General features: G+C 48.7%; 5 protein-coding genes, 1 long non-coding RNA gene and 1 pseudogene across 6 annotated transcripts; 6 read left to right on the forward strand and 1 right to left on the reverse strand.

The window, feature by feature from the left end:
* The first annotated feature begins 2,444 nt into the window (after positions 1 to 2,444).
* On the forward strand, positions 2,445 to 3,284 carry LOC147956797 (uncharacterized). Its single transcript, XM_087531456.1, has one exon. The coding sequence runs from the start codon at positions 2,445 to 2,447 to the stop codon at positions 3,282 to 3,284; it is 840 nt and encodes a 279-aa protein (XP_087387582.1).
* Positions 3,285 to 15,584: 12,300 nt separating this feature from the next.
* LOC125525346 (disease resistance protein RGA4) lies at positions 15,585 to 36,887 on the forward strand. Its single transcript, XM_087533056.1, has 5 exons — positions 15,585 to 16,714; positions 29,359 to 30,925; position 31,508; positions 36,057 to 36,467; positions 36,562 to 36,887. The coding sequence occupies exons 1-4, from the start codon at positions 15,861 to 15,863 to the stop codon at positions 36,446 to 36,448; spliced, it is 2,814 nt and encodes a 937-aa protein (XP_087389182.1). The 5' UTR covers positions 15,585 to 15,860; the 3' UTR covers positions 36,449 to 36,467; positions 36,562 to 36,887.
* Positions 17,748 to 18,843, forward strand: LOC147956798 (protein FAR1-RELATED SEQUENCE 4-like). The gene is made up of 3 exons (XM_087536748.1): positions 17,748 to 17,924; positions 18,009 to 18,074; positions 18,160 to 18,843. Exons 1-3 carry the CDS (start codon positions 17,748 to 17,750, stop codon positions 18,841 to 18,843), a joined length of 927 nt encoding a protein of 308 aa, XP_087392874.1.
* On the forward strand, positions 19,794 to 20,381 carry LOC147956799 (uncharacterized). Its single transcript, XM_087536761.1, has one exon. It carries the CDS (start codon positions 19,821 to 19,823, stop codon positions 20,379 to 20,381), a length of 561 nt encoding a protein of 186 aa, XP_087392887.1. The 5' UTR covers positions 19,794 to 19,820.
* Positions 21,860 to 23,122, reverse strand: LOC147956800 (ubiquitin-like-specific protease 1A). Its single transcript, XM_087533047.1, has 5 exons — positions 22,797 to 23,122; positions 22,510 to 22,710; positions 22,308 to 22,439; positions 22,117 to 22,229; positions 21,860 to 22,046 (listed from the first exon to the last, which is right to left on the reverse strand). Exons 1-5 carry the CDS (start codon positions 22,977 to 22,979, stop codon positions 21,860 to 21,862), a joined length of 816 nt encoding a protein of 271 aa, XP_087389173.1. The 5' UTR covers positions 22,980 to 23,122.
* Positions 36,888 to 54,716: 17,829 nt separating the features above from the next.
* Positions 54,717 to 55,338, forward strand: LOC147956801 (uncharacterized). The gene is made up of 2 exons (XR_015609999.1): positions 54,717 to 54,850; positions 55,086 to 55,338. It is a non-coding gene; the product is annotated as an uncharacterized LOC147956801 (long non-coding RNA).
* A 1,593-nt stretch (positions 55,339 to 56,931) lies between these two features.
* On the forward strand, positions 56,932 to 59,406 carry LOC147956802 (uncharacterized; annotated as a pseudogene).
* Positions 59,407 to 70,913: the final 11,507 nt, after the last annotated feature.

A 70,913-nucleotide genomic window follows, 5' to 3' on the forward strand; every position in this document is an offset into this window, starting at 1 on the left:
TGGCATCGAAGTCTCCGTTAGTTTGAGATATTGCAAGATTTGAATTCCCACGCACTTCTAGGCGTTGTATGCCCATGGAGACAGCCATCCGGAAGCCATGTAGTAAGGCCTCATATTCGGCTGTATTGTTGGAGTCTGTGTACAATATTTGGAGTATGTACTGAACTGTGTCCCTGGTAGGGGACGTTAGAACGACGCCCGCTCCTAGGCCCGCTAACATTTTAGAACTGTCGAAATACATGACCCAGTTGGAGTATGTGCCGTACTCTTTAGGGAGTTCAGCCTCTGTCCATTCGGCGAAAAAGTCGGCCAGAACTTGGGATTTAATGGCCCAACGCGGTTTGTATGTTATGTCGAATGGGAGGAGCTCGATGACCCACTTGGCAATCCGGCCTGTTGCGTCGCGGTTGTTTATTATGTCGTTGAGTGGTATTTCGGAAGCCACTGTGATTGAGCACTCTTGGAAGTAGTGTCGTAACTTTCGAGATGCCATAAAGACCGCGTAATGCAACCGGGACTAATGCCTGCACGGCACCCTAGCCGCTCGAATCGGAACTAATGCTCACATTAGTCCCGGTTCGTAATGCAATCGGGATTAATGCTTTTTTCTGGCCGAACCAAAGTCCTGTTTTCTATCAGTGTGCATGCATCTGAGTGACTGCGGTAACGTAACATTTACTTTGGCAAGCGGACGCATCACCGAGGTAGTACTTCCTCGTCTAGATGTATAAGTCACCTTATGAAAATCAAATAATCTCAAAACAGCTTGACACCATATATTAACTCTCATCTCATTTCTTATTTCGTGACATGTCAACTAATGAGAGATGTGAGCCATATATGCCTATCAAACATGATATGCAATGGTTAGTTCATTGCATGGAATGCTATTAACTAGCAAAAAAAATTAAGTTCTCTCATTTTTTCCTTCGTTTTAATCGCGGTGCATAATCTAAAATGACTTATGCACTAGACTAGGGAAGTAATATAACATCCGATAGCCAGCCAAACAGTTTCTATGCACTCCAATAAGACGTTTCTTTGGCACTGTCGTAGTGTAAAACGGCTTATTTTAAATTACAGAGGGAGTAATAAGCATCCTAAATTTTTGAATCTTACAGATCAAATGTAGAGTTTTAGCTGAAAGAAAACCAGGTTAATCTTCCGATCACGAGACTTTACAAGCTTGAAACAACTTAAGCACAGGCGGGAGTCGCCCCTTTTGAAGTCAGTATTTATGCGGCGCTGAACTAACAAGCGGATACCTAACCTTCAAAGGAGAAGAAAAATCGGATGTATCTTTCATTCATATCGATCAGATGTACTTTGCTCAGGACTCCCATTTTAATAGCCCCAAAGACTGAACGCGAGGAAGGGATGGAGAGTCATGCTGGATTGGGATACTACAAGTTTTGCCCATCGAGCAGGCTGTTCAACACGTACGTACCGCGTGCATTCATACCATTAAGTGTAATTGCTCCGGTAGGTCAGACGACTGATAAAGGTACTATACCGGCAGTAAAATGATAAATGCCGTGTCAGTGTGTGAACGATGAAGACGAGCCATGCATTAATTCATGACGTCGAAATCTGGTTGTCCAACATGTACGTGTTCCTACGTATACAAACTGGGCTCCAGCAAGTGACTGCGGCAGTAACATAACATTTACTCTGGCCAGCCGATGCATAGACATGCCGTTGTCCGTGTGTGAACGATCGGGACGACATGCATTCATATTAATCTCTCTGCAGCAGTTCTCTCAGAGCAACTTCAATGGGATGACCATTCCGTCCGTTTGAGTCGGCACAGACACAAAAGGTGGCCCAACACGCTAACTCAAACGGACGCACGTCCGCTTTTTGTCCGCAGATGACCCATTTTCGGTCTCATATTTTAGCCGGATTTGCGTTCGTGCGGAAACGAAACGGACGCGCGCGTGGCTACTCCTTTTCCCGGGCCCGCCGATCGGTGGCAGCCAGCACCATTTCTTCCCAATTTCCCCCCAAAACCCCTCCTGCCCGCGCGCTCATGAGCCGCCATGGACGACGACCTCGACCTCGACGCCGCCGCCGGCCTCGCTTCCCTCGCCTCGTCCAACAAAGGCAAACCTCGTGCTCCACGCAAGACCGCCGCCATGCCCAAGCCAAAGAAGGCGCATACGCCCGAACAGAGGGCGAGAGAGTCGGCCAAGAGGAAGAGTCGGAGGACGCCGCCGACACGAGGGATGAAGCCGTCGAGGCAGCCGCCGCCGTCACCGCCGCGCAGCAAGAGGCCACCAACGCCCGCGTCGCGGCGGCAACAAGGGAGGCGCTCTATATGCTAGGGTTAAACCCTAGCCAGCATGGCCTCGTCAACGTCGCCGTCGCCGCGGCCAGCACCGGCTCATCGGGCGTTCCCTCGGATGGTGCTGCCTGACTCGCCCCGCGCGTCGGCTTGCAACCCGATGCACGGCTTCCACGTGTACCCGCAGGCCTCCCGCCTCTTCAGGGAGTGCTCGCCCGACAAGAGCGTGGCGGCGCCTTCCACGCCCGCGCCCGCGCCCATCGACCTCAACGCCACACCGGTGGCCGGTGGCTCGTCATCCGGAGGCGCGAGGAAACATGCGCGGCAGCTGCCGGCCGGCGTGCTCCCGGACGCCCGCAAACTGTTCGAGGGAATGCCCGCCGCCGGCGACGAGGACTACATGCAGAACCTCATCTTTGAGGGCGGTACACCGACCGCTGGCTACGATCCCGACGAGACAGAAAGCCAGGACGGCCACGGGACGTTCACGCCGGCCGCTGGCTATGATCCCGATCAGGCGGCCTTCATGCATGATCAGGTCGGCATTGACTTGGACGGCTTCCCACTTGACCACGAGTTTCCGGCCGACTATGACCAAGAGGAAGAGGACGAGTGCGACATCGACGTGGAGCCTTTGTTCGAGGACGAGCTCGCCAATCAAGCCGCCGGTCGCAAGGAGAAGCGCAAGAGCAAGCTCACGAAGGCATACACGGTGGCCGAGGACAAGCTTCTTTGCGAGTGTTGGCGAGACATTGGACAAGACCCCAAGACGGGCGCCGAACAAAAGGCATCAACTGTTTGGATTCTTGTCCACCGGGAATTTCATGAGCGCAAGAAGTTTCCGTCTTACCAAATTGTGAGCGCGCGCGGGTGGGTCTCCATTTCAAAACGATGGATGGTGATCCAACAAGAGTGCACGTGCAACAAGTTTTGTGCCACTCTTGAGAGTGTGAAGGCCCGCCCCGTGAGCGGCATCGGCATACAAGACATGATATGCTAGCAAGCCACCCTCTTTTACGTTTTCATTTGCATACCATGTTGCCAATATGCTTGCATGAAAACATTTGTAGGCATTTCAAGCTTTGGAGGCATTCAAGGTCCAGCACAATGGCAAGTGCTTCAATCTCTCCCATTGCTTTAGGGTGATCAAGGATGAGGAGAAGTTCAAGGCGCAATATTCCACCCTCAAGTCGCGTGGGGGAAGCAAACCGTGGAGGAGGTTGGGGACGGCGAGCCGGCACGACCGCAGGGGAGGACCAACTCCAAGAAGGAGGACAAGCGGGATGCAGCATCGAACGCCTTGATCTCAAGCGTGGAGGGCAGGATGAACAAGAAGGACACAAGGGAGGAGGAGCGCCGGCGTTTCAAAGAAGAGCAAATGAACGCCTTCATGGAGATCCAAAGAAAGAGGCTCGAGATGGACGTGGAGAAGCAAGCCAAGATGCTTGAGTTGGAGGCGGAGAAGCAAGTCAAGATGCTAGAGATCGAGGGCGCCAACGCCAAGACCAAGGCGAAAGAAGTGGCTCTCGCGAGCATGATGACCGGGGTGGAGATCATGAAGGTGGATCTCAATGCCGTGTCGCCAAGGAAGAGGCCATGGTACGAGAAGATGCAGGCCGACATGCTCAAGTTCAACGACGAGTGATCTTGTGGCCGTGAGCGCCTTCTTGTTTTGTATGACGGCTTGTGTGCTGGCATGACCGCGAGGCCGCGATGGCGTGGTCGAACTCAAGTCCCACCCTCTTTTGTGCGCCGGCATGTGTGCCGGCCGCTGGCGAGCGCGCCAGCGCGAATTTGGCGATATTTTTTGTAGCCGGCAATGTATGCCGGTGCTGGCAATGGTGCCGGCATGAGACATGGCCACTGGCATGATCTATGGCCGCGGGCCATTTTGCAAAATTGTGCGGACATGAAAATGGGTCGACACGTTAAGCGCGCGGCCGACCCAAATGCAAAACAGGGCGGACGTCGGGCGGGCGGCCAACCCAAACGGACAAAAACGGACAAATGCGCCGTCCGTTTGGGTCAGCCCGTTGGAGTTGCTCTAAGACTAGTCACAGTGGGAGTAACATAAGTGGTAACCTCACACTTATCTAGACAAATTATATGACATGGCAAGTAATTAATGATGAAAGAGGGGCAAATAGTAACATATCTAGTTACTAGTACTATGAGTAACATCACACATACTAATACAAGATTAGTCGCGCTGGAGCGCTTGCGGGTCAATACAGGCAGAATCTCTGGGTTTGGTGCGACGCCACATGCGGCCTGCTGCCGCAGCACCGACGCCGGCACCGGCCCTTCCCGTCCGAGACGCGGATCTGCGAGGGCAACCCAATCGGCGCCGCCCGCCCGTCGGCCTCCTCTACCTTCGGCCGCGGCTCCACGCAGGCATCGGTTAGGTTCGCTGCTTCGTCGGCGCCACGGATGCGGACTCCGTAGTCGGAGGCACGCGCCGGCCCTCGTGAGAGGCAGAGGGATGGCACCGACTAAAGGAACTCGAAGGTCCCACCAAGGATAGAAGCGCATCTTGAAGACGCTTTTGCAAGGTGGATATCATTACATCAACATTACATAATAGTGGGGATACAACCAAGACATACAATGTCACATGAATACAACAACACATCATATACAACATCAACATCCGACTACGGATGAAACATAAATAGAAACTCAAAACGACATCCACCCTGCTAGCCCAGGCTGCCGACCAGGAACCTAACCCAAGATCGACGAAGAAGAAGAAGAACTCCAACACAAGTAAAGATCGCTCTCACGTCATGATCATCGCATAACCTGTACCTGCAACTGATGGTATAGTAATCTGTGAGCCACGAGGACTCAGCAATCCCATTACCATGGGTATCAAGACTAGCAAAGCTCAATGGGTAAGGAAGGGGTAAAGTGGTGAGGTTGCAGCAGCGACTAAGCAAGTATGGTGGCTAACTTACGAAACAAGAGCGAGAAGAGAAGCTTAGCAAGCGGTCGTCAACTAGTAATGATCAAGAAGTGATCCTGAACTCCTACTTACGTCAAACATAACCCAGAAACCGTGTTCTCCTCTCGAACAACCCCGAAAAGAGACACTCACGGTTACGCACACGGTTGGTGTATTTTGGAAGAGTTTACTTCAAGTTTACTACAACCGGACATTAACAAATTCCCATCTGCCACATAACCGCGGGCACGGCTTTCGAAAGTTCAAACCCTGCAGGGGTATCCCAACTTAGCCCATGATAAGCTCTCCCGATCAACGAAGGATATTCCTTCTCTTGGGAAGACCCGATCAGTCTCGGAATCCCGTTTACAAGACATTTCGACAATGGTAAAACAAATCCAGCAAAGCCGCCCGAATGTGCCGACAAATCCCGATAGGAGCTGCACATATCTCTTTCTCAGGGCACATCCGGATGAGACATCCTACGAGTAAAACCAACCCTCAAGTTTCCCCGAGGTGGCCCCGCGGTCTGCTCGTTTCGGACCAGCACTCAGAGGAGCACTGGCCCGAGGGGGCTAAAATAAAGATGACCCTTGAGGCTGCAGAACCCAAGGGAAAGGTATATGGTGGTATGTAGGCAAATGGTAAAACCAAGGTTGGGCCTTGCTGGAGGAGTTTTATTCAGAGCGAACTGTCAAGGGGGTCCCATAAATCACCCAACCGCGTTAGGGACGCAAAATCCGGGAACATAATACCGATATGACGGAAACTAGGGCGGCAAGAGTGGAACAAAACACCAGGCATAAGGAGCCTTCCACCCTTTACCAAGTATATAGATGCATTAATAATATAAGAGATATTGTGATATCCCAACATAAACATAATCCAACATGGAGCAATCTTCATCTTCACCTGCAACTAGCAACGCTATAAGAGGGGCTGAGCAAAAATGGTAACATAGCCAAACAACGATTTGCTAGGACGGGTGACAAAGGTTATAGTTTCATGGCAATTTGGGAGGCTTGAGCAGCAAGTGGTAGGTAACGCAGCATAGCGATAGAACGAAGCAACTAACATAGCAATGATAGTAGTGAGATCCAAGGTGACGGTCATCTTGCCTGAAATCCCGCTAGGAAGAAGAACGAGTCCATGAAGAAGATGAAGCCACGAAGAAGAACCAAGCGTAGACGAACGAATCCTCACGATCGCAATGAAACGGGAACAATCGAGAAGAAGCACACAACACGGTAAACACACCCCACATGAACAAGGCATGATACTCAATCAAGTATGATGCATATCTGGTTTAAATGGCATGGCATGGCAAAGTGCAACAAACAACACTACAAATTAAGTGGAGCTCAATATGCAACGAGTTGCATATTGACGAAACACCACATCAATTATTTAGTTCTCTCTTGTTTATGTACCCAACAACATTAAAAGTTATTAAACATGGCAAGGGGTGAAGCATAAGTAAACTAACTATTTAGACAAGTTTAAATGAGGCCGGAACAACAAACAACAATTCCGGAAAATCCTCAAGTGCATATTTCGAATTTGGTACTGTTCTGCCCTAATTCATATTTTAAAGTTGTTAAACATCAAAATAAAGGGCACCAAGTTATTTTATGCATTATTCCACCCCATTTACATATAAAGTTTATTAAATTCGGAGTTACGGTTATTTAGTTATGAAATCATTTTAACATGGCATTTATGCAAAATTATAACAAACATCAAGTTACATAGTTCAAACATGGATGACAGCAGCATATTATGAAACTAGACAAAATTCTAAGCATTTTACATATTAAAATCATTTTAATCCGATGCACCATTTGTGAGTTCTTAAATGCATGATCTAGAGGGACTTTTCTGTAAATCTATAAACTCCTGGATAATTGGACAAATTCGCAGCGGAAGGAAAAAAACTACATGGGCTGAATCTGGATCGACTGGGCTGCTCACATTGGGCTTGAGGAGGCGCTGGGCATCTGGGCTGCGAGCGAAGCAGAGGAGGCCTCGCGCGGCGAGTGGCGCTCGTCTAGGCTGGCGCTGGACTGGTTAACGCGGGGCGGGGTGCTCATTCCCGAGTTGCTGCTCGATGCAGAGGACGCAGACAGAACCGGCGATGCAGGGGATGCAGGCACGCGCTCGTCTCCCTTGCTCGAACAGAAGCAGAGGAAGAAGGCGCGGCGGCTGCGGGTCTTGGGCGCGGGAGGTCGATCCAGACCGGATCTGGCCATTTCCATGGATTGGCGGCACGGGAGTTTCGAGATGCAGGGGCGCCATGGCCGCTTTCTATACAGAGAAACAAGGACAAGTTCAGAGAAGTTCAGAAGTAGAGGACAGGAAGAGAAAGAGAGGAGAGGCGTGGCGACCTGCTGCTGCTGGGTGGAGGCAAGGTTGCGTGACGACGAGGAAGACGGGGAGCGGCACGAGGAGGGACTTGGCGCGGGATGCGGTCAACGGCGCTGCTGGCTCGGGCGGGTGCTCGTCGGAGGGAGCTTGACGAGGAACGGGCAGCGGACGGCGGGAACGGGGCCGCGGCTTTGCGGTGATGGGCGCGGTCAACAGGGATGGAGGCTCTGGGACGGCACGGGGCGACCCGGTGGTGGACATCCATGGCCGACAGCGCCATGGTTGGAGGTGACGGCGCTGCTGTAACCTGAAGACATGAAGAGACAGAGAGAACTGAGAGAGGGAACGATAGGAAGTAAGAGAGAAGGGAGGAAGGGCGCGGTCCTGCTGGAGGTGGCGGCGAGGTTCGCCGGGACAACGGGGTCGCGAGGTTGGAGGAGGCAGCTGTAGGATGGCTCGGGCTCCTCTGGTCGCTGGTGGTTGGGGACTCGAGCAGTAGAGAGGTGGCTGGGGATCGAGGGGAGGCACTGGTTGGTTGGGCGGAGGAAAACGAGGAGGAGGGGGATCCCGAGGTGGATCGAGACCGGGTGGCGGCGGCGAGGAGGAAGGATGGGACAGCTCCCCTAGATTTTAGGGTTGCCCCGTTTATATAGCAGGTAGGTTAGTTTAGGGGCTACTCGGACCCTTCGATCATAATAGGATGGTCCTAAATGAATAGGTTAGGAGAGTCAAAGAAGAAACCGAAGATGTTTTATAAATGTTAGGGGATGATCCGGATCCAACGGTGACGACTACCCGGATCGGGTTCGGGGAAGTTTCGGACGAGCAAGCGAGGGGGTCTGTGCACTTTACAAGGAGACTCCGGTTTAGGCAAGAGGGAAAAACAAAGAATAAGGTTGGTCTTGGAACGATCAACAAAAGCGAGGGGTAACGCGGCAACTATGAGCTGATGCAAGTTTTAAAAACAACGACGACAACGAGTGCCGATGCAATGCAGATGATGCCATGATGAAATGCAACAAACAAAATAAAACACATGACGGCAATGAATAACATTGAAGGCTTCTGAAGCGTCGGTCTCGGGGCGTTACATGGATCTCAACGTCGTGTCGCCAAGGAAGAGGCCATGGTACGAGAAGATGCAGGCCGACATGCTCAAGTTCAACGACGAGTGATCTTGTGGCCGTGAGCGCCTTCTTGTTTTGTATGCCGGCTTGTGTGCTGGCATGACCGCGAGGCCGCGATGACGTGATCGAACTCAAGTCCCACCCTCTTTTGTGCGCTGGCATGTGTGCCGGCCGCTGGCGAGCGCGCCAGCGCGAACTTGATGATATTTTTTGTAGCCGGCAATGTATGCCGGCGCTGGCATGGTACCGGCATGAGACATGGCCGCTGGCATGATCTATGGCCGCGGGCCATTTTGCAAAATTGTGCGGACATGAAAATGGGTCGGCACGTTAGACACGCGGCCGGCCCAAATGCAAAACAGGGAGGACGTCGGGCGGGCGGCCGACCCAAACGGACAAAAAAGGACAAATGTGCCATCCGTTTGGGTCGGCCCGTTGGAGTTGCTCTAAGACTAGTCACAGTGGGAGTAACATAAGTGGTAACATCACACTTATCTAGACAAATTATATGACATGGCAAATAATTAATGATGAAAGAGGGGCAAATAGTAACATATCTAGTTACTAGTACTATGAGTAACATCACACATACTAATACAAGATGAGTCGCGCTAGAGCGCTTGCGGGTCAATACAGGCAGAATCTCTGGGTTTGGTGCGACGCCACATGCGGCCTGCTGCCGCAGCACCGACGCCGGCACCGGCCCTTCCCGTCCTAGACGCGGATCTGCGAGGGCAACCCAATCGGCGCCGCCCGCCCGTCGGCCTCCTCTACCTTCGGTCGTGGCTCCGCGCAGGCAGCGGTTAGGTTCGCTGCTTCGTCGGCGCCACGGATGCGGACTCCGTAGTCGAAGGCACGCGCCGGCCCTCGTGAGAGGCAGAGGGCACGGGAAATGACGGTTGTGTTCGATGCGGATGCGCATTTTGCCCGATGCCACCGCGTGATGCCGGTGCCTGAAGAGGAGGAGCATATCCTCCAGTGGGTGTACCGTCGGTCACTTACCACAGTGGAGAGGGACGCCCAACGGCTCTAAAGCATCAACGCCAAGCAGTTCCGTCTCGGCATTGAGCAGTCCAAGCAGGAGGCGGTGGAGGCAATGGCGAGGGTGGCCAAGCTCAAGCACAAGCAGTACCGCATCGTCCGGCGCTTGAAGGGCTACATCGCCATCTCCGATTCTTCCTCCTACGACGGGTTCGATTCCGATGGCTCCGACATCAACCCACCTCCTGCCGCGGGCGCCTACAACAGCGCCAACGACCAGAAGGGCAAAGGACCGACAAGCAAGTGGTGAAATCCGGCCTTCTCCATGATTATATAATCTATGTCTACCTAGTTAGCATTTGCCGGATGGTTGAACTGTATGAATTACCTATTTGGTGATCTTTTGATGATGTTGCGTGAATTATGCCCATTTGCTACCAGTTTATATGTCCTTTTGTTGTTGATTTTGGGTGATTAGTGATCTACGTAATATGTTGCATGATTTTGCATGGATATAGGTGTTAGAATTATTGTATAGGGATAGGAGAGGTGTTTAAATTGTATCTATCTCTTCTTCTCTCTATCTCTTGTAACGACCTCTCCTGGCCGATCTCTTTCTGTTCCTGTCGGTCTCCCCCTGGTCGATCTCCTCCTCTGTAACTTGTCCACCAAGGCTTTGCCTCAATATATACAACGCGGCCCGAGACAAAGGGTTCTACGCTTCCCAAACTACTTTACATGGTAACAGAGCCTCTTCCTCATCAGATCAAGAGAGATCGCATCTAGCTAATGTTCGTGACCGAGCCATGTTCACCACCTCCGCCTCCATGTCACCCAGCACCATGGGCGCGATCACCACCACCTCCTCCGCCTCCACCTTTGCTTCCTCATCCACAACTACCAATACCTTCCTCGGATCGCCACCATAGGAGAAGCTGACAGGGGGAACTTCCTCCTCTGGAAAGCCATCGTGCTTCCTCAGATGGAGCACCATCTTGACGCCACGAGCCCGCCACCGCCGGCCACCCTCACCATCACCAAGGACGGCAAAGAAGAGCAAGTTGTCAACTTCGCCCGCACCCTCTGGTATGCGCAACAACAACAACTCCAAGGGTTCTTGATGGGTTCTTTTTCCCGCGAGATTCTGTCCCAGGTGGCCACGCTCCAGACGCTGGCCGAGGTGTGGCGCGCCATCAACGACATGTTCATCGCCCAGAGCCAGGCGCAGGCGATCAACACCCGCATCGAGCTCACCAACCTCAAAAAAGGTAACTTGACCATGGCAGAGTACCTCAGCAAGATCAAAACCCTCACCGATGAAGTTGCCTGCACCGCCTCGGCCCTCTCCGACCCGGAGATCGTCTCCAAGATTCTTGTCGGCCTCGACATGGAATATAATCCAGTCGTCTCTGCGCTGGCGGCACGAGTGGAACCCATCACAGTTCCGGAGCTGCATAGCCAGCTGCTCAGCTTCGACGCCCGCCTCACCCTCCTCCACGGCGGCGATCTTCGGCAATCTTCTGCGTACTCCGCCTCCCGGGGACGTGGTCGTGGCCGTGGTCACCAGGGCACCAACCGTGGTGGCGGCCGCGGCCGCGGTGCCTCCTCGGGCGACGGTGCTCGCTCTGGAGGCGGCTACGGCAACAACTACGACGGCGGCTATGGCAACAACCACGGGGGTGGCGGCTTCAACAACAACACTGGCCGCCGCAACCCCCCTCTCGTTCTCGCCCTCGGTGTCAACTCTGCAAGAAGGCTGGCCATGAGGTCATCGATTGCTGGCATCGGTACGATGAAAACTTCGTTCCTGACTCCAAACTAGTTGTAGCAGCTATGCGCGAGCAAGGCGGGGACGGTGTCTGGTACGTTGACTCCGGTGTTACCGACCACGTCACTAATGAGCTTGAGCAACTTGCCCTACGTGAGACGTATCACGTCAACGATCAGATCCACACAGCCAGCGGTAAAGGTATGGAGATTTGTCACATTGGTCAAGTTTCACTTAGTTCCCCTAGTCTTCAACGTGATCTTGTTCTTAAGGATGTTCTCCATGTTCCCCAAGCTGACAAAAATCTTGCCTCGACGTCTCATTTAGCCACCGATAATGATGTTTTCTTTGAAACTCACCCTCGCTATTTTTTCATTAAGGATCGGGCAACGAGGGCACCTCTCTATCACGGTAGATGCGTCGGCGGCCTCTACCCCATCTCCTCCGGAGCTCTTAGCAACAAGCATCGTCGCGTCTACTCCATCGTCAAGCCTTCTTTCGAGCGGTGGCATCAAAGATTAGGACATTCCTCATCAATCATAGTTAGGCAAGTAGTCAATAAAGACAAACTTCCTTTGTCACATAGTTCAAATAAAGAGTCTGTTTGTGAAGCATGTCAATGCGCCAAGAGCCATCAGCTTCCCTATCCTAAGTCTACTAGTGTGTCTCATGCCCCATTACAATTGATCTTCAGTGATGTATGGGGTCATGCTCAAGATTCTTTTGGTCGAAAAAAATATTATGTTAGCTTCATTGATGATTACACCAAGTTCACATGGATTTATTTGCTTAAGTATAAATCCGAAGTCTTTTCAATCTTCCAAGAGTTTCAGAAGCTAGTTGAGCGCCACTTTGATAGGAAAATTATTTCAGTCCAAAGTGACTGGGGAGGAGAGTATGAAAAACTCAACTCCTTCTTCCGTAGCATTGGGATCACTCATTATGTGTCCTGCCCTCATGCTCATCAGCAAAACGGTTCTGCTGAACGCAAACACCATCATATTGTCGAAGTTGGTCTCTCCCTTTTAGCTCATGCATCTATGCCCCTCAAGTATTGGGATGAGGCTTTCATCACAGCTACATATCTTATCAACCGTCTTTCCAGTAAGGTCATTGGCAATTCAACTCCTTTAGAACGATTGTATCATCAAAAGCTAGACTACAACTCTCTAAAAAATTTTGGGTGTGCATGTTACCCCAACCTTCGTCCATACAATTGTCACAAACTGGAGTTTCGCTCCACACAATGTGTGTTTCTTGGGTATAGTAACCTTCATAAAGGGTATAAATGTCTTGAACCATCTACTGGGCGCATCTATATCTCCCGTGATGTTATCTTCGATGAAACATTATTCCCTTTTTCTCTCCTTCATCCCAATGTTGGCGCCTTGCTTCGTGCAGAAATTGCACTCCTGCCAGACTATTCTACACATCCTGATCACAGGGGTGAATTAAATGATCATGATCATGTGCAAAAATCCACAGAAAAATGCGTCTCAAATGGGTCTTGTACAAATTCTACTCGTCATTTTATGTGTACACAGGACAAAGGCGCAATCTTCGAGGAGGATCTGGCTGTCAGCGCGCGATCCCAGGTAGATCCGCGGCAGCCTGCAGAGCAGGGCGGCACGCGATCCGGTGCAGATTTGCCCCTAGCAGGCGACAGCGACAGCGGCCCAGGCGCGGGTTCAGGGGCGGCTCCGGGCGCGCCACGCCGAGCCGACCAGGTGGGTCACGCGGGTCCAGGCACGGGCCCTGGCGCAGGTCCAGGTGAGTCACGCCAAGCTAACCAGGCGGGCCACAGCGGACCAGGTGCGGGCGTGGGTCCAGGCGCGACTCCCGGCGCGCCTCGCCAATCCTCGCATGCGCAGTCTGATCCGGCTGTCGAGCGCGGCGTGGGGGGGGACGGCTCCTCGTCTGCCACGTCGGTCGATCCAGTGCGCCGCCAGACCGAGGAGCAGCGCGCATCTTCCTTGGATTAGGAGTCGATCCACCATGTTGGATCTTCTGTGGGCGCCGCCGAAGTTGCTGGATCTCCTGTGCTGCAGTCCACAGCTATCGATTTTGTGGCTCCTTCACCTCCTCGACGACACAGCAGGTCTCGGTCAGGTATTGTCAAGGAAAAACAATATAGTGATGGTACAATAAAGTATAATCCGACTAAGCGTGCCTTTCTTGCTACTACTGATGAACCTATTAATTTGCATGATGCACTTGCTACCAAGGATTGGAAGGAAGCCATGGATAATGAGTACAATGCACTCATAAAAAATCAGACTTGGCATTTAGTACCACCACAACGTGGTGCTAACATAATCGATTGTAAGTGGGTATACAAGATAAAAAGGAAACCTGATGGTAGTATAGACAGGTACAAGGCAAGGTTGATTGCAAAAGGTTTTAAGCAAAGGTTTGGAATTGATTATGATGATACCTTTAGTCCTGTGGTTAAAGAAACTCCCATTCGCCTTGTTTAGTCCATTGCCATTTCCAGATGATGGAGCTTACGATAGCTAGATGTTCAGAACGCGTTCCTTCATGGTGTTCTTGAGGAAGAAGTGTTCATGCGGCAATCACCAGGTTATGAAAGTCATAGCACACCACATTATGTATGTAAGTTGGATAAAGCATTATATGGACTTAAGCAGGCTCCAAGAGCATGGTATTCTAGGCTGAGCATGCAGTTACAACATCTTGGGTTCACGCCATCCAAAGCAGACACATCCTTGTTCTTTTGTAGCAAAAGCAATATCACTGTTTTTGTGCTTGTTTATGTTGATGATATAATTGTTGCTAGTTCAAGTCAAGAGGCCACCACCTGTTTGCTTAAGGATTTAAAACTTGAATTTGCTCTCAAGGATCTAGGTGATCTTCACTATTTTCTTGGCATAGAAGTAAAGCAAGTCAGAGATGGCATACTTCTCTCACAAGAAAAATATACAACTGGTGTTCTAAAGAGGGTGGGATTGGAGAATTGCAAACCTGTCAGCACACCAATTTCCACCTCAGAAAAACTTACAGTTGATAGTGGAGAAGCTCTTGGTCCAGAAGATGCAACAAATTATAGAAGTGTTGTTGGTGCTTTGCAATATTTAACACTTACACGTCCAGATATTTCTTATTCAGTGAACAAGGTATGTCAATATTTGCATGCTCCTAGAACTACTCATTGGACGGCGGTTAAAAGAATCCTAAGGTATCTTCAGTATTCTCAAGGATCTGGACTTCAAATTGTCAAGTCCCCTTCCTTACTTGTTACTGCATATTCTGATGCAGACTGGGCAGGGTGTGCTGATGACAGAAGATCCACTGGTGGTTTTGCTGTGTTTCTGGGATCTAATCTTGTGTCATGGAGTGAAAGGAAGCAAGCTACTGTCTCAAGATCAAGTACAGAGGCTGAATATAAGTCATTAGCAAATGCCACAGCTGAAGTAATGTGGATACAAACATTACTCTATGAGCTTGGAATTAAAGCTCCGAAGGCTGCACGGTTATGGTGTGACAATATTGGTGCAACTTATCTTTCAGCCAATCCTGTCTTCCATGCACGAACAAAACATATTGAAGTGGACTTTCATTTTGTCAGAGAGAGAGTAGCTCGAAAGCTACTTGAGATATGGTTCATTCCTACAGGGGATCAACTTGCAGATGGGTTTACTAAACCCTTGACAGAGAGAAGATTGGATGAGTTCAAATACAATTTCAACCTTAGCAAGGCTTGAGGTTTAGATTGAGGGGGAGTGTTAGAATTATTGTATAGGGATAGGAGAGGTGTTTAAATTGTATCTATCTCTTCTTCTCTCTATCTCTTGTAACGACCTCTCCTGGTCGATCTCTTTCTGTTCCTGTCGATCTTCCCCTGGTCGATCTCCTCCTCTGTAACTTGTCCACCAAGGCTTTGCCTCAATATAACAACGCGGCCCAAGACAAAGGGTTCTACGCTTTCCAAACTACTTTACAATAGGATGATGAATATGAAATACGTGGTTGTGAAGGCGTAGAATTAGGGACTGCTCAGTGAGCATCCGTGAACGCTTCCGGACGCGTCCGCCCGCGTACAGGTCCGGCTGTACATGCTCTAATAGATTAGTGAACTCGAAGCCGCTACCAATTCTTTATGTTTTCCTCACATCCCAAGGTTGCATCTGAGCTTTGGTTGTCTAGCTAGTGGCGGTACCAAGGGCAATGAAAAGCATTATGCGGTGCAGAGTGCTTTCAATTCAGCCTCCCAACGGGTCTAGGTAGCTTACCCCAACTTCATTCATGTCATGGATGTTGTCGTCCTCACCGGTTGGTGAAAACTCCATGATGTGATCTTGCAACCAAATAAACACATACACACAGACACACACACACACACACACACACAGAGAGAGAGAGAGAGAGAGAGAGATGGAGGCTATGGCGACGGCCGCGGCCACCTCCTTGGTGGAGTGGATGGTGCCTAAACTCTTTGATTCCTTGCTGGCAAAGCACGAGCTCCGGAAGAGTCTCAAGATCGACATCAACTACATCAAGAACGAGTTTGCTATGATTTCGGCCGTCATCCATAATGATGATTGCCGCAGCGGCTGCCGTGGCGGCCGTGAAGATGTGAATATGGTGTGGATTAATATGGTGCGTGAATTGGCGCACGCCCTAGAGGACTGCATCGACCGCTTCATGCACCGTGTGAGGGCCGACCAAGACACCGGGAGAGTGCGCCAGGCTTTCCACCGGGCAAAGACGATGAAGGCCCGGAACAAGTTTGCTGCAGAGATCCGACAGCTCAAGAAGAGATCAGAGGATGTATTCAAGCTGAGAGACTCATACAACAATGCTAGCAGCAGCACCTCCTCACCAAGGCAGTCGTTGTCGTCTCAGCAGACAGACACGCCGACGGCAATTGAGGACGACGAGGATGGCACCCATTCAGAGGCATCCATCGCCGTGCCCGTGGGTATGGACACCCCCCGGGACGAGCTTCTGGATCTGATCCAGCAGGAGCAGAAGCTGAAAGTGATTACCATTGTGGGGTTCCATGGTATGGGGAAGACTCTTCTTGCAAATCATGTGTACAAGGCAATTGAGAGCAAAAGCGAATACGAAGCACGGGCTTGGCTCCCTCCAAGGAAACTAGGGGGGAGCGGGGCAGCCGCAGATGTTCTCAAGGAGATACTCTGGCAGCTTGGCCACCTTCCCCTGCCCACCAGTGGCGGTCTCACCCAGCTTAAGGCAAGCATCAAAAAGTGCATTGGCACCAAGAGGTAACTCATATTCGTTCAGTTCCCTAACTCTTTTTCTCTACTATTGATGTAGTTCTTGGCTAAGGGGCTTGCTTCGGTAGACCCCCCCCCCCCCCCCCCCCAACAAAACGTAGAAGGGCAGATTGGTCATACGAAAGAAAGGTATGCCCACCTCGTATTATACGGATGTAACTGGCGTACGTAGACCGCGCGCATGCAAAAAAAACAAAAAAACTGCCCGCGCGATCTACAAGCCCACCCCATCTACTCGCCCGCCCCATACGATCGCCGCCCTCCGACCCCGTCCGACGCCGCCATCCGAGCCCGTCCGACGCCGCCGTGGCCGTCCCAACGGCGTGCGTCCAAGCACCCCGTCTACTCGCCCGCCCACCTCGTGTACTCACCCGCCACATCCGATCGCCGGCCCCGCGGATCGCCGCCCTCCCACCCCGTCCGACGCCGCCGTCCGACCCCGTCAGACACCGCCGTCGCCGTCCCAACGGCGTGCGTCGCCGCATCTCACCGTCATCATCCACCCCCCGGACGTGAAGGGCCCGACGTGCCACGCCGCCTCCGCACCACTCTCCCCACCCCCCGTCGCGGATCCTGCCAAACATCCGGCCGGTGGCTCGTCGTGCACGTCGCCGGCTGCTAGATTCAAGGTGGGGACAGCTGCCGTCGTCGAACGCCGGCGACGCCTACACCGCGGGGCAAGGTTTGTCATCTAAACCTAGCGGGCATGATGGATATAAGTTAGGGCTAGTTAAGTGATGAATCTAGAATGTAAATGGAGGCCAGACTTAATTTAAGGAACGCTTATTTATGTCATGACGACATCACACAATATGCACACACCGATGGGCAACCTCAACTATTTGTTTCACACAAGACAAAAAAGTGTTGTTTGAACCATTGCTTTAAGAAAAATTCATGGTAGCTGCTGGGTTCATGGATTACACGTCTTTCTATTTTTTTGCAAACCAACATGAGTTTTTGTCCTTGTTGTAATCAACACTTCAAATGGTTTGCAGTTCTGTGAGTTTGGCGTGTTGACATGGACGAAGAATCCGCATTCGGGAGGGACGAGAATGGTACTGATAAGGTGACTAAGACCGATAACGATAATTTGAACGAAGATGATGACAGCGGCGACAACGATTCCGTCTCATCATATGATATCTTACCTCCGGAGGATTTTGATAATAATGAACATGGCGCAAATAGCGAGAACGTAAGTGGCGTATATTTTGTTTTTATTTTTGAATTTGCAAAGTATGGCATGACTAACTATATATCTTTGTGTACAAATTTACAGGAAGATGTGGATGTTGACAATGTGCAACATAGTTGGCAGGAATCATTTGCAGATAACTTGAGCCAGGTTAGTTGTTAGATGTTGTACGTCGATCAATAGTATGATTTAAATGATAGTAATTGACATATATATTTTCAAATGAATGTTGTAGGAGGAGTCAGATGGTCTTGTACTTGATCACGATGAGGGAGAGATTGATATTGAGGAGGCTCAAAGGGAGCAGAAGATGCTTGAGACACATTGGAAGGTTATGGCTATGACCTTTCGGTCGCAAGGGGATGCATACATATTCTACAACAATCACGCCAGAGAGCACGGGTTTAGTATCAGGAAACAGAAGGTGAAACGAGGTGCTTCGGGAATGATACGGTACCGGCGGTTTCTTTGCTCCAGGGCAGGGAGAAGGCAGAGCAAGTTCATAACCATGGAGGGCCGCAAGCGCAGGCTTAGAACGGAGACTCGTTGCGACTGCGGTGCACATATGGTGGTGAAGCTGGACAGAGAACGTGGCGTTTGGTTCGTCGCATCATTCGTGGATGATCACAACCACGCGATGGCTCGGCCCGACAAGGTTTGTTTTTTGTGGTCACACAGACGGATTGGAGATGGCCAGAGGGCGGAGATATTGGCGATGGAAGCGGCCGGGATAAGAAAGCACATTTTAATGGACAACTTCATCAGCAGATACGGTTCGTACGATAAGTGCGGGCTTATCAGGAGGGACATTTACAATCTTTGTTGCAGAGAAAAAACGAAGCTCATTGCAAAGGGAGATGCAGAGACGGCAGTTGGCATTATGAGGAGCAGGAAGGAGAAGGACCCTGAGTTTTTTTGAGTATGTGCGTGACAAGGAAGGGCGATTGAAGAGTATGTTCTGGTGCGATGCACAGTCGCGGAGGGACTATCAGGACTACGGAGATGTGGTCGTGTTTGATAGCACGTATAAGATGAACAGATACGGTATGCCGTTCGTCCCCTTTATCGGAGTTAACAACCACCGTTGCACCACAGTGTTTGGTTGTGCCATCATTGCTGACGAGACGGAAGGGACATACGTGTGGCTGCTGCAGACATTTATGAAGGCAAACTGTCAGGTGAAGCCAAAGTCAATAATCACAGACGGTGACGCTGCAATGATCCGGGCTATTCGGACTGTCCTTTCAGATGTTTTCCATCGTCTTTGCTCCTGGCATATCGAGAAAAATATGCAAAGGCACCTGCATTACAAGTCATTGGATGAGTTCAGATCGCTCCTGTACTATGCCACCTCTCAAGCGAACTTTGAGCAGAGATGGAAAGCTTTCTATGATAAGTGGAAGACGGATAGAACCGAAGAGTGGCTTGACAGGATGTACAGGAAGAGGAGACTTTGGGCAGCTTCATATCTTTCCGATGGTTTTTTTCCTTGGTATGCGAAGTAACCAGAGGAGTGAAAGCCTCAACTCCTGCCTTCACCTTCACCTGGACTACGGTATGACAATTGTTGATTTGGTGGTGCATTATGAGAACTGTATAGTTCGCCTGCGTGAGAACGAGGCGTACGATGACTGCGAGGCATTCCAGAAGGAACCACCGTCGGTTACTGAATATAAGGCCCTTGAGGAGCATGCCGCCAAAGTATTCACACCTGCTAATTTCTACATTCTGCAAGATGATTTGCATAAGATGGGTCAGCTGGAGATATTTGAGACGCTCGTGGGAATTGGGCGTCAAACATTCATGGTGACATGGAAGGATAACCACAAGTTCACGTACAATGTTGTTTATGAACCAGGTAACTCAGAACAAACTATTACATGCAGTTGTCTTAGGATGGTTCGGAAAGGGCTGCCATGCAAACACATTCTGTTTGTTCTCCATCATCTGAACTTAACTGAAATACCAAAGTGTTGTGTCATGCATCGGTTGTCCAAACATGCGAGAGATGGGTTGCCTGTGCAGCGGAAGAGTGATATGTTTGGATGGGGTTGGTCAGAGCCATTGGAGAGAGAACGGTATAGTGCAATAACCATTAAAACCGCAGAAGCTGCTCATGTTGCAGCAAATGATCCCTTCTTGTACGACGAGTTGATGAAATGTCTGGACAACATTATTGCGCAGAAAAAGATTTCAGAGGAGGAACTTGTAGGAAGTAGAAGGTATGCTATGCTGAAGAAGGAGGCAAGTCAGGCGCAACAAGTTGAGCCTGGTATTGGTGATCCTCAGAAAGTTTCGACGAAGGGTGCACCTAAGAAGGGGCGATCGAAGGGGGGCCTCGACGTTACAAAGAATGATAGGCCAAAAGATTTTACAGAGAAGAAAAGTGGTCCTTTGTGCAGTCTGTGTGGTCTCCCAGGTCATAACAAGGCTACATGCAGTAAGAACGAGAAGTGAGTTGCAACCTTTTTATTTTTGTTATGTTGCTACTTTGATTTTACCAACTATATTTGCTCATCCATTTCTTTATGTTTTGTTCAGGAACTGGGCGTAGAGACGCAGCTTGGTTTGTAGGAAGAATAAAAGTGATCGCACGAGTCATGTCTGAATAACGCTATTTTTATTCGCACGTGTGTGCCAGAAAACTTGATTTGTACTGTTACGTGATGATTTGTACTGTTATGTCTGAATAACCTATGCTATTTTTATTTGCACATGTGTGCCAGAAAACTTGATTTGTACTGTTACGTGATGATTTGTACTGTTTCTATATGAAGTTTCGAAATTCTGTTTATTTATACTGTTTCAAAATTCTGTTTATTTGTACTGCCAGAAAAAAAATATGCCTACTGTTTCAAAATTCTGTTTATTTGTACTGCCAGAAAAAAAATATGCCCAACCACCGCAGCCGGGCCCATAGTGGGGAACAAATCATACACCCAAATCAAGCCCGAAAGGGGCGACTCGGGCGGCTGATAGAGCCCACTAATGGGCCCGGCAATGGGGTCCAACGGGGCTGCGGGCAGTGTGATAAGAGAGGAGTTCGAAAGAGGGGGCGGAGGCAGCTATTTAAGTCACTCCTCGCGCCCCTCCGCTTCCGAGGTGGGACTAAACTGGCGTGAGGCAGCGCGCGGGGGAGGGGCGTCGGCCGTGGGCCGTGGGAGGGGGCGAGTGGCGCCGTGCCTCTATGGGCCGAACTGGGCCGGCTGATGACAGCGCCGAAAACGGCCTCATGAGCCCTGCGGCGGCCGCGTGCACTGAGGGAGGGGAGTGTGCGTGGGCCGGGGGAGGGGCCGAGTGGCGGCGTGCTTTCATTGGGCTGAACTGGGCCGGCCCGAGACAATAGGCCTCCTGAGCCTTGCGGCGACCACGTGCAGTGTGGGGCGCGACGGGGACGCTATTTTTAGTCCCACCTCGGAAGCCGGGGGGCACGAGGAGCGGCTTAAATAGCTGCCTCCGCCCCCTCCACCGAGCTCCTCTCTTATCACACTGCCCGCAGCCCCGTTGGACCCCGTTGTCGGGCCCATTAGTGGGCTCTATCAGCCGCCCGAGTCGCCCCCTTTGGGCTTGATTTGGGTATGATCTTTTCCCCATTATGGGCCCGGCTGCGGTGGTTGGGCATTTTTTTTCTGAATATTTTTAAAAATATTATTTTACTATTACGAAAGTGCAGAACAAATATACTCATTTAAAAAAATATCATCACCCACAATGATGCAAATAAGAGTGTCACCGACAATGATGCGAATAAAAGTGACATTGAAAAATAGATATTGTAGCAAATACCGACCACGGCACATTTATTTAGTTGCGGAACATGCTAAACCATGCCACATTACAATATAGAGGTGATGTCTTAATATGAAAATTGTATCAAGTACCGACAACGACACGTTTATTTAGTGGAGATAATAGCCAACACCCCATCCTCCGACTCATTTCTTCTCCATGATCTTGAGGATCTTCTCTTTCACTTCTTCCTTCGTGTTGCATTCTGAAAAAAGTATTTCAGCTAGAATGCGTCCCCTTGAAGCATTAACCTCATCTTGATCGAACTCAAATGTCCAATCATCTCCGTCCCAGCTTTGAACGCATTTCACCACGAAAAGACCACAAGAGACTCTGCAAGAAACCACAAGTCAATTATTGATGGATCATACAAGTACATACTAATTCAACATTTGCAACATACCCGTCTGTTTGTGATGGCATATCATACTCCCTTATTGGCCAGGAAGATACGTCAGGATGTTTCGTTCCAATAAGAGCATTCACCTCGTTTGTATCATTAGCTATTTCTGCCCTCTGAAATAAAAATAAAAAATACATATGAAGTACGTTTCGAATAACTATATACTGTTTTATGTATCATTGTAAGCTTACCAGATTAGCAATCTTTGCAAGAACTCTTTTGTTGCATTTACCAGTAGAGTTTAAAACTTGAAACTCTTTTTTCTTGTTGTGCATAAGAACTGTTACCCAATGACTTTCGTCCACATGAAAAGGAAAGTATGCCTACAACAAAGTTTATTCATGTTGGTGTACACACAGATGTACTACGAATGATCATACTAAACCGAAGTACCTTATCTTTGATGAAATACTCTTCAGTAACTCTAGACACCATTTTAGTTTGGTTTGTGAAATGATCCATAAAATGCCTCTTTGAGTTGTTAACCTTTCCATCACCACGAAGAATAAGCCAGTGGGACACCCAAGATGATAATATGTGACGGTCAGCACGAGGATTATGGGTCTGCATATGGTTGCAATAACTATTGATGACCTACAAAATAACATAACAGCAATACGCCTATTAGATAATTTATGTAAATGACATGTACAACTTAATAACTTAGTGCTAATACTTACACCGCCATGCAACCACTTTTTTGAAATGATGGCTTCAAGCATATCAGGTGTACATGTTTCCCCACCAATTCCCGTCATGTGCACAACAGTTTTTCTGCAAAGCTTCTCCGACTCTGCCAGTGTCCGGATATAAACCTTCGCGGCCTCTATGTGATCCTCATTAATGTAATCAGTACTAATCATAGCAGCTCTTATACCAAATAGACCTAAAATAGTAAGAAACAATGAGTTAATAAAGTGTGCATGCAAGGACAGAAGTATGTTGCAAGAATAAATTACCTAGCACTTACTTTTCTTTGCACGTTTACGTCCACCGTTCTGAAGAAAAGGTGAAAGACAATATTTTGACCGTTTCCTCTTGCGTTTCCCATCATTCTCCTTCCCATCATTCTCCTTCCCATCATTCTCCTTCCCATCATTCTCCTTTTCATCATTCTCCTTCCCATCATTCTCCTTAGTGCCATTTTCTTTCGCATTTTTAATACGGGTGTTCAGACTATCCATACTAAATTCCTCAGATTTATCGGTGCTAGACCCGTCTGACACTTCATTCATATTCTTGGGGGTTGAAGTAATTGCTGGAAAGTCATTCGTGTCTACCGTCGCAAGAGATGGGTTGGGAGAATTACCATTATCCTCAATAACGAAGGGGTCGCCTTCATCTCCTGTACCAGGTGTGTTGTGATGCACACCTTTCTCACGCGCCAATTTATTCCCGTTCCCAGTGGTGAAGGATGCGTCCACCCTGTTGTCAATATCTTCTTTTGCGGGAGTTGATTGTACATCTGGCCAATATTTTGATGGACCATACTTCCCCACCCAGTCTTCACTATGCTCCACATACTCAATGTCATCATCAGACCCCTTGTTTGGCTTGAAGACAAGACCTTTCTTCTCCAGCTTCTCCACTACTATCTGCAATGACACATTAATTGCATTAACTACATGCATAAATTATGAATAATCCAATGTAAACTGAAGTACACATCACTCATATTACCTCAGCACATTTTGAGGGAGAAGTCTAATTTCTTTTTGCATATCTTTGATGCATTTCATCACCTGATCTAATGTACTATCCCTGCTCGATGAAGCCTCATCTCTATTATCTTTCTTTTTTTGGACACGATCTTCCTGCTCTAATTCTTGCTGTAATTCTTCCTCCGCCTTTCTTCCTTGTTGAGCAATTAATGTCTGCCTATACTTCTCACTTATCACGTCATCAATCTGTAACAGGTAAAATCAATTAAAATTTCTCAACATATAAATAGTAACTTAAGTGCATGTAGTACGAAATAGTAACACATAAATAGTAACTTACCGTCCCATTACCACGGCCGTATGCCGTGTCGTATGCGTCACGCTTCTTAGCCTCATCTTCTGACCAATTAAGCATCAATGGATACTCATTAGCTAATGGATCAAATGCCTCATCATCCAGTGGCTGCACTTTCTCCCAAAACATGTACTGCATGAACAGGAAGTATATTAGCAAACAAAATTCACAAACTATAGTTCGAAAGAAAAAAATATAACATAAGATTTACCTGTAGGAGCGCAAGGTTTCCGATCGGCCAAGTAAATTTTGTAAGATCTGATAAGGTCTTTGTGATGCCTTCCACGCAAACGCGTAACGTAAACGCATTCCAATTATATGCTTTGATGGCCTCCACATCGTGCACTAACTTGTAATAAGCATTAGGAACTTCTATCGTGGACTGCGGTGCAAGAACCGTGCCTAGAAGAAGCAGAACAATTCTACGGAGGAAATCATCATCGTATGTGCCACTGGCAACGATGTTCTCAATCAGGTCGTCTATCATCATTTCCCCCGTATTGGAATCTAAAAAGCGACTAGGCACCTTCACCTTCGCCTTTAACCCCCCTTTTCCTAGCGCTTTCATGACATCTTTGCCCTTGTTCTGTAGCCCGAAAATGTCAAACACATCTTCGGTGCGCAATGATATCGCACCATTTTTTGATGGCATGATGAACCTTTTTCTGTCCAACGAATACGATTTAATAATGAACTGGAGCAAACATTTGCGCATGAGCACACAAGGTATCATCAGCATTTTTCCAAGACTAGTGCTTGCAAAACGCTTTTTCTGCCTAGAGTTTAGTTTGTTGACCAACAGACACCACTTCTCAACCGAACAAAAAATCTCTCCATACTCCACCGTCGCTAGGAATAGGAGCAAAAAAAATATTAGCTACTTTATATGGGCACATGATAAACATGATGAATGAATAGTACCTCGTGCCATGGGATCAGGGCCGCAGATGGCGTCGGTGGCAGATGGCCTCAGGGCCGTCGCGGGCGTTGGGGCGGCGTCGGCGTGACTTGGCGTCGGTGGTAGATGGCCTCAGGGCCGTCGCGCGCGTTGGGGCGGCGTCGGCGTGACTTGGCGTCGGGGGCGGCGGTGGCCGCAGATGGCGTCGGGGGAGGCGATCGTGGAGGCGGTGTGAGGTGGCGTCGGGGGCTGCGTTTTCCCTAGATGGCGTCGCGAGAGGCGCTCGTGGAGGCGGCGTGGAGGCGGCGTGGACTGGCCAACATGGTGGAGGCGTGGAGGGCCTTTGACCTCCGATGGATATGCATGTACGCGGGCTTTATTAGTTGCGTCTGTTTTTTGTAAGAACCCATTTATTAGTTTTTTTTGTAAGAACCTATTTATTAGTTTTTTCCCAATCATTAGTTGCGTCTGTTTTTTAAAACAACCATTATCGAAAATACATTGATTGATAGACAATTTTTTTTGGACTCCGCCAAATGGCACGAAACTTTTTCCACACGTTGGCATCACCCTCGACAGCACCCACGCCAGTTTGCATATTTTTCCGACGCTCGATGCATTTCCTAGGATTTTCCCCGTGAAAATGCCGTAAAACACTGGCCGGACATGACGCAACGTTTGTTTTGTGTCCGTTTTCGTTCCAACCTTGCGTGGGGCCCTACGTAGGCCGTGCCCGCATGTCCGCCCACTTTGGTGCAATTGCATGCATGCGATCACGTAGCCCCAGTGCAACCAGCTACTTCTCGTTCTGCCGGGGAGGGGTTCCCAACTACGGTTTTTTTTTACTCCGTCAAACGTCACGACACTTTTTCCACACGTTGTCATCACCACCCATAGCACACACGCCAATTTTCGTATTTTTCCGGCGCTCGGAGCATTTTCTAGGGTTTTCCAGATCGAAAATCGCAAAAACACTGCCCGGACGTGACGCAACGTCCGTTTTGTATCCGTTTTCGTTCCAACCTTGCGTGGGGGCCTACGTTGGTCGTGCCCACATGTACGCACACTTTGGTGCAATTGCATGCATGCGATCACGTAGCCCCAGTGCAACCAGCTGCTTCTCGTTCTGCCGGGGAGGGGGTTCCCAACTACGGGTTTTTTTCTACTCTGTCAAACGTCACAACACTTTTTTCACACGTTGCCATCACCATCCACAGCACACACGTCAATTCTCGTATTTTTCCGGCGCTCGGCGCATTTTCTAGGGTTTTCCAGGTCAAAAATCGCAAAAACACTGCCCGGAAGTGACGCAACGTCCGTTTTGTGTCCGTTTTCGTTCCAACCTTGCGTGGGAGCCTACGTTGGCCGTGCCCACATGTACGCACACTTTGGTGCAATTGCATGCATGCGATCACGTAGCCCCAGTGCAACCAGCTATTTCTCGGTCTGCCGGGGAGGGGGTTCCCAACTACGGTTTTTTTTCTGCTCCGTCAAACGTCACGACACTTTTTCCACATGTTGCCATCACCATCCACAGCACACACGCCAATTCTCGTATTTTTCTGGCGCTCGGCGCATTTTCTAGGGTTTTCCACGTCGAAAATCGCAAAAACACTGCCCGGAAGTGATGCAATGTCCGTTTTGTGTCCGTTTTCGTTCCAACCTTGCGTGGGGGCCTACGTTGGTCGTGCCCACATGTACGCACACTTTGGTGCAATTGCATGCATGCGATCACGTAGCCCCAGTGCAACCAGCTACTTCTCGTTCTGCCGGGGAGGGGGTTCCCAACTACGGTTTTTTTCTACTCCGTCAAACTTCACGACACTTTTTCCACACGTTGTCATCACCATCCACAGCACACACGCCAATTTTCGTATTTTTCCGGCGCTCGGCGCATTTTCTAGGGTTTTCCGGGTCGAAAATCGCAAAAACACTGCCCGGACGTGACGCAACGTCCGTTTTGTGTCCGTTTTCGTTCCAACCTTGCATGGGGGGCTACGTTGGCCGTGCCCACCTGTACGCACACTTTGGTGCAATTGCATGCATGCGATCACGTAGCCCCAGTGCAACCAGCTACTTCTCGGTCTGCCGGGGAGGGGTTCCCAACTACGGGTTTTTTTCTACTCTGTCAAACGTCACGACACTCTTTTCACACGTTGCCATCACCATCCACAGCACCGACGCCAATTCTTGCAAATTTTTAACCCTCGACGCATTTTCTAGGGTTTCCTAGGCTAAAGTACCCTACACCGATGTCCAGACACACACTGAGCTACGTGTGTTTCCTGTCTGATTTCGTTCATATCGTGCGTGTAGGACTACATTCGGGATGCACACACACTCGCAAAATTTTGTTCTGTTACATGCATGCAATCACGTACTTTAGCGTCCTTACTATTTTATTATGTTTTACCATATTTTCGTGTACAAATTCATCATCAAATCAAAACTCTTGAATGAAAAGGACAAAAGAAATTTCACTTAAATTTCATTCAACATAGATAAAATATTTTACATAGTCGAGCGAACTCGATGATTACAAGTTCATACATAAAGTCTACTACTTAGGCTTACAACGACATAACCAAATTAAATAAAAAACACAGTAAAAAAACTACTCGTTGTCGCTATCAACGAGGTCAATCACGGCCGGGCCGTCGCCGCCGTCATCATCGCTGCTGGACCGGTTGGCGAGGTCGTCCCAGTCCACCGGATCGTCGTCGGAATCCTCCTCCTCCGCCGGCGCCTGCTGCCACTCTGCCGGTGCCTGCTGCCACTCCGGCAGCACCTGCTGCCACTCCGGCGCCGCCATCGCCGCCTGCTGCGCCGCCATCGCCGCCTGCTGCGCCGCCTCGGCCGCCTGGATTGCGGCCGTGATCTTGGCGGCCTCCATCGCCTCCACCGCCGCCGCTGCAGCCTCCGACGCCCGTACGGCCACGTGGTACCCCGGCGTGTCATCCGGGTCGCCGTCCTCGCGGAGGATGACCTGCTCCGGCGGCAAGTCTATCCCCGGCGGCGAAGGAGCGGCGGCCGGCGCGGGCGCCGGTGCCGGGTGCACACCGTGGCCGCCACCATGTCTGTGGCGATCGTGCGGTGGAGGCGGTGCGCGAAGACGGCCGCTGCGGCCCGTCAGGTCGGGGGTCTCGCCGGCCGCCGCAAGGCGGAAGGCGGCCATGACCTCCCAATAGTCCTTCCCGCACCAAAACCGCTTCCGGCCTCCGGCCGCCGCTGTGGTTGCGGAGCTCCTCCTCCGTCGCGCCGGGACCCGGCGTCGCGTAGCCGTCGGCGTCGATCTTCCAGTTGCGTGGAAGACGGCAGCCCGGCGGCACAAGGAGGCAGTAGCGGTGGAGCTCCAGCGTCTCCGGCACACCGATGCTCGTCGGCCATGCGCCGGGGACGTCATCGTCGGCGGCGCCGCCGCCGGTGCTGCTGCTGCCGCGGAAGAACGGCATCGGGTGCGGGCAGGCGGCGACGGGCGTCGGTGGGACGGGTGTGGGCGGGGGCGGGGGAGGAGGCGGGCAGGCGACAGCACGATGGGATGGGCGTCGGCGGGGCGTCGCCGTTTTATAGCGGGGCGGGGCGGGGCGGGGGAGGAGGCGGGCGGGCGGCAGCGCGGCTATTAACGTCGGCGCGTTAATGACCGCGCGACAGGCGAGGCGATGTTTGACCGTCGGGCGCCGCGAACGGCGCGTCCGGAGGGGGCAGGCCAGGCGGCGGGCCGGTCGGGTGGCAGGCCAGGCGACAGCGGAAGCGGCGGCGCGGCAGGCGAGGATCCGACAGCGACGGCAGGCGGCAGCGGTGGCGTCCGGCAGGCGCGGCGGCAGGCGGCAGCGGAGGCGTCCGGCAGGCGCGGCGGCAGGCGGCAGCGGAGGCGTCCGGCAGGCGGCACGCGCGTGCAACCGCCTACGTGCATGCGTGCCTCGGGCGCCGTGATTGGCGGACGGGTGCGGGCTGGCGTGCGGTCGGGGGACGTGGGCGGGTGGGGCCGCGACGGGTGCGGCGCGACGCGTTGACTGCGGGGACTGCCGCCGTGATCGCGGGCGGCACGTCTGCATGCCTGCCACGTCACCAGGCGCGTGCGGTCGGCCGGTTTAATTTTTTTTCCTTCCCGGGCGGGCGGGCTGTATTCATATACGTATTGTTTCGCCTGTAGTGTTTTTTTTTGCGGGCCCTCGGGCCGGCGGGGGAAGCTTTTTCAAAATATGCCCATCCTGCCCTTTGTTATAAAGGGGTATTGGACAATCTCGGCCGTCCTTGTGTTTACAGGGGGTCTACCGAAGCGGAAGTGCTTGGCTAATTAGTTTGTCATGTTTCATTTGGGTACCTAGGTTTTTCATTGTAATTGATGACCTGCGGACAGTAGCATACTGGCACGACATGAAGAAGGCCTTCATGGGGTTAAGCGGTAGATTTCTAGTGACGACCGCCGTTCAGCACGTAGCAAATACCTGCAGCAGCTCAATTGTTCGTGATCATGTGTACACAATGGCAACCCTTTCTGACCAACACTCAAGACAATTGTTCTTCAATGAAGCTTTCCAAGACGATGAACCACCGCTGGATGCAGAGGAGCTCGGCTCCGCAGCGCTCAAGAAATGTGATGGTCTTCCCCTTGCTCTTGTTACCACCGCCAGGTTCTTTCAAAGTGCAGGTAATCCAACACCCATGAAATGGGCAAAATTATGCGCCGACCTGGGTACATATCTGGAGAGTGATGAACTATTTGCAAGAATGAGGCGTGTGCTTGTCCAGAGCTACACCAGCCTTGATAGCCAGGTTGCCAGGATATTTTTGCTCTATTTGGGTACCTATCCAAGTGATCGTCCTATCAAGAAAAAAAGACTGTTAAGGAGATGGTTATCAGAAGGATTATCCCCAGGAGACAATGCATGTAGTGCCCTCAACACTGCTATTATCAATTTCAATAAGCTTGTCGACCGGAGTATCATCCAGCCTATGGATGCCAGTGGTAACAGCACAGAGGTGAAGACATGCCATACCCATGGCATGATGCTGGAGTTTGTCCTGCGCAAGTCCATGTCCGACAACTTTGTTACCGTGTTGTACAATGGGCAGTCTAACCCATCCATACCCAGTAACATCCGCCGGCTTGCTCTGCATCATGCAAGGCCCAGAGAAGTGCAAGGTTTAACTCTTGTCCGGTCACTGACAATCTTGGGAGAGGCGCACCCATCTGTCCTGGACTTCTCCAAGTATGAACTGCTGCGAGTTTTGGATCTGGAAGAGTGCGTTGTATCCTTGGGGGATGGCCATCTCAAGTTGATATGCACCAAACTGTTGCTGCTGAGGTACCTATGCCTCGGGGCCGCTGTTATTGCTACAGCGCTTCCAAAGGAGATCAGCAAGCTTCAAGTATTGGATACACTAGATGTGAGAAATACAGCGATAGAGATTCTGCAAACACAAGTCCTGGAGCTGCCATGTCTAGTTCATCTCTTTGGGAAGTTCAAGCTCAAGCAAGATGTAGGAGGCCGGACAATGAGTAAGCTACAGACTTGGTTGTCAGTGAAGAGCAAATTGGAAACATTGGCAGGATTTGTTTTGGACAACAGCAAGAGCCAAGAGTTTGCACAGCTCATGTACAATATGAATGATTTGACAAAGGTGAAAATACTGTGTGAGTCTACCGCCGACACCAGCAGCTCAAGTCATCTCTCAAAGGCCATCAAGGGGTTCATTGAGAGAAGCACTGACTCCACAGGGACTCCATCACTCTCACTCAATTTTGAAGACGAGTTGACCCAAGACATGCTGAATTTCTCTCTGGATAAGGGAAAGAATCACTGCTGCTATCTTGCCTCGCTCAAGCTGCAAGGAAGCAAGATATGCAGCCTTCCCTCCTTTGTTGCCTTTCTGGGTGGTCTCACTAAGCTAGTGTTAGAGTTAATCCCGTGTCCGTGCGTGTATGCGTATCCATGTAGGATACCTGTACCGAGTCGGTTTGGGTTAGACATAGCTTAGCAGTATATATACATGTACCCCCCTTGTAACCAGATCAGAAAAAGTTCAGATCAATAAAGAACCAGGCTCGAGACGAGCCTGTTGCAATACATCGGTTTGGTGCCTCGTATTTGTTCCGCCGAGAGAAGCCGATTGCTAGTCAAGTTCGTGTACCTGCGTGTGCTAGTGCTACTACTGTAGATCAAGCCAGGTGCTCCTGCTGCTTTGGTGATTTGATCTAGGGATCAAAAGCCAACATTTGGTATCAGAGCCTTGACGATCTACGATCTACGATGGGGGACAGCGACGCTGAGTCGGTCAAGTCCGGCAACGGCGGTTCCAAGGCGAACAAGAACAGCAACAAGGTGAAGAAGGGCGGCAAGTCAGCGACTAGTGGTGGCGGAACGGGCGGTGCCAACGTACATCGCAACATCCCCATCCAGTACCCGATGCTCACCGACGCCAACTACGGCGTGTGGGCAGTGAAGATGAAAATCATTCTCCGAACCCTACGAGTGTGGCAGGCCATCACGGACGACGACGTCGACGAGGAGTGCGACGAAGGTGCCATGGCCGCCATAGCCCAGTCTGTGCCAGATTCCGTGCTGATGACATTGGCGGAGTTCGAGACAGCAAGAGAGGCGTGGAACGCACTCAAGGAGATGAGGATCGGAGAAGATCGCGTCACCAAGGCTCGGGCACAAGTGCTGAAGCGCCAATTTCACAAGTTGCAGATGGAGGAAACTGAATCGGTGAACGACTATGCCATGCGTCTGACTACATTGGTGGGAGAGATCCACGCGCTTGGTGCAAAGCTCGAGGAGACCGAGATTGTGGAGAAGTTTTTCAGCTCAGTGACTGATAAATTCACGTACATCATCGGCACGCTCGAGCAGCTTTACGACATCGACGACATGACCATAACGGAGGCGATCGGACGCTTACGGACATGGGAAGAGAATGCTCGTGGCTGTCGGAAAGGCAAAGGAGGAGGTGGTGACCAACTCATGTACTCGCGCGCAGATTGGGAGTCCCCAAGTAGCAAAGGAAGGCGCAACGTTGGCGAAGGCTCAAGCAATGTGAAGCGCGGCGGACAAACCAAAGAAGGCAAAGGAAAAGGCAAGCCAAAAGGTCGTGGTAAGGCGGACCGATCTAAAGAGCGGAAGCCACGGAACTTGGATATGTCCGAGGTCAAGTGCTATAACTGCAACGAGATGGGTCACTTTGCGAAGGATTGTCCAGAGCCTAACAAGCGGGAGATCAAGGCAAATTTGGCGAAGCAGGAAGACGAACGTCCAGGTCTTCTGATGGCCGAAGTTTGTGATCTCGTCCAAACAGCGGTTGTGAAACCGAACCGGAAGGTGCTACTTCATGAGAAAAAGGTAACACCAAAGTTATCCGGAAGCCAGAACGTGTCATGGTATCTAGACACAGGTGCCAGTAACCACATGACGGGGTGCAAGGAGAAGTTCCTCGAGCTAGAATATGATATTCAAGGCTCGGTCAAGTTCGGTGATGGTTCAAATGTGGAGATTTGCGGGCAAGGTTCTGTCCTCTTCGAGGGTCTCACAGGAGAACATCGCATACTCACCGGAGTGTACTACATCCCACGGCTCCGCAACAACATCATCTCTGTCGGGAAACTTGATGAGAATGGATGCAAGGTGGATATTGAGAACGGAGTGATGACGATCTTCGACAACCTCCGAAACGTCCTAGCGCGTGTGAATCGCACGCGGAACAGGCTCTATATCCTCAACCTTGATCAATCTCAACCGGAGTGTTGGCTCGCCAAGAGTGATGATGATTCGTGGTTATGGCATGCTAGATTTGGACACGTCAACTTCTACGCCTTGAAGAAGATGTCGAAGATGGAGATGGTATCTGGGATGCCGTTTATCGACCATGTTGATCGAGTATGTGATGGGTGCTTGGTTGGAAAACAGCACCGCAGGCCATTCCCTGCTCAGTCTACCTATCGTGCAAGTGATGCACTCGAGCTGCTCCATGGTGATCTATGTGGCCCTATCACCCCAGCAACTCACGGAGGAAAGAAGTATTTCTTCCTAGTGGTAGATGACTACTCGAGATATATGTGGGTCATTCTCCTACGATCTAAAGATGAAGCATTTGAAGCGTTTAAGAAGCTGAAGCAACGGAGATGGAACACAAGCTGAAGGTTCGCGCTCTACGGACAGATCGCGGCGGAGAGTTTACGTCGAACGAGTTCAACGACTACTGCGAGAAGATTGGCATAAAGAGGTTCCTCACGGCACCTTATACGCCGCAGCAGAACGGGGTTGTTGAAAGGCGCAATCGAACCGTCGTTGACATGGCGAGAAGTTTACTCAAGAGCAAGAACTTGCCGGGGACTTTTTGGGGAGAAGCTGTCTCAACAGCAGTTTATCTTCTCAACCGGGCTCCAACGAAGGCGGTGATCGGCAAGACTCCGTATGAAGCAATTTACGGACGTAAGCCGAATGTGTCTCATCTACGAACGTTTGGGTGCGTGGCACATGTGAAGACGGCGGAGCCGCATCTCTCAAAGCTTGCTGATCGCAGCACCAAGATGGTGTTCATCGGATACGAGAGGAGTTCCGGCACCAAGGCATACCGCTTCTACGATCCATGGACCAAGCGTCTACGGATTTCACGCGACGTCGTGTTTGAAGAAAACCAAGCATGGAATTGGAGCGCAGCAGCCGACGATGCTCCAAACAGTAACATATTCACAGTTCAATTTCCAAGTGATGATGATGCAGGGGAGGACGTCCAGGTGGTTGGCAAGACGCACAACCAAGGTGACCGCAACAGCAGTGATCACCATGGTGCCGACACCGACGACGACGTGCATCGGTCGCAAGGTGATAGCGACAACGACGCGCACGACACGGGTGGAGATCTCGACAACGAGGCGCATAGTGATGATGACAATCAAGATGATGGTCACGATCACGACGACTACGCCGACGACGAGGATGCCAACGACCCGGCATCTACTATGCCCGAGACTCAACCATCTTCCTCAAGTGCATCGACGCTGACACAATTTGTGTCGCCTCCTTCGCAAGCCACAACGGATTCTTCAGGGCCTCGTCGCTATAAGACCCTCAAGAAAGTCTACAAGTACGCAAAGCCAGTTACGCTTGAGTACTCCGATTTGTGTTTACTCGGAGTTGAGGAGCCGGCGAACTTCGTAGAGGCAAGCAAAAGTTTAAGTTGGATGCACGCCATGGATGAGGAGTTGAAGGCGATCGAGAGCAATGGCACGTGGACTTTGGTAACCCGACCTCCGAACCAAAAGGCGATAGGTTTGAAGTGGGTTTACAAGTTGAAGAAGGACACGAAGGGTGCCATTGTGAAGTACAAGGCAAGACTCGTTGCAAAGGGCTACATACAGTGTCAAGGAGTTGACTATGAGGAGGTGTTTGCACCGGTTGCTCGAATCGAGACGGTGAGAGTGCTCCTAGCTTTGGCAGCACAAGAGGATTGGAAGGTTCATCATATGGATGTGAAATCCGCTTTCCTCAACGGAGACCTTAAAGAAGAAGTGTACGTGGAACAACCCCTCGGCTACGAGAAGAAAGGCGAAGAAGGAAAAGTTTATAAGCTCAAGAAGGCACTTTACGGGTTGAAGCAAGCGCCAAGAGCTTGGAACGCAAAGTTAGACCGAAGTTTGATCTCGCTCGGGTTCAAGAGATGTCCCCTCGAGCACGCGGTCTATACAAAGAACTCCAAAGGATCAAACCTGCTAGTTGGAGTTTATGTCGACGATCTGATTATCACCGGAGATAGTGCGCAAGAAATTGAACGTTTCAAGGCGCAGATGAAGAAGAAGTTTAGCATGAGCGATCTGGGATTACTCAGCTATTACTTGGGCATTGAAGTGAAGCAAAGCTCCGGAGAGATTTCCCTATGTCAATCGGCTTATGCGGTCAAGTTATTGGACAAGTGTGGCATGACAGATTGCTATGAGACACAAGCTCCAATGGACCAACGCCACAAGTTGAGCAAGCGTAGCTCAAATCCGCCGGTGGACACCACAATGTATCGAAGCGTTGTGGGCAGCCTAAGATATTTGGTGCATACCCGACCTGACTTGGCTTATTCAGTCGGGATTGTGAGTCGTTTCATGGAGAATCCGACAACCGAACACATGAGCGCGGTCAAGCAAATCTTGCGCTATGTGAAAGACACTATTAATCTTGGCTGCACGTACAGAAAGGGAAATGAAGGATTGATCCTTCATGGATACTCAGATAGCGACATGGCAGGTGATGTGGATGACCGGAAAAGCACAACGGGTATGATATTCTACCTTGGCCCAAATCCTATCAGCTGGAATTCTCAGAAGCAAAAGGTGGTTGCGTTGTCTTCATGCGAGGCAGAATACATAGCGGCAAGCACGGCGGCTTGTCAAGCAGTGTGGCTGAGAAGACTCCTAGCTGATCTTGTAAAGCGGAAGGTGCAGAAGGTGTCATTGAAGATCGACAACCAAGCTACAATCTCATTGTGCAAAAATCCGATTCATCATGACAGGAGCAAGCACATCGATACCCGGTTCCACCACATCCGGGAGTGCATTGAGAAAGGTATGATCGAGGTTCAACACGTGAACACGAAAGACCAGCTTGCCGATATTCTCACGAAGTCTCTTGGGCGACAGAAGTTCTTGGAGATGCGAGAAAAGATGGGCGTCCAAACCGTGAAGTAAGGACATCGTGATTAGGGGGTGAATGTTAGAGTTAATCCCGTGTCCGTGCGTGTATGCGTATCCATGTAGGATACCTGTACCGAGTCGGTTTGGGTTAGACATAGCTTAGCAGTATATATACATGTACCCCCCTTGTAACCAGATCAGAAAAAGTTCAGATCAATAAAGAACCAGGCTCGAGACGAGCCTGTTGCAATACATCGGTTTGGTGCCTCGTATTTGTTCCGCCGAGAGAAGCCGATTGCTAGTCAAGTTCGTGTACCTGCGTGTGCTAGTGCTACTACTGTAGATCAAGCCAGGTGCTCCTGCTGCTTTGGTGATTTGATCTAGGGATCAAAAGCCAACAGCTAGGCCTTTCATCCCCTCAGCTGAGCCTTAGCCAAGATTTTCTTGCTACCCTGAGCAAAGTGCCTGGCCTGGCGCACCTGAAGCTGGTTGCAACTAGCCTGGGCAGGCTCGTCGTCACAAAAGGTACACTTAAGAGCCTGGTACGCCTATCCATTCTGGTGAAATCCATGATTGGTCAGCTGGAAATCCAAGAGGGAGCTTTACCACGCCTCAGGTCGATGCAGCTGCTATGCAAAGATCTGGCTGGCTCTATTTCTGGCACGTCAGCGGTCCATTCCCTTGGGCATCTTGACGAGATTGCTCTCCATCGTGATGTGGGAGATGAAACAAAAAATGAGTGGAAAGAAGCAGCAAAGAACCTCCCAGGTCGACGCCCCAAGATATTGTTTCTCTAGACAACATCAACACATCCAGGTAATGAATTGTGCTGCTTGCCTTGCAATGAGCTTTGCTCCTCGCCTCCCCACAGTTCACATCCTGGTAATGACACTTTTTTATTATTGTGCAGGCAGTGCAGGCTGCGACTTGCTAATGGCAAAGCATTCTCGTATGCTGCTTATTGGTTGACGGCCATTCATCAACATGATCAAGTGCGTCGAATTATTTAGTCCTCTTTGCTCTCATGTCGATTTGGTGGCTTCCCCGCCGTTCGTACTTTTATGTTGTGTCACCACTAGGATTTATTTATTTGTAACAGATCGAAGTTAATGACCTGTTAAGTGTGAGAAAACGATTTTCTTTGCAAGAAAAATGGTGACTTCCTGCTGTAATAAATAAGGTTACTCTGTTTGTTGTTGGACATGTATTTGGTTATTACGGAGTTTAGCACTACAATATCCTAGTACTTGTTTGGGATAAATTCTGGAATCTTAATTTACTTGATGTGCAGTGCTTCCTGTGCTCTGTTTTCTAAAGCGAGGTTAAGTTCTGCACGCTCATGGTCTAGATATGTGCATTGCAAACTCGATGTTCCAGTGACTTCATCTTTGTCGACCTCGGACTCGACTCTGGTCATCAGCGAGCTTTGTCAAGGCAGTAGGTGGTGGACAATCAGAACTGGTACAGACTGCAATTGCCTGTAATAGCTTCCTCTGCTTTTGTTCTGTTTTTTGGACTCTGAACATTTGGTGGTAGCTTGAGTTTTGAGGCGTCAGGTGGACCTGGCTTGGGGCCTGACACACAATCTTTCTCCTTCAGACGACTAATGGTGGACGGAGATGCTGCCTGCCCCTCACGCTAATGGCGGCTGGTACCTATCGACCCTCTCTTTCTTTTAACATACAAAAGGACGAGGATAATACACACTGGACTGTGCGATACTCGATCTACGGCATCAAAAACCATAGCTACCTAGGTACAGACCAAACACTTACCGATCAAGACGCGACGACTCCACTCCAGCTCGCGCCTGGCAACCTCCACCGCCACGGCCACCTCTTCGTCAACTCTCACATCCTCCAGCTTGATAGATCGTGAACACCAGGTACAGCAAGCTGGAGCTGGAGAAACCAAGCAAGCAAGCCATCCAGTGCCGATTGGTTGACAATCACACACCAATTCAATCCGATCAATCTTTTAAGTGAATCTTTTAAGGAAATTTGATGGCTGCCATAGTTGCTGCTTTAGTTTGGAAAGTATATGGATAGCTAGAAGTGTTGTCTCCAAAAACATGTTTCCTACTGCTAATGTTTCTTTTTCAACTGTCATGTTGGTTATCATCCGGATTGGTGTGCCTAACAGCTACGGCTATGGGGAGTCATCTCCTGAAGATCATGAAATGCTTCTGATAAGTTTGTCCTGAATGCACATGTTCGGCTAAATAAATAAATAAATAAACAGTAGCAATTGCCTCTATGCATCCCTGCTGGCCATAGCAGGTAGGAGCATATGCTTAACCAGACTTATTTTCTCTCTCTCTCTTGTTTGTTGCCACCGAATGCTATCGTGTTGTTGTGGATGATATCTTGCTCTGTTATTCCTTAAAATAAATAAACTTTGGATGTTGCCGAGGAAACTTTGAAACTCAAGGTTTATTTCTATGTGGCTTGCTTGTGGAGTTCAGTATCTTAACTGGGGTTACTGTTAGCAGAAGGGGTTGGAAAAGGTAGAGCATAGCGTATGTTGTGCAGTGCTGGAGAGAACCCGAGGAGCGCTTGTGTCTTCTGTGCTCTCTTTCTAAAATGTGGTTAAGTGCACACTGACCATCCATATATGTACCTAGTTGAGTTGTGAAGCTTACCTGCCGGAGACCCCTTGATGATGCATGCCGTGAATTCATTCTGTCTCTTGAGCCCAGGGCCTGGATTGCAAACACTATGCTCCAACCTGCAATTATCAGCGAGGGTGAAAGCATAAGGCAGTGGAAAAAGATGGACAATCCGAACTGACTGGTACAGGCTGCAATTGTGCTTGCCAGGAGCTCTGCTTCCTCTGCTTTCTGAACTCTGATATTCGTGCATGTCCCTTCCTCTGCTTTTGCTCTGTTTCTGAGCTCTCAACATTTGGCAGTAGCTTCAGGTCGACTCCACTCGGGGCCTGACAAACAATCTTCCTCATTCCGACCACGGGAAGGACGGACGGAAATGCTGCTTCCTCAGGTTCATGGCGGTTGCTATCTATTCTCTCTTTCTTTTCAGCAATAAATACACACGACTGCATGATATTCAGATACGGCGCTGAATCGACAGTTTCAGGAATCCTAGCTAGCCACAGCCACACTCCACATATCCAACACTTACGTACATATCAATCAACTCCAGCTCTGGGATAGGATGGTGCCTGCGCTGGGCAGCCTCCGCCGCCACCGCCGGACCGAAACCGTTCGCTCGCCGCTTCTCCGGCGTCTCTTTCTATCTAGACCCCTCCGCACCAGAGTCCAGAGAGACGCCCCCGCGTGGCCGTGTCAGCGGTGGGCTTTGCTCGCACGAATCGCGGCGTGAATCTGACGGCCATGGAAACTTGGTTGCTGCTCTGCTATGGCTGAGGCCAACAGCAGGGACTTTCTTGCCCGGAACGATGCTAACCACAAGGTCTCCATACCGGCCACTACCCGCAATGGAGCTCACCTATCGCGAAACAGATGGAGTTAGAGCAACATGAATCAAATGAAATGGTCTTCCCCGTGTGGGGAAAATGACAAATTTCAGGTATAAATCAATGTAAGTAGACTGGTTTCAATGTACATTAAGTAGGAGTGTATCGAGCAATAACTGGATAAAAAGTAAAACTGTGACTAATTATTACACTGAAAACATAAACCAGAGCACTGCATGTAAAGAATATGATTGCACAATAAGATTTATAACTGATTGTAACTCTAAACTGTTGATGATCGTTGCTTTATTTATAAAGCGGGGCGAAAGCCTTTTTCGGTAACTCTAAACTGTTTGGTACCCTTGAACACAGCTTCATAGTAATCAAGGCCTCTAGCAAGGCTTAAATCAAAATTTATCCTGTCAGTCGCATTTGCTTTTTCTAGAGCTCTGAATAATATCTCCAACTCATTCAATGCAACAACAGACCCGTTGTTCTCCATAAACTTGCTACCCTGCTTTCTCAATTCTAGCAGATTGCCGGTTGTCTGGTCTTCACCATATTGCCAATCTGTTCAGTGGTTTCATGGGAACGCCTTCTCTTACACCTAACTCAGCAGCACGAACAGTTAGGACTATGACAGATAAAATCCACATCGTGATCATCGAACGAAACAGAAAAAGAAGTCTTTACGCGTAGCAGTTCTTTCTTCACCTCTTCGAATGTCAGTTTGTCGAGCTTGTCGATACTCGAGCAAAAGGTTCTGAAGTTCTCAGGAGGCACGCTTGATGGTCAGACTTCAAAGCTCAAACATCTAGCTAGGAATGTACTATAGAATAATGCAATAAAGGATTGACTGAGTTGCTGAATGCTGCCATACTAACAATTCTACTACTAAACTTGTTCGAACAATAATTTTTATACAATACAGAACCGGCACATAGAAAAACTAAAACACTCAATTTTTTAAGGGATGCTCAAGATTTATCAACTTCTCGCTCGTAGTCCAATGCTAGCCCAGCGATTGTCCCCAAAACCGAGAACCCGGCCCCATTCCCCGTGTAGCACAACAAATGTCGACCAAACGCACCCTTCCCACTTGCTACCTGTTTTAGGCCCGCCCAAGTAGCATAGATCCCACTTCAGATTTTGGGAAGGTTCCAGACCATTTTTTCCTTTTTCATTTTTAATTTCCTTTTTTTCATGTTTATTTTGTTTTCTTTTTTTTCTTTTCTTATTTTCCCTCTCGTATTGTTTTTGAAAATCAGGAAAAAAATTTCTTCATTGAGTTCTAAAACCGTTTATCAAATTTGAAATGTGTTCATCAAAATTCAAGAAATGTTCACCAATTTTAAAAAATGTTCATCAAATTGAAAAATTCAAAATGTATTCATCTGATTGAAAATTTGGAACCTTGAACATTTCATAAAAAATTGTGAACGTTTTTTCTGAAGTCATGAACATTTATTTCTGAAATTATGAACAATTTTAAATCATGAAAACTTTTTTAATATTAATATTTTTACAAGTCATGAACATCTTTTGAAATTGAGAATATTGTTTCAAAATCACGAACATTTTTTGGACTAACGAACATTTTTTTTAAACCCAGGAGCATATTTTTAATTTGTATTTGGTTTTTCAAATTCCTGACCATTTTGGAATTCACCAACTTTTTTTAAATTTATGAACATTTTGTAAATTCAATAGCATTTTTTTCAATCTCACGAACATTTTGTGAAGTCTTCAACATTTTTATAAATCGTGAATATTTTGAAGTTCGTCTTTTGTTTCAAATCCAAAACATTTTGTTAATGTATAAAAACACAAACAGAAAAAAAAACAGGGGCACGGACCCCACATGCACTGGCGAAAAATTTCGCATAGGTGTGCGCTGCCGCGCTTCCCACCGCGTGGGTTGTTAAATAGGAGGTCTCCCCACGACGGGAGGGCGAGATTGGATGATTTGCCACACTTTATCTGGGGACTTGCTGATTTGCACCGCTTTGGTTAGGATTAGATCACTTGTCCCATTTGCTTTAATCTTTTGATTATTTGCCCTAATTCTAGTTTTAAAGAATTCGTAATAAGTTTAATTCCTAAAATGTGGGTGGAATGGCCTTTATGCCCCAACTAATCTTGTGTCTACTTGGTACGGCCCCAATAGATCAATCGATCCATTCACAAACTGTATCCCGTCCTTGTGTTGATGCTGTTACAAGGGATAGGGAGGGATTTGTGGAATCGAGGATGTATTGCTTGAGCCTCATGGCTAGTATTTATTAGCAATTAAAGTTGTAATGTAATTCTGTATAAAAAGTGTTATTCCACATGCACGTGTCATGCTGCCTGCGTTAGGTAGATTGTGATCCGTACCGACTGCTCTAGCAAATACTATACGCAGCGATTGTGCGTTGACACGTGGGCGTCTCTCTGGACTCTGGTGCAGGCGCAGAGGAGTCGAGAGAGAAAGAGATGCCCGAGAAGCGGCGAGCGAACGGTTTCGCTGCCGGCACCATCCTGTCCCAGAGCTCGAGCGGAGTCTGTCACTGATTGATCTGTGGACTGTGGCTAGCTTGGGTTCCTGAAACTGTCGATTGGCGCCGTATCTAAGTACCATACAGTCTAGTTGTATTCCTTGCTAAAAAGAATAGCAGCCGCCATTAACGTGAAGGTGAGGAGTCCGTCCGTCCATCCGTCCCGTGGTCAGTAAGAGGAATATTGTCAGGCCTCGAGTAGAGGAAGGGGAGGAAGTGACAGGCAAGTATACAGAGCTCAGAAAACAGAGCAAAAGCAGAGGAAGTGACAGGCAAGTATTCTAAGCTCAGAAAACAGAGCAAATTAGAGGTTTCTATCAATGGAAATCGGAAGGGGAGGCGCTTCTTTTATTAAAAAGAGAGAGAGAAAATCAGAGGAAAGCAACAACGGTTATACAGGCAAACAGAGCAAGGCAGCTGCTTGATTTTCCATCTTCCTCCACTGCCTTTTGCCTTCACTTCTCGCTGGTGGCCAGAGTCGAGGTCCACAAAGATGAAGTCGCTGGAGTATTAAGTTTGCAATCCAGGCCCTGGTCTCAGAACATAAATGGATCTCCAGTAGATAAGCTAGAATATTGAACTGCCTACGAATATGCTAGAATATTGTGAACTGCAAACTCTCAGTATTCAAATCTACGATGTGTAGACATATTGCACAGCTGGAGTTTTCCATCAAGATGGCCTGGTGGTGAGCCGGGTCTTTCTTCATGAGCTGAGATATCTCTCTCCCGAGTAGAAAATCACTTATGTACTTCTACGTCCGTCCATCCTTCATAAAATTGCTCTGTTTTGTGTGTAGTTTCTGTCTTTGAAATAATAATGGTTGCTTGTATCCTCGCACATTTGCAGGCGGCAATTGTGGAATTCTGGCAACACGGCAAGTAGTATGTGATGGCTATTGACTAACTGCATTGCTACACGAACACAAAACGTAAATCCAAATCCAGTATTAAATATGTTTCATGTTCCAGGATATTGATGTTTTAAATGGTATATCATGGGACGAAGAAAACAACAAATTGTTCGGTGAGTTGCACTCGCAGTTGACTGTTTTTTCTGCGCTTGCAGTTCACTGTTTTCATCCTATGGATCGAGGCCTTTGGATGTTCATCTCTAATTAATCCTTTCACTACACTCACAGTGACTGCAAATTGTGGCCGAAGCTCTACAAGATCAAGCTGCGCCCGGTCGACGGGACCATGGAGAGGTTGTGCCCAAGGGCAAGCTTTTTACTGATGAGAAGTGTCGACGATTGTCTTTTGGAAGATAGTTTTTTGTTGTGAGCTGCTAGCTCATCAGGTGGAAGCTAGCTATCAGTCTCATGCTCGAGCCAGGTATAGTTGAATGTATAATCATGTAGTATGTGTCTGCCCTGAATATTGTAAAAGATGGATGGTTCTCCAACGAATGAACACCTCCTCTAATCGCCAAAAAGAAGAACTCATTCATCACGGCCCAAATATTTCTTGATGTATGTATAATTGATTTATTACAGGTTTTTTTACTTTTTAGAGAGATGACAAGAGTAGTAATAACTTAAAAACAAATAACATTTTGTCATCAGTATATATACTGTAAGTGTTTATCTGTCTCAGCTAGCACTGGTAATTGGATGTCATGGTATAAAACCAAGGGTTTCCGAGTCATTTCAGTCATTTGTAATTAGAGAGATGACAAGGATGGCTGGTGTGCAAACATGCTCAACAAATTGCTAAACAACTTTTTTTCCATCTCAAGGGTTTCAGATGATGAATGAAAGGATGAATTTCATGGGCAAAATATATATTCAGAAACACCTCCGTTCCTTGGTCGACGACCGCCTTCATCTATGCTGCACTGCAGGCCCTCCTGCTCCTGCCCCCCTTGGTCCGCTTGCTCCCTGTTGGCCTAACCTGTAGCTAATTACCTCCGTTGCCGTAGTGTGTTTTTGTTTTTACAGTAGTATATCAGTTTGTGAAGTGAACCTAAATCCTTGCTGACAAGCCTAGCTGTGCCTACTCTCTCTTTCCCATAATATAAAACTTTTTTGTAAGCTATGTACAACTGGGCACAAGGCAAGGATCAACACAAGACAAAAAGATACTATATACAACTGGACAAGATGTAGTACGGAGTATAGGACAAGCAAGAGATAGGTAATAAACTCAACTACCGATCGATTACAACAAACAAACAAATAAATAAAGGCCGCTGCTACGCGTAAACTGGTTGATGGCAGGGACTTTTAAACCACCTTGCCAGCCGTTGATTTCCTTCGATTAGGGCCGCTTGATCTCTGGACCATAACTTTTAGGGGAGTGCTACAAATCATCCGGATGATTTTGTCCAAAATTAAGCCGCCTCCTAATCCGTCCGATTTGACGTTTCACATCCGTAGGATCAGGAAGCTCCCCCGTGGCAGCACCAAAGCAGCAGCTCTCATGGCAGTAGCTCCCATGCCAGCACCGACCGCGTCCGACGGTGCTTCAATGCAACCTCTGCCGGAGCTCCGACGACACCCCATCGCTTCAACGAACGACCCCTATGACGCTTCATTGCAACTCCGGCAGTGCTACATTGCAACCCCGACGATATTTCGTTGCAGCGCCGCGGTGCTCCACGGCAGCATCCTGACGCCGCCGGCGAAGCTTCACTGCAGCACCACCGCCACGCGCCGGTGCTCCATCGTATCACCGGCTGCTCCGTCGAAACTCCACCGCAGCACCTGATGGCCGCCGGCGAAGCTTCAGTGCAGCGCAGCGCGACGGCCACGAGATGCCATGATGAAGCACGACGGCGACCACGGAGGCTGCGACGCAGCGCGGCGGCGACGGAGATGCTGCGACGCAGCAGGCGGGTGGTGACGCCGTCCTTCGCGGCCTTGCGGCTGGTTGCTGGAGAAAAGCGAATCGACAGGAAGGGGACGAGAAGGTCGCTGGAGTTCTTATTGGAGATAAGGATAAGGGAACACTCGGGGAAGAAGAGAGAAAACTACTGGACGAGCTTTCTCTTGCGTGAATAGATGACCAGTTAAGGAAACGCTCGGTGGTGGTCCTCACAAGGACGCGTGTCAAGCATTGGAGGCGGCTTAAGATGCGATTAAATCATCCGGCTGTTTTTTATCGTTTTCCTAACTTCTATCCCGAATACCCATCTCTCCCCAGCGACTCCAGCCAGCCATCAGATATGCACAACATCTTCGTTTCCAAGGTTGCGGCAGCCCCGTCACCGGTCCTCTCACAGGAAAACGCGACGAGCTAGCTCGCCATGCGCCGGGTTGCAACAGTGATGTTGCTGCGACCATCCTTGAAGCACCGGCAATGCTTCGGCGGGCCAGCAATGCTCCAACACAACACCGGTGATGCTTCGACGACTCGAACAATGCCCCATTGCAGCAACACGATGCTCCGTCAGATTCGACGATGCTGCATCACAACACCAGTGACGCTCCGACGGCCCAAGCGATGCTCCATTGCAGCAACGCCGATGCCCCGACGACCCCAACGATGCTCCGTCGCAGTACCGGTGATGCTCGGACGGTCCGAACGATGCTCCATTGCAGAAACGGCGATGCTCCGACGGCCTCGACGATGCTCCCTTGCAGCACCGGTGATGCTCCGACCGTTCCGACGACCTGAAAACGCTCCATAACAACACCGGTGATGCTCCACAAAACTCATTGAAGCATGTCTCTTTGCATGTTCACGAGCATCAATGCCATCATGGCACGCCTCGTCGTTATGGTCGTCGAAGCATTTGCTTTGTCATGGTCGTTGAAGCATTTGCGCAATCGTCAACGTTGTGGTGGTCGTCAAAGCATCGCCTCGTTGCTTGGCAGCGGTCGTCAATGCCGTCATGTCATGCCTCTTAGCCCTAGTCGTTGGCATTGTTGTGGCTGTCGAAGTCATCATGGTCATGGAAGCATTGCAATGGCCATTGAAGTACGCCCGTCGTCGTGCCCGTTGAAGCATTTCCGCAGTCGTCAGCATCATCACGGTCGTCGAAGCATCGCCACGATCATAGAAGCATGCCTCGTTACATGGCCACGGTCGTCGACGCGGTAATGTCTCGTTGCCCTAGTCGTTGAAGCATTGCCGTGACAGTCAAAGTCATCATGGTCATGGAAGCATTGCCATTGAAGCGAGCCTGCCGTCGTGCATGCCTAGTTGCATCGCCGTGGTCGTCAACGTCGGCATGACATGCCTCGTCGCCCTAGTCACTGAAGCAGTGTCGTGGTCGTCGAAGTCGTCATGGTCATGGAGGTATTGCCACGACCATTGAAGCACGCCCGTGTCGTTGAAGCATTGTCGCGGCCGTCAATGCTCGTCGAAGCTGTAAGCGAGTCTAACTACCTCTGCATGTCGTTGTAGTCTCTAACAAAATATCCCGTGACTGCACGTTCAGTTATAATTGAGGTTGTTAGCCATAATTGAGTCTGCTCTTTCGTGCCTTGTAACTGAATATGTACCGACCGCATGATCAATGAACCTCTCGTGTTGCATCCTATATTCCTTCTCTCTTACAGAAGCATTGCCACAACAAATTGAAGCACGCCTCACAACCATGGCTTGACCGTCAACGCCGTCGGGACATGCCTTGTCGCGTGGTCGTGGAAGCGTCGCCATGGCCATTGCAGCACGCCTCACAAGCAGCCTATTAACATCCATCCAGTTCATGTTGGCGCACGGCTTAGCAGCTTGCCGGAAAGGGAGGCGCTTAGGTAGAGAGAGAGAGGGAGCGGAGGGGATCCAGCACGAGGACACCAGGAGATCGATTGGGCTGAGAAGATAAGCAAGAAAATGGGACACGTGGCGCAGGAGGGAGGCGGCTTACGATGCGGGAGAATCAGTCGGATTAAAAGAAGCGTTTTCCGTAACGAGATATGTAACGAGCGAACGTTCGGTTTTTGTTAACAGATCCGAACGAGTGTGGATGTTGTTCGATCCTGATTTCGTGGCCACGATTATCGCTGGTTTGTTGTGCATGCGATTTCCTTTTTTTCAAGGGGCTTGTGCGTGCGAAAAAATGTGCAAGACTTGGGATTCGATCCCAGGTCCCTAGGCCATTAATGGAGATGAATACCGGTTCATTAGCCAATCCACTAGCATGCTTTAGTTGTCAATAACTTAGGATAAAATCATATTTGACCGCAAGACTAAATTCTATATTTTAAGAGCAGCTAAGCGTTTGGCTCGGCTCTCTTTGTCATTGTTTTGTACCTATCTATCTACCATGCCTAAAGTTCAATGATTTTTAGAAAAACAAATGATATCATGCCTAACTTCCAAATTATACGATGCCTAACCTAAAGAACACAAAAAATTCCAGTAAGAAATCGTACTCACGAGTTAGTGTCTCAATTTTTGTCCGCGTGCCATTCCAATTGGTGTATACTGGCTTCAATCTTGCGTTTCATAAAGAGATATCAGTTTTCTTGATGACATGCTGGTGCTTGTGACAACAGAAGTGATGGCTAGTCGTTAAGTTTTTGTCTAAATAGCATGACACACACCATGGACGTGATAATTTACTCACAAACATCACAATAACTTTGACACGAGGATTCTTTTTATTGAAAACACTCTCGATAACTTATATATAAACAAGATGGTAATATATGTACCACATACCTGATAATTTAGATACAAACATCACGATAACTTTGATGAGGGAGACTTGTTGGAAAACATACCGCATATATCTTGTGTGTAAAATAACATGGTAATATACGTACTGCAGATATCATAACTTAGGTACAAACACCGCGTAACTATTTATCTGGAAAAAAGTTGTTGAAGACGCACCCGTGATAATTTCTGTACAGGCATACCTGATAACACACAACATACCTGATAACTTAGGTATAGGCATCGTGATAACTTTGACCTGGGGAAACAAGGTTCTTGAAACCCTGGTAATTTTTGTGACAAATATCAGGGCATTATATGCACCACCGATCTGATAACTTAGGTAAAGACACCACGATAACTTTTCATCTTGTGAAAAAAGTTGTTGAAGACGCACCCGTGATAACTTTTTTATAAATAGCATAGTAATATACACACAACATACCTAATAACTTAGGTACAAACATCGTGATAACTTTGACCCGGGGAAACAATGTTGTTGGAAACATAACCCCGGTAAAAATTTGTGGCAAATAACAGTGCATTATATGCATTGTAGGCGTGATAGTTTAGGTACAAACACCATATAGTTTAGGTAAAAATTTGTAGCAAATAACAGTGCATTATATGCATTGTAGGCGTGATAGTTTAGGTACATATTCATTGATCATGAGGTTGTTAGCCGTAATTGAGTCTGCACGTTCGTGCCTTGTAACTGAATATGTACCGACCGCATGATCAATGAACCTCTCGTGTTGCATCCTATATTCCTTCTCTCTTACAGAAGCATTGCCACAACAAATTGAAGCACGCCTCACAACCATGGCTTGACCGTCAACGCCGTCGGGACATGCCTTGTCGCGTGGTCGTGGAAGCGTCGCCATGGCCATTGCAGCACGCCTCACAAGCAGCCTATTAACATCCATCCAGTTCATGTTGGCGCACGGCTTAGCAGCTTGCCGGAAAGGGAGGCGCTTAGGTAGAGAGAGAGAGGGAGCGGAGGGGATCCAGCACGAGGACACCAGGAGATCGATTGGGCTGAGAAGATAAGCAAGAAAATGGGACACGTGGCGCAGGAGGGAGGCGGCTTACGATGCGGGAGAATCAGTCGGATTAAAAGAAGCGTTTTCCGTAACGAGATATGTAACGAGCGAACGTTCGGTTTTTGTTAACAGATCCGAACGAGTGTGGATGTTGTTCGATCCTGATTTCGTGGCCACGATTATCGCTGGTTTGTTGTGCATGCGATTTCCTTTTTTTCAAGGGGCTTGTGCGTGCGAAAAAATGTGCAAGACTTGGGATTCGATCCCAGGTCCCTAGGCCATTAATGGAGATGAATACCGGTTCATTAGCCAATCCACTAGCATGCTTTAGTTGTCAATAACTTAGGATAAAATCATATTTGACCGCAAGACTAAATTCTATATTTTAAGAGCAGCTAAGCGTTTGGCTCGGCTCTCTTTGTCATTGTTTTGTACCTATCTATCTACCATGCCTAAAGTTCAATGATTTTTAGAAAAACAAATGATATCATGCCTAACTTCCAAATTATACGATGCCTAACCTAAAGAACACAAAAAATTCCAGTAAGAAATCGTACTCACGAGTTAGTGTCTCAATTTTTGTCCGCGTGCCATTCCAATTGGTGTATACTGGCTTCAATCTTGCGTTTCATAAAGAGATATCAGTTTTCTTGATGACATGCTGGTGCTTGTGACAACAGAAGTGATGGCTAGTCGTTAAGTTTTTGTCTAAATAGCATGACACACACCATGGACGTGATAATTTACTCACAAACATCACAATAACTTTGACACGAGGATTCTTTTTATTGAAAACACTCTCGATAACTTATATATAAACAAGATGGTAATATATGTACCACATACCTGATAATTTAGATACAAACATCACGATAACTTTGATGAGGGAGACTTGTTGGAAAACATACCGCATATATCTTGTGTGTAAAATAACATGGTAATATACGTACTGCAGATATCATAACTTAGGTACAAACACCGCGTAACTATTTATCTGGAAAAAAGTTGTTGAAGACGCACCCGTGATAATTTCTGTACAGGCATACCTGATAACACACAACATACCTGATAACTTAGGTATAGGCATCGTGATAACTTTGACCTGGGGAAACAAGGTTCTTGAAACCCTGGTAATTTTTGTGACAAATATCAGGGCATTATATGCACCACCGATCTGATAACTTAGGTAAAGACACCACGATAACTTTTCATCTTGTGAAAAAAGTTGTTGAAGACGCACCCGTGATAACTTTTTTATAAATAGCATAGTAATATACACACAACATACCTAATAACTTAGGTACAAACATCGTGATAACTTTGACCCGGGGAAACAATGTTGTTGGAAACATAACCCCGGTAAAAATTTGTGGCAAATAACAGTGCATTATATGCATTGTAGGCGTGATAGTTTAGGTACAAACACCATGATAAATTTTTGTCTGGGGGGAGAGGGGTGTGGGGATTTGTTGAAAAACATATTCCCGGTACTTTGTGTGCAAATAACACGGTATTATACACACAATAAAGTTGACAACTCACTACAAACCCCACGGTAACTTTTGACCTCGGGATAAAAGTTTGTTGAAAACATACCCCGGTAACTTGTGAGCAAATAACATGGTAATATACATACAACAGAGCTGATAATTTACTTAATCCAAACGTGGTAACTTTTTGACCAGTAAAAATGTTGTTAAAAAATACCTCCCAATAACTCATGTGCAAACAACATGATAATACACGCACATGAGAGCTGATAACTCATATACAAATATCGCGGTAACTTTTTGACCGAGGGAAATGAAAATTGTTGAAAAACATACCGCGATAACTTTTGTGCAGCATGGTAATATAGACAACAAAACTGATAACTCACTGCAAACATCATAATCACCTTTTGACCCTGAGGAAAAAGTTTGTTGAAAATATACCCTGAAAACTTTTGTGTAAATGACACGGTAACTTATGTATGACATACGTGATAACTTACGTAGACCAGATGTGATAAGTTTTGTCCAAAAAAAGTTATCAGAACATATCAACATGGGATCTAATTTTGAAGATCTCGTGGAGACAATTTTTTTTTGTGAAGACGATTTTTCAATCGGAGCGACGGTTTGAGCTACAAAACATTTTGAAGTTTGAAAAAAGAAAGAATATAAGATGACATCAGCTTTTCATCCTTTAGTGCATATATGCATGTAATTAGAGGGAGGAGCACACGTGAAAGTAAAATTAATCATTCTAATACATGCAAGTATATAATTAGAGTGATGTAAGGATCGTTCTTGCCTATTGCTAAAATCCGAACGTTTGGTAGTTATAAAAGTCCTTTCCGTAAATAAATCATGACACACTTATTATTTTTACACAGGAGAGTTTTGGTAACAGGTGCATACTAAAACTTCATACTACTTACTAGAGTGCGTCGGTCCCTTGCTTGGAATATCTTTTTATTATAGATGATAATTGAAAATAGCCCATGTGTTGGTTCCGCAGTGCAGGCAGACACACTCACACTGCTTACTGAAATGAGAAAAGGTAGTACCGCCGGCCATACAGATACAGATACAGGTGCAGGTGCATAGGCGGCCTCAGCATATATATAGCTTCATCAAGGTGGAGAAGGAGGTTTGTTCCCATATGCCTTGATTGTTGGTTGTAACGCATCACAAGTCACAACATCGCTCTCGGCTAGTGGTATCAGCAGGGCCGGTCCTGAGATTTCAGGGGCCCGGGGCAAGACAATGCAGAGGGGCCCTAAGGCCACATTTGTTTCTTATTTCAAGTGCAAATAGATACTACTACTTAGCGCAATAAAATCTATGTTGCCCTATCATCTCGAATGTCCAAACAAATTGGGTCATAAACACTTAAAGTGAAAGTTAGTCGCTCTTGTCAATCAATACTTATATATTTTTTGTTTTACGTGAATTATTAACACTTTCGTGCTGACAACAATTTCTCATATATTTTTACAAGGTTGTTATGCAAAGGTAACTAAAGCTAATTCCTTGAAATTCCTAGCGGTGGAAGTCAATCAATTCTTATGCATATTTTTCCTTTTTACCCTATTATGGATTTCAGGTATGACTTATTCGCTGATCTTTTTTGCCTGTGCACTTAATCGTGATGGCTTCGCCCCCCCTATCCCTCTTCAGCCTTTTAATTAACGTGAAGCCCGAGCCCATGTACAGGCGTACAGCCCAATGCTAAGAATGCTAAGCAGGCCATCGTGGTTGTTAGTTGCAGTGGGCTAATAAAATTATATTAGCAGCCATATCAGTTTGGAAAAAGGCCATCGTGGACCTACGCACGCACATATGGCTGCTAACTTCTTCGTTTCCAACCCGCCAGAGACTTCTGCGATCGGATCTTTCCATCGCGCGGTCACGCCGCCAGGGATTGCTGTGATCGAATCATTCCCATCGCGCGCCCGCGCCGTCACCGATAAGCGGAGAAGGGAAGGGGACGGCCGGACAAGGCGTCGATCTACGGACCATGGACACGTTGCCGGAAGGCTTCACGCATTGATGAGCGGCAAAAACATGTTTAAATTAGATTAGTTCATGCCTTCACAAATTATAGAAATAGTCATACAGACTATAGTCATTAAAAATCAATTATACATTTTCTGTTTTTTATTTGTGCTTGTGTAGACAGTAGACATGAAGAGGAAGAAAGCGGAATTGATTCAAGCTCTCAATCATCGAAACATGATGCTACTACAAACGACGTGCAACCTAGCCAAGGGGAGCAGCCTAATCCAAACTAAGTCTAAAGATTTTTATTAATGTCATGAGGTAAGCAACAATGATTTAATTCCAAACATTTATAATTTCTATGTCTCTTTAGAGGAAATGATAAATCTGAGGATTCCAAGAACTAAGGTAATAGCCGGACAAATATTTATTGATATGCAAACTCCTAATCCAAAAATTATGCCACTATAAAATTTCAGAAATCTACATCTCTTATGTCGTTGTATTTCTATTAGTGCTCAGATTTGCTATCTATTTTTTCTCTTATGACTTTAAAAGGGGGGTTAATTTTGTTAAGAAATTGGTGTAAAGGGGGTTAACATAAGGGGAAAAAAAAACTCATGTGCCAATGTCTTCGCCCCCCCTATGCTCAAATCCTGGCTCCGTCCCTAAGAACAAATGCAAAGAAAGGCATGGAACAAGATACCTGGATGGCTAGAAAATTAGAAATTGCAATATTTTGTCGCTGCCTACGAGTCACGAAAAGAAACCGGAGTTCTTGTTTTCTAATCCCAATCAACACAAGAAATAGGGTTGTGAGGAGGACATATATACGAGGATGAACTTCTTCGAACAAATGAACTATCTGACAAGACTATTGAAAGAGGGGATTTGCGTTGAAGGTGATGATGAGGTCGATTGGAATCTGGAAAATCACATTACCTACATCCACTAATCTCGCCCAGCAGCCGAAAAACACAATTGGAAGACGCGGGCCGGGCGCCAAAGACCTTGGCATGGCTGATTTGTTGCCAAATCGAGAGGCAGGAGTAGTAGGCGAGAATTTTGCGGCGCGCAGCAAGCCGTGAAGTAATAGGTCTGTTACGATTCTATTTTCTTTTCCTAAAATCAATCGATCGATCTACTATTATATGGGCTAAACATCACGTACAGGAAGCCCAACCATGCCATCGGCGGCCCCTTCCTAATCGGGGCCCGGGCCGGCCGCCCCGTCCGCCCCCCCTCAGGACCGGCCCTGGATGCAGCGGGATTCAGTGTCCAACAGCTCCTCCTCTGCTCAACATATTCATGTGCTCAATGACGAAAGTGACTGTGATTTATCGGCTAAACGCTGACGGTTGCGGTTTCTCTGTGTGTCGTGCTTGTTGTGCAACAGACATAAAGGAAAAGTTACCTGCCGAAGATCCATTGATCATCAATGAGCACTGGGCAAAGATGAACACTAAGAACTGATACAGACTACAATTGTTTCCTCGACTGTGAATACTTGCCTCTCGCTTCCTCTGCTCTAGCTCTGTTTTTTGGACTATGAATATTTGGCTGTACCTTTGATGTGTCATACGGTAATGGCGGCTGGAATCTATCCTCTCTTTCTTTTTAACAAGGATAACAGACACTAGACTGTGTGATACTCGATCTACGGCGCCGAATCTACTTCACCGAAGGCACACCATCCACATCCAGAATGGTTCAAATGTTCAGTTTTTTCTTTTCCAAAGATGAGAGATTCATGCTAGTATTATTTTTGGTATGACCGTAGCACGGGGTCCTCCACCGACGGGCATGAACGGGCCTGTCATGAAAAGCTCAAGTTGCAGTATTGACTACTATTCACGTTGCTTTTAATTTATTACCTCCACCAAGGAGCATCACGAATATGTTCAGTAATTGGTTAGCTGGGTTGACTCCAAAGCTCAAGGCACAAATTTGGGTCGCGGTGCACACTCTTTGCTGGGCAATTTGGAATTGCCGTGATGATTTTGTTTTAGGAACATTTACATTTCTGCCATTCCTACTTGACCATTTTCCATTAAATCGTCTAGTTGTAAGTGTGTTGTGTACACCTGCAGCAAATGAATCTAGCTTCTAGTTTCTCTCAGGTATTTTGGTTACGCCAGAAAAACAAAGAGTTGGAATAATCCACGTACAACATTGCCGTGAGAGAGATGCAAAACACAGGCTGGCAACACCCTACTTCACAGTGCGGCGTCAGATGGAGGTGCAAGTGTTGCGGAGATATTAGAACCACCACCCGATGCCAACCGGAGAAATATCACGTGTTACCATGGTTTAGATGCTATCATGATACGGGCTCTTGCGAGCCGTTGGATCTCAGATCAAATGGTTTCCAGGAGTTCTTGAACATTTTATAAAAAGTCATCCAAGAGTCCTAAAATTGCACACAAGTAAAACAACTCCTCAGATGTCGTTGGATTTGAGATCCGACGGTCTACAAGCCCGTATCATGGTAGCATATGAAGTTCAGTATCACCTGAAACTTTCCCGATGCCAACCACAACGACTCCAGAGCCTCTTCCTTCTAAAATGGTAGTAATGGCCTGTAAATAAATATTTCTTCCTTCTAATTTTTTTATCATATAAATACCCCCCTCCCCCAATAATTTACAATATTCATTTTCTTATCAAATATTGCATTAATTCGAATAGTAAATGAATCAAGTTATAGTGCAAACATTAATTTGCTTCTATATAAGTAACTTCATGCCATGGTACAATGGCAATAATGGCCTGTAATTTAAATATTTCTTCCTTCTAAAATTAATGATCATAAATACCACCCACCAATAATTTACAATATTCATTTTCTTCTCAAATATTGCATTAATTCGAATAGTAAATGAATCAAATTGATAGTGCAAACATTAATTTGCTTCTATATAAGTACTGCTAAAAGAGATCAGTGCAACCCACAGAAAATTCAGAAGAACATCATAAGATAGAGAAAGAAAAAGGAACTGATGGAAATATTCAAGAAGAACACAAGTGGCCAGTGCTTGTTGGCTCTTGTGCTCGTGGCTACTGTCATTTCGTCTTCTGATGCATTTGGCCCAGGTACATGCATCTCTGACCTAACTATAAGTCACTATGGTTTGCTATGTGATGCTAATTTTCTATGTATTTCACAATGTTGAGTTATATGGATCGTTTTGCATCTGCATAGCTTGCCATGCTTTTCTTTTTTTGCGGATGATAGCTTGCCATGCTGTTTTTTTTTTTTGCGGATGATAGCTTGCCATGCTGTTGTCTGGGTATTCTTCTAAACAATATTGTTTTTGTGAACATGCAGAAGGAGGATGCTTCATGCCTTTCGTGGAATGCAATCTGGACTTGTGCAAGCGTAACTGCGACGGTCTAATTCCCTATTGCAAACAGATAGACGGAGTTTCTGCCCAATGTTGTTGCTCTCCCAAGAAACTTAGTGCATCTGTTGATAAGAATAACCGTCCTTGAGATGAATTCCTAAATAGTAATTTGTATGTCATTGATCTTTCATGGATCCAATTCCACCTGATTGAATAAAATTTATCACCATTGAAAAATTATTGCTCCCGAGATATTTATGTATCTTGTGAAATCGTAATGCTTCATTTGGATGTTCATATTCAGACCTCGACATTGATATTGAGACCAATTCTAAATCTTTCTTGGATGTTCATATTGTGGACTTGGCACCTGGTCCACATGTCATACTCTGTCCTCCACAGTATGATTTTTCGTCCTGTTTTCTTCCGGCGGAACCATCCTTGTTGGCAACTGTACAATCAGCATGGAAAAAGAGGGATTGGAAGAAGAGGTGAAATGGGCCACTATCCATCAAGCTGGCTGGCTGGCTAAATCGTGTTGGTTTGTAATAAAAAGATTATGTGTATGTGTGTGTGTTTGATCGATGAACCATATATAACTGAGCTCGATCTGAACAAGAAATGCTATACTGTCAGGAGTGCTTAGTTTAATTACATGGTAATTTGTCATTGCGCCCAAGAGTCTGAGTGGATATATATAATTCTGTGGTGTTGCCACCATCAAGTAGTGCGCCGAAGAGTTTGAGACATGTAGCTGTCGCCATTTCGATAGATATATGCATTTAGTGTGTATTCTCCTTGCTAACAAAAAGAAAGAGAGTATAGATAGCTACAGCCAAATATTCAGGGTTGAGAAAACAGAACAAAAGCGGAGGAAGTAAACTACAGCCTACAGACAAAGCAGAGTTGAGAGAACAGAGCAGAGCAGGGGAAGTTCAGGTTAAGGCCCTGGGCTCTAAAGACCATCAGTGTGCTCTGTGCAGCACTTAACCACGCTTGAGCAACGAGTGCTCCTCAGTTAAGAGATACAGTTCTCCACAAGCAAGCCGAACCTGTAGGAATTTCTTCCCACGCTGTGAATTGCTGCCATCTTTAAGCCGAACCGAGACGGCGCCGTCCGCCACCGGTGATCGCCGACGCGTCGGTGGGCGGTTTTGGGCTCTCGCTGAGTCCGACGAAGAAGACGCAGACAACGATGGGGATGCATCCCGGCAGAGGCGCCGCCCTCACTGACTCCTTCAGATCTCGTTTGCGATTTATTCCATGCAGGTTATTGCGAAGATGAAGTAGCCATGACGATCGATCAGGTTCTGCCACCAGATGATCCGGCGCGTATCGGTCTCCACGCGGGCGAGAAGAATGAGATGGTCCGACGCGCTCAGACCGTGGAAGGGACCGATACCTAAGGTGAGTCTTCCGAATCTCACGTTATTCGATATGATCAGGCCGGAGTCTTGGATCACTGTTCAGAATAAGAAGAACGCGAGGCGGCGCGCCGGTGGTCCGGCAACGGCGGCGCCCGTGACGGCAGCGGCGATGACTTCGATCTCGCTCGCGAGATCACAGCGATTGACTCAGCTGCTAGATGGATTTGGGCCGGTTCGGTGTGGACCGGGTCCGCGAGATGTTGGGCCGGAGAAAGATGGGTATGAGGCCCATGCTGGACCGGGCCACTCTCCTCCACCTATTGCGTTGCCATGCACGTACGAGCGTGTTTGTTCTCTCGATCGTGCGCAGCCGCCTCTTCGCCCTAGGGCTCGTAGGCAAGGCACGAGAGGTTTTCCTGCCTGTGGTCTGCATCGGGCTAGGAGGATCTGCCCGCTGCCTGACATGGCCGGAAGCGGAGCGGCGCCGCAGCCAGCCAAGAAGGCCGCTCCCGGTCCTGTGGGACGGGGCGGGATAGCTCCGCCGCCGGCGGTGGCCGCTGGACGAGGAGGCCCGATGGCCCCGAGGCCGCCGGCGGGCGAGGGCGCCACTCAGGGCAACCCGAGGCGAGGTGCTGGCCCCGTGGGCGCGAGACCTCCGGGGCAAGTGCCCGTCCAGTCGGCCGCTGGTCGGGGCGGTTTGAGGCCCCCGGCGTAGGGCGCTGCACCTCCTGCTCTACCGGCTGCAGGTCGCCGAGGGCTTCGGCCTGTTGTGCCGAGCGCGGCCGGTGTGGCTTCGGCTGGCTGCGGTGGAGGGCCTCGGCCTGTTGGGGGCCTGCCGGCGTCCTCGGGCAATCAACATCGGGCTGCTCCTCCGCCCCATTACGTTGCGAGGCCGGCGCAAAGCCGAACCGGTCCGTCTCAGACTAATAACAGAGAGTCCCATGATCCGCCCCGAGGCCAGTGGGGGGATGATGGGTATGATGCATATGGTGACGGACAGCACCGAGGATCTTCTTCTACGGGAGGAGGTCGTGGATATGCCTGGCAAAGCGACGGGTTGGCTGAGAGACCGTTTCTCGGCCCGGCAGGTTGTTTTGTTGAGGGGGCATCCGGCCCGGATAACCGTCAGAGAGGAGGCTTTCGTGGCCATCGTGGTGGTCGGGGTGGGGGTCGTGGGAGATTTCGCCGACCGCGCCCGCCTCGGGCAGTTGATCCTGCGGCATCTACAGTGGAGCCTGGCCATACTGCCACTGAGCTTCCTCCCCAGGCGATGGAGGTGGTGAACGCCTTGGCCAGTGTTGAGGTTCCTGAGGCTGGGACGGTGGATGAGACTACCGACAGGTCTGATGCCGAGAGGGCGTCCAAATATGCGCGTAAGAAGGAGAGGATGATTTGCTACCGTTGTGGTGAGAAGGGCCACTTCATTGCTGAGTGTGTGGCCCAGCTGTGTGAGTCGTGTGGCAAGCCTGCACATGACTCCGGGGAGTGCCCGTTGTTGCGTGACCTGCCCCCGACGCTGAATATTTATGGAGTCTATTGTGTTGAGCTCATGTTTTTTGAGTCCCTGGCGGCGAGAGAGGTCCCGGAAGATATCCTGAGCTTGACTACTGGGACTGTGAAAGCGACCCAGGGCGTGGTGACCGAGGCACAGATCGTGAGGAGGCTTCAGGAGCTGGTTCCCGGGGATTTTAGATGGGAATTGGTGCCTATCGAGGACAGGGTTTTTAAGGTTGATTTCCCTACTGTGGAGGATTTGCAGAAATTGTTGAGCTTTGGCTTGTGTAGAGTCCCCGGTACTACGTGTATCTTGGAGTTCCACGAGTGGAAGCAGGTTGAGCCTAAGGGAAAGCCGCTCACGCAGGTCTGGTTGCGGTTTTTAGGGGCTCCATCTAAGCCTTTGCAGGATGCTCGAGTGGTGGCCAGTATGGGCATCATGGTTGGGAAGACAGAACAAGTGGATATGGCTTTCACACGTGCCCATGGGGTGGCCCGGATTTTAGTGAGTGTTCTGGATATTGAGTTCGTGCCTGATAAGGTCAACTGGACCTATAGGGGAGAGGTGTTCCCGCTTGAGATCGAGTTCGAGGACACTGATCTATTTGCTGATGCGGTTAATCGTAACGATGTTGACATGCACGACAGAGATGGCAATACGGGGGCCAAGGGGTCACCGTCAGATGAGCCCACGCGAGAGGGGCCTAACGGTTCTCACCCAGCTCAGTCGCCTGGGGATGGGACCGGGGTTGAGCCTGCAGCATCACCAACGGTGCCCATGACTACTCTGCGTTTTGGGTCCTTTGAGCCAGCCTCGGCACCTCCCAGACTATGGAGTGCCCGGGTAGATTCTGATGATTACCTTGAGCACACGCTCCCTCCATTGGAGTTCGAGGGGGATGATTGCTTGTCTGCTGGACGGCCGACGAGGACTTTGGTCAGGGCTACGGTGAGGAGGCCGGAGGGTGCTTCTCTTGCCCTGGCGTCTCACGTGGACGCGACTCCGGTGTCGGCGACTGCGTGCGCGATGAGTTGTGGGGGAGGGGGTTCGGGGCAGGTGGCCCCGTCTTCTCCCACCCCCATCCCGACCTCGGTGGCGTCGGTGACGCCGGCCCCGAGGGGGTCAGCCGGTGCTGGGAGAGGGAGCCCGAGGCAGGCGGCCTCGGCTCCTGCTACTCCGATGGTGGCGGTAACCACCGAGGCAGCAGCTGCGTTGGGGGGGTGCTGGGGCAGGAGGCCCTGGCTCCTCCTTCTTCCCCGACGGTCAGGAGGACTGCTTCTCCCTCGCCGATGGCTCAGCCGTCTGAGCCGGCGGCTGGGGTGGGAGAAGGGCGCGGGCAGGTGGCCCCCGTTATCCCTTCTTCGCTCTCACCCATGGCCGGGGGCCCTGGTGTGGGGCACCCGTCTGAGGGGATCGGGAGCCCGCCGACGCCTTCTCTGGTAACCTCGGTAGACCCTTTGAGGGACTCTGTGCCAGGTTTCACTAGGGACGAGGTTGTCGCGTTTGGCGGGATCCCGAACCCTATCTCCGCGGGGAGACGGATGAGTGCTCGCATCCTCGACATCCCCGAGGTTGACGATATGCAGCAGCGGTGCGCTATGAGGGCGGCCAAGCTTCAGGAAGCTGCTTTATCTTCTGGTATGTCCGTCAACTTATCTAATTCCTTATTGCATTTTTCTAATGAAGAGATTATAAATAATGCAAACCAATTAGGAGTTTCACTAGGTGATATAGATAGTGAGATTACCAATTCGGTGAATGATCTATTAGATTTGGAGGCGGAACGTGCCTTAGAGGTTATTCGTAATCTTGCAGCAGTTATGTAACACCCCGGATGTAACTTCCCTATTTGTACTCCAACTCTTGCCGTTTCCGGCGTTAAGTTATATTTATTTCTCGGGTTTGGGTCTTTGTCTCCGTGTGTTGTTTTCGTTTTCATGCATCTCATATCATGTCATCATGTGCATTGCATTTGCATACGTGTTCGTCTCATGCATTCAAGCATTTTCCCCGTTGCCCGTTTTGCATTCCGGCGCTTCGTTCTCCTCCGGTGGTCATTTCTAGCTTTCTTTCGTGTGTGGGGATTAAACATTTTCGGATTGGACCGAGACTTGTCATGCGGTCTTGGGTTACTACTGGTAGACCGCCTGTCAAGTTTTGTGCCATTTGGACTCCGTTTGATACTCCAACGGTTAACCGAGGGACCGAAAAGGCCTCGTGTGTGTTGCAGCCCAACACCCCTCCAATTTGGCCCAAAACCCACCAAACTCTGCTCCATGTCCTAGAGCGTTCGATCACGATCGCGTGGCCGAAAACCACACCTCATTTGGACTCTCCTAACTCCACTTATGCCTATATATACACCCCTCCATTTTCGGATCTCTCCCTCTCCCCGAAACCCTAAAAAATCCTTCGCGCGCCGGCCGGACACGTCCGTCCCCGGCCGGACACGTCCGACTTAACCCGCCGCCGCCACGTGTCCGCCTCCCGTTGGCCGCGCCGCCGCCCCACATCCCCGCCGGCCCGGGAGCCCAAGGCCGGCCCCCGAGGCCCGCCCCGCCGCCCGCGCCTCCATCTCCCTCCTCGCCGGCCGCCTCCCTCCGCCTCAGCCGCGCTGGTGCCGCCCATCGCCGGTCTTATGGATATGTGACCATTTGGAGAGGAATGCATTCGTTCATTTTGTTCGGATGTGAAGACTATATGTTGCAATTTTCATTCCATTGGATTCAACTTCAATATTTATCTGTCTATGTGCTAATGGTGGTCAACCTCTTCAGAATGGCTCCCGCTAAGAGCACCAGTCAGAACCAGAATCAAGATCCGCCACCACCTCCACCTCCTCCAGAGGCATGGCAAGCTGTGATGGCCGCAACCAATGCAAACACTCAGCTGATCATGCAAATTCTTCAAGAGCGCAATCAAGGCAGTCAAAGGGAATCAAGGCAGCAATCAGAGTCACTTTGCTACACTCAACCAGTTCCTTGCTAACGGGCCAAAGACTTTCAGTAATTGTGTGGAGGCAACCGATGCTGACGATTGGCTTGTGGATCTGTGTAAGCATTTCGAGTGCAGTAACGTCAGGCCCGAGGATTTTGTCAAGTTCGCTTCCTTCCAACTCAAAGATCAAGTTGCAGAATGGTTCCAGCAGTACAAGGAATCCAGAGGTGGACGTGTTATCACTTGGGATGATTTCCGTCGAGATTTCCGAGCTCATCATATTCCGCAGAGCGTGGTTGAAAGCAAGCGTGAGGAATTCCGCAATCTGAAGCAGGGTTCTTTGTCTGTCTATGACTACAACAAATTGTTCCAGAAGCTTGCCCGCTTTGCCAAGCAGGACGTGCCTGATGAGAAGAGCATGATATATCAGTTCAGGGGTGGTCTCAGAGAAGATATTCAGCTCGCTCTTGTTCTCTTCGAGCCCTTGAGATACGATGAGTTCTACAACATGGCACTGAAGCAAGAGGCTGCTCAGTTGAGGTGTGATGCTTCCAGGAAGCGAGTCAGAGATGTTACTCCTTCTTCCTCTACTCAAGTGGCCAAGCAGCAGAAGTTTTGGCTTCCTCCTCCTCCGTTCCATCAGCCGTATCAGCAGAAGAGCAAAGGTGGCAGTGGTTCTTCCCACCCACCCAACCCTGGCTTTCAGAACAAGACTTCGTCTCAAGCTCCAAGATCGAGTGCTCCGTATCACCGTCCGCTTTCAGAGGTCACGTGCAACAAGTGCCAACAGAAGGGTCACTATGCCAACAAGTGTCTCAACCAGAGGCGTCTCCCTCCTCCTCCTCCTGTCAGATCGGCAAGTACAGCTGTGGTCAAGCATAACCCCAAATCCGCCAAGGTCAATTTGATGAATGCAGCTCAGGCAGAGGACTCGTCAGATGTGATCATGGGTAACCTTCCTGTTAATGATATTCCTGCTAAAGTTCTTTTTGACACGGGTGCATCGCATTGTTTCATCTCGAGGCCATTTGTTTCTAAGCACGAGTTGCCTTTGCAAGATTTGCCTAGACAGTTATCTGTGGTTTCTCCGGGTAAATTTATGAATGCAAGCGCGTTTGCCCCAGATGTTTCTATCACATTGGGCGATTGCAAGTTTCTCTCTTCTCCGGTGGTTCTTGATAACTCGGATATTGATCTTATTCTCGGAATGGATTAGCTTTCTAAGCACAAGGCACATCTTGATTGTGCTGCCAGGCAGATTCAATTGACTCATTCGTCTGAGGATGTAATTGTCTTTGCCGCTCGGGATAATACTATCCGTCTGTTTTCTCTCAATGAGAAGGGTGAATTGGATGCCATCTCTCAAATTCCTGTCGTTTGCGAATATCAAGACGTCTTTCCAGAAGAGCTCCCAGGAATGCCTCCGCACCGGCCAGTGGAATTCATTATTGAACTTGAGCCTGGCACGGAACCTATGTGCAAACGTCCTTACAAGCTCGGACCTGAAGAGTTGAAGGAGCTGAAGAAGCAACTCGATGAGCAAGAAAGAATGGGTCTCATCCGGCCTAGTTCTTCTCCGTGGGGTTGTGGTGTTCTTTTTGTGAAGAAGAAGGATGGAACGGACCGACTTTGTGTTGATTACCGTCCGGTGAACAAGAAGACCATCAAGAACAAATACCCACTTCCCAACATCAATGAGCTGTTCGAACAACTCAAAGGTGCCCAAGTATTCTCCAAGCTTGATCTCCGTATGGGTTATCACCGGATTCGCATTCGTGAAGAAGATATTCCCAAGACAGCATTCAGAACAAGCTTTGGCTCATATGAATACACTGTCATGTCTTTTGGCCTCGCCAACGCTCCTCCGACGTTCTCTCGCATGATGAATTTCATCTTCAACGCCTACACCAATGACTTCGTTTTGGTCTATCTCGACGACATTCTGGTTTTCTCGAAGAACAAGGAAGATCATGCCAAGCACTTGCGTTTGGTTCTTGATAAGCTCAGGGAACATCAGTTCTACGCCAAGTTCTCCAAGTGTGAATTTTGGCTCGATGAGGTTCTTTATCTTGGTCATATCATCTCTGCCAAGGGCATTTCCGTGAATCCTGAGAAGGTGTCTGCAATTGTGAATTGGGAACCTCCTCAGAACGTGAAGCAACTCCGCAGTTTTCTCGGTCTCGCAAGCTATTGCCGAAGATTCGTTGAAAACTTTTCTAAGATCGCGAAGCCTCTCTCAAATCTTCTTCAGAAGCACGTCAAGTATGTTTGGTCTCCGGAGTGTGATATTGCTTTCAACACTTTGAAAGAGAAATTGATCACTGCCCCAGTTCTGACTCCACCTGATGAATCCAAGCCGTACGAGGTCTTTTGTGATGCCTCTCTCTAAGGTCTTGGCGCAGTATTGATGCAAGAGAAGAAAGTTGTTGCTTATACATCTCGCCAGTTGAAGCCTAATGAGAAGAACTACCCCACTCATGATCTCGAGTTGGCGGCAGTTGTGCATGCTCTTTTGACTTGGAGACATCTTCTATTGGGAAGAAAAGTGGACATTTTCACTGATCACAAGAGTCTCAAGTACATCTTCACTCAGCCTAATCTCAACCTCAGGCAAACTCGATGGGTCAAAATGATTCAAGAGTATAATCCGAGTATTGAGTATACTCCAGGCAAGGCCAATGTGATTACTGACGCTTTGAGCAGAAAGGCCTACTGCAACAGTCTGATTCTTAAGCCTTATCAACCCGAGCTTTGTGAAGCTTTCCGCAAACTTAATCTGCAAGTTGTTCCTCAAGGTTTCCTCGCCAACCTTCAAGTCTCTCCTACCTTAGAAGACCAGATTCGCCAAGCCCAGCTTCTTAATGCTATGGTGAAAAAGGTGAAGATTGGGATTGCCAAGAGTCAGTCCAAGTACAAGTGCTACCGCCTTGATGACAAGGACACTCTCTTCTTCGAGGATCGTATTGTTGTGCCCAAAGGTGAACTTCGTAAAGTGATCATGAACGAGGCTCACAATTCTCTCCTCTCCATCCACCCTGGGAGTACGAAGATGTATCAGGACCTCAAGCAAGCTTATTGGTGGACTCGAATGAAGCGCGAGATCGCTCAATTCGTGAATGAATGTGATGTCTGCAGAAGAGTGAAGGCAGAACACCAAAGGCCAGCTGGTCTCCTCCAACCTCTTGCCATTCCAGAATGGAAGTTTGACCACATTGAAATGGACTTCGTGACTGGGTTTCCAAAGTCCAAGCGTGGCAATGATGCTATATTTGTTGTCATCGATAAGCTCACCAAGGTGGCTCACTTTCTGGCTATCAAAGAGTCGATCACTACAGCTCAATTGGCGGAACTCTATACCTCTCGCATTGTCTCTCTGCACGGTATTCCTCAAGTGATCTCTTCAGACCGTGGCAGTATCTTTACCTCCAAGTTTTGGGATTCTTTTCAGAAGGCCATGGGTACCAACATTCGCTTCAGCACAGCTTTCCATCCTCAAACAAGCGGTCAAGTCGAGCGTGTCAACCAGATTCTTGAAGATATGCTCAGGGCTTGTGTGATCTCCTTCGGCATGAAGTGGGAGGACTGCCTTCCTTATGATGAATTCTCATACAACAACAGTTTTCAAGCAAGTTCGGGCAAGGCCCCATTTGAAATTCTGTATGGCAGGAAGTGCCGTACCCCTCTCAACTGGTCTGAAACCGGTGAACGTCAGCTGCTGGGTAATGACTTAATCACAGAAGCAGAAGAAATGTGCAAAGTCATTCGTGATAACCTCAAAGCAGCCCAATCCCGCCAGAAGAGCTACTATGATAGTAAGCACCGTGATTTGGCTTTCGAGATCGGAGATCATGTTTACCTCCGCGTCTCTCCTATGAAAGGTACTCGTCGCTTCGGTATCAAAGGGAAGCTTGCCCCTAGATACGTGGGACCTTTCAAGATTGCCAGCAAGAGAGGCGACCTCGCCAATCAACTCGAGCTTCCTTCAAACTTCGCAAATGTTCATGATGTGTTCCACGTCTCTCAGCTTCGAAAGTGCTTCAAGACTCCTGACCGCACCGTCAACTTCGAGGACATTGAGCTCCAAGAAGATCTCTCCTATCGTGAGCACCCAATTGCTATTCTTGAAGAGACTGAATGCAAGACTCGCAACAAGTCAATCAAATTTCTCAAAGTCAAGTGGTCACACCATTCCGACCGTGAAGCTACCTGGGAACGCGAGGATCACCTCCGTTCTGAGTACCCGGAGTTCTTTCAGTCCTAGATCTCGGGACGAGATCTTTTCGTAGTGGTGGAGTGTTGTAACACCCCGGATGTAACTTCCCTATTTGTACTCCAACTCTTGCCGTTTCCGGCGTTAAGTTATATTTATTTCTCGGGTTCGGGTCTTTGTCTCCGTGTGTTGTTTTCGTTTTCATGCATCTCATATCATGTCATCATGTGCATTGCATTTGCATACGTGTTCGTCTCATACATTCGAGCATTTTCCCCGTTGCCCGTTTTGCATTCCGGCGCTTCGTTTTCCTCCGGTGGTCATTTCTAGCTTTCTTTCGTGTGTGGGTATTAAACATTTCTGGATTGGACCGAGACTTGTCATGCGGTCTTGGGTTACTACCGGTAGACCGTCTGTCAAGTTTTGTGCCATTTGGACTTCGTTTGATACTCCAACGGTTAACCGAGGGACCGAAAAGGCCTCGTGTGTGTTGCAGCCCAACACCCCTCCAATTTGGCCCAAACCCACCAAACTCTGCTCCATGTCCTAGAGCGTTCGATCACGATCGCGTGGCCGAAAACCGCACCTCATTTGGACTCTCCTAGCTCCACTTATGCCTATATATACACCCCTCCATTTTCGGATCTCTCCCTCTCCCCGAAACCCTAAAAAATCCTCCGCGCGCCGGCCGGGCACGTCCGTCCCCGGCCGGACACGTCCGACTTAACCCGCCGCCGCCACGTGTCCGCCTCCCGCTGGCCGCGCCGCCGCCCCACATCCCCGCCGGCCCGGGAGCCCAAGGCCGGCCCCCGAGGCCCGCCCCGCCGCCCGCGCCTCCATCTCCCTCCTCGCCGGCCGCCTCCCTCCTCCTCAGCCGCGCCGGCGCCACCCATCGCCGGTCTTTGCCACCTCCGCAGCCACGCCGAGCGTCGCCGGCCAGCTCCGCCGCCACGCCGAGCCTCGCCGCCGCCCTCACCCCTCGCCGCCGTCGCCTCCCCGCGGCCCGAGGCCGGATCCGGCGCTCGGCCTCCTCCTCGGCCTCCACTCCGGCGAGCTCGCCGGCCGATCATCCTCGAAACCCGCGCCGATGAACAGTGCGCTACAGTGCCAGATCCAGATCTAACCCGACGGTTGACTTTTTCCCTCCGAACCCTAAATTTTTATGCATACTTTGACCTGCCGTAACTTTGCATCCGTAGCTCCGTTTTGGACATATAGTATATCATAATGTTCGTCTCGACGAGTACATAATTTCATTCCATTGCATCATTTTCATTTGAGTTCATCTTGATGCCCGAAATGCTGTTAGAAGGAGGCTTCGTGAGTTAATTGTTAGATCTGCTAGTTCATCTTAGACTTTTGTCATTTTTGCCACGATTATCGTGTGCATGATATGCCTGTGAGTCCTTCATATGTTTTGTTAAGCATTTTGTGTTCTTTCTATAGGTGCAACCCCTGCATTTTTAGGATGTGTGTGGTGACTTGTGCAAGCTTGCAAAGAGAGGCACCCGGGAAATCTGTTTTCAGGGACTTAGTTGTTTTCACTAAGTCTGGGAATGTTTAGTTCATGATGCCATATGTTCAGCTTGTTTCCTAGTGATCCATGCCTCTTGTGAGGACGATCAGTAAAGGGGTTTTGTTAATCATGTTCTGCTCTATCCATCCATATCCATCCATGTCTTTTTTTGCAATTATATAGCACCCTAGCTTGAGTCAATCGAGCTCTACTTTTGCTTCATTGTGAATCTGGGCAGATCGTCAACTCGTTTGCGATTTTGCCGGTGCTATTGTAGTTGATCCGTGCTTGTCATGCCATTGTTCTTGCCATATCTAGCTAGCATTTTGTGCCTTCTTAATGGATATATGCTTGCCTTGCCATGACTTGCACCGTAGCGAGTGCATCGAGCTCGTTAACATGCCTTCGTGAGTTATATTTCAGCATGTCTCAGTTTTCACTAAGTCTGAAAACTGATTGTGTTTTTAGCTATGTTCGTGTGCTCGTTAGTATATTTTGTGAACCCTTTTGGCCCCAGGTCACTTTGGGACTTTTGTTAAGCTTGTTGAGTAGCTCCATGCCATATTCTTACTTGTCTTAATCAGGTCATGTATCATGTTGTTTTGCTGCTCCGAAGAGGGCTTCGTGCTCTGAAATTTCAGACTAGTGTTAATTTCACTAAGTCTGAAATCTGTTTTGCATTTGCGTTTTGCCATGCTTGTTTGAACCTCTTAATGGATGAATTGGCCGTGGCTCAGTGCTAGTCTTTTGTTAAGAATCTTGTGTGCATCCCTGCCATGTATTTTTTTGTCATGTTTGGTGGCTATAGCATGTTCATCTCATTGCATTTAGGTGCCTACTTGCTGTAAACCGCAGACCGGTGTCATTCTTAAAACGCTTGCCATTTCCAAACCGTAACTCCGATTCCGATGATCTTTATATCGTTTTCAAGCGATTTCATCCCATCTTTCCAATGGCACACTTGGAATTCAAATTTGAGGCCAGGTCCATGCATTTCCTATCATATCTTGCATTTTGCATCCCGCATCGCATCCCGCATAGCATGTCATCATTTCATCATATTGCTTGGTCTTGCACGTGGTTGATTGTATCCTTGTTGCTTGTTTGTCTTGTTGGGTAGAGCCGGGAGACGAGTTCTCTACCGAGGAGCCCGTTGAGTTTGCTTGTGAGGATCCAGTCAACTCTGACAACTGTGCAGGCAAGATGATCATACCCTCGAAATCACTACTATCTTTGCTATGCTAGTTTGCTCGCTCTTGCTATGCCAATGCTACGGTGCCTACCTTTTGCTTGTCAGCCTCCCAATTGCCATGTCAACCTCTAACCCACCTTGTCCTAGCAAACCGTTGATTGGCTATGTTACCGCTTTGCTCAGCCCCTCTTATAGCGTTGCTAGTTGCAGGTGAAGATTGGAGGCCGTTCCTTGTTGGAACATCATTTATTTACTTGTTGGGATATCATTATATTGCTATGTTATCTTAATGCATCTATATACTTGGTAAAGGGTGGAAGGCTCGGCCTCTCGCCTAGTGTTTTGTTCCACTCTTGCCGCCCTAGTTTCCGTCATATCGGTGTTATGTTCCCGGATTTTGCGTTCCTTACGCGGTTGGGTTATAATGGGAACCCTTTGATAGTTCGCCTTGATTAAAGCTTTTTCAGCAATGCCCAACATTGGTCTTCCCATTTGCCACCTAGCCTTTTTCTTTCCCTTGGGTTCTGCAGACTCAAGGGTCATCTTATTTTAACCCCCCCCGGGCCAGTGCTCCTCTGAGTGTTGGTCCCACTGAGCGATGTCCGAGGCTACCAGGGGCAACTCTGGGCTGGCTTACCCGACGTCTGGCTCATCTGAGTGTGCCCTGAGAAAGAGATAGTGTGCCATGAGAAAGAGATATGTGCAGCTCCTATCGGGATTTGTCGGCACATTCGGGCGGTGTTGCTGGACTTGTTTTAACCTGGTCGGAATGTCTTGTTGTACCGGGATACCGAGTCTGATCGGAGTGTATCGGGTGGAGGTCTATTCCTTCGTTGATCGTGAGAGCTTGTCATGGGCTAAGTTGGGACTCCCCTGCAGGGATTGAACTTTCGAAAGCCGTGCCCGCGATTATGGGCAGATGGGAGTTTGTTAATGTCCGGTTGTAGATAACTTGAACCTTAATTTAATTAAAATGAATCAACCGTGTGTGTTACCGTGATGGCCCCTTTCCGGCTGAGTCCGGGAAGTGGACACGGTGTTGGAGTAATGCTTGTGCAGGTTGTTCCCCTAGATTCTCGCTCGTGCTTCGCCTTCTCTTCTCGCTCTCTTTTGCGTATTAGTTAGCCACCATATATGCTAGTCGCTTGCTGCAGCTCCACATATATTTGCCTTACCCTTCCTATAAGCTTAAATAGTTTTGATCGCGAGGGTGCGAGATTGCTGAGTCCCTGTGGCTCACAGATACTATAACTCCAGATGCAGGTCCAGGTGATTCCGCTCCAGGTGACGATTACGAGCTCAAGTGGGAGTTCGACGAGGACTCTCTGCGTTACTACGTGTCTTTTCCTGATGATCAGTAGTGGTGCCTAGTTGGGGTTCGATTCAGGGCCTTGTCGCATGTTGGGTTCTTTTCTATTTTGGCGCCGTAGTCGGGCCATGAGTGTTTGTCTGATGGATGTTATTTATGTACTCTGATGTGACGTGGAGAGTGTAAGCCAACTATGTATCTCCCCTTTTATTATATATATTACATGGGATGTTGTGATGATTTCCTAACTTGCGACATTGCTTTCAATGCGGTTATGTCTCTAAGTCGTGCCTCGACACGTGGGTGCTATAGCCGCATCGAGGGCGTTACAAGTTAAACCTATGAATGATGATGAGATTGATGTGTTAGGGGTTAGAGTGCTTGATAATCTGTGTGCGGATCTAGCACCCCCCAATCATGATTCTGAGGAAGATGATGTACCCCTAGAGAAGGAGGCTAGCAATATATGTGAACTCGGTTATGAGGACCGGGTGACTGAGCCTAGTAAACCTAAGCGTAAGTGGAAACGGAAGATCTATCCAGATTCCGCAGTTCGTAGGAGTGCTAGGACTCGAGTTACTAAAAAATTCCATGATGAACTATGAGAGGAATTTTTTGGAATAACAGAGGTCTGAAGGACTTGGCTAAAAGAAGATTCCTAGCTGAGGCAGCTCTAGAGCAGAGGTTAGATTTTGTTGCTCTATCGGAGACGGGTAGAGATAACTTTGCGCCCCAGTTTCTCTCTTCTCTTGTGGGTGGTATTGATTTCGATTGGCATTGCCTCCCTCCGCGAGGAAGATCGGGTGGCATCTTACTAGGTGTGAGATGCGATTCGCTTGAAGTCCGAAGTGTCGTGATGGGAGACTTCGCGGTCAAGTTTCGAGTCAGGTCTAGGGTAGATGGTTTTAACTGGGCTTTGGTGGCGGTTTATGGTGCCGCACAGCCTGAACTTAAAGCGGAGTTTTTGGCGGACCTTGTTCGAATCTGTGGGTCAGAACAGCTTCCAATTTTAGTTGGAGGTGATTTCAATATCATCAGGAGGAGAGAGGAGAAGAACAATGATAACTTTGATGGAAGATGGTCATTTATGTTCAGTTCCATTATTGAAAGCTTGAATCTGAGAGAGATAGAGCTTTCTGGGAGAAAGTTCACCTGGGCTAATGCTCTACCAAACCCAACCTATGAAAAACTTGATCGAGTACTTGCGAGCGTGGAGTGGGAACAAAAGTTCCCTCTGGTTACGGTGCAAGCTCTTTCGAGGGGAATATCTGATCACACCCCATTGTTCGTGGACTCAGGGGAGCCGATCCATGAGGGTAACAAGAATACCTTCTCCTTTGAGATGTCTTGGTTTGAACGTGAGGGGTTCTTGGACTTGATCGCCAGGGAATGGGATAGAGGTGTAGGAGGCAAGAATGCGATAGAGCATTGGCAGAATAAGATTAGGCATTTAAGAAGTTTCTTACGGGGTTGGGCTAAGCACCTCAGTGGTGTGTATAAGATTGAAAAGGATAGACTCCTAACTCTTATACAGGCCTTGGACATACAGGCCGAAGTCAATATCTTGTCGCCAGCTCAGCTTCAGGTCAAAAATGAGGCGGAAAAGAGGCTGAAAGAACTGCTTCGCGAAGAAGAATTGAAGTGGGCTTTGCGTGCCAAAGTCCGCAAAGTGGTCCAAGGGGATGCGAACACTCAGTTCTTTCATTTGATAGCTAATGGCAAGCACAGGAAGAAGCGTATCTTTCAGCTTGAGCAAGACGAGGGTACTATTTTAGGTCAGGATAAC

Source organism: Triticum urartu, chromosome 7A (genome assembly GCF_056163025.1).
Source record: "Triticum urartu cultivar PI428250 chromosome 7A, HENAU_Tu73, whole genome shotgun sequence".
NCBI lineage: Eukaryota > Viridiplantae > Streptophyta > Magnoliopsida > Poales > Poaceae > Triticum > Triticum urartu.

Excerpts from the sequence above, each read along its gene's own strand:
- LOC147956797 (XM_087531456.1), top strand. The coding sequence starts at position 2,445 with ATGCACGGCTTCCACGTGTACCCGCAGGCCTCCCGCCTCTTCAGGGAG.
- LOC147956799 (XM_087536761.1), top strand. The coding sequence starts at position 19,821 with ATGGTTCGGAAAGGGCTGCCATGCAAACACATTCTGTTTGTTCTCCAT.
- LOC125525346 (XM_087533056.1), top strand. The coding sequence starts at position 15,861 with ATGGAGGCTATGGCGACGGCCGCGGCCACCTCCTTGGTGGAGTGGATG. Across the intron at positions 16,715-29,358 it reads AAGTGCATTGGCACCAAGAG|GTTTTTCATTGTAATTGATG; the intron begins GTAACTCATATT and ends TTGGGTACCTAG.
- LOC147956800 (XM_087533047.1), bottom strand. The coding sequence starts at position 22,979 with ATGATTAGTACTGATTACATTAATGAGGATCACATAGAGGCCGCGAAG. Across the intron at positions 22,440-22,509 it reads AGTATTTCATCAAAGATAAG|GCATACTTTCCTTTTCATGT; the intron begins GTACTTCGGTTT and ends ACTTTGTTGTAG. Across the intron at positions 22,230-22,307 it reads TTGCAAAGATTGCTAATCTG|AGGGCAGAAATAGCTAATGA; the intron begins GTAAGCTTACAA and ends TTTTTATTTCAG.
- LOC147956798 (XM_087536748.1), top strand. The coding sequence starts at position 17,748 with ATGGACGAAGAATCCGCATTCGGGAGGGACGAGAATGGTACTGATAAG. Across the intron at positions 17,925-18,008 it reads ATGGCGCAAATAGCGAGAAC|GAAGATGTGGATGTTGACAA; the intron begins GTAAGTGGCGTA and ends ACAAATTTACAG. Across the intron at positions 18,075-18,159 it reads TTGCAGATAACTTGAGCCAG|GAGGAGTCAGATGGTCTTGT; the intron begins GTTAGTTGTTAG and ends TGAATGTTGTAG.